We start from the raw sequence: 72,089 nt of genomic DNA on the forward strand, positions 1-72,089 counted from the left end.
TGGAATGCTAGAGTAGCAATAGGGAGTTCAGACTCCCACTCCGCAACAATTAACCCCATTAGGTGATTTTGAGGCAATCACTTTCTCTCAGCCTAACCTACCTCACATGGTTGTTGAAAAGAGGAAGGGGAACATTTACGCTGCTATGAACACCATGAAGAAAGAATGGAATAAAACTGAGATAAATAGCTGCTGGACAGCACTTTTCTTCCTAACAATGGCAGAGCGTTCATTCACATGAGCCTTATTTGCAACCTGAGTATTCTGTACAGATAAGGATTTATATCTGGTTTTTGTTTCTCCTGAGTAAACATGCATACAACTGGGCTGTGTCTTGATTGTGGTATGAGCCACATATACAGGGAGTATATCTTGAATAATAAAATGTTCATATTTATTCAGTCGCAGTACCTCCCAAGAAATACTTGCTTTGTGGCACGTTCTTATTTCCTACCAGGAATATGCAGTTCAAATTCTCTCTGCTGTAGTTGCCATGAACCATGGAACAATCCTAATTTGAAATAAATATCAGTGCCATGACAATAATTATAGAATCAGAACGTAATGATCATTTTGAGAAACAACACATCACTCATTTATCACAAATAGAACAAAAAACTAAATTGAGTAATGATGTCATTCCCATTTTAGACCTACCAGTGCATCAAACTAAAATTACTCTCCAGTGTAATATAAGAACTATTTCCTTCGCTTTGTCTTTTAAGGACTTGTGAATTCCATTCAGCGTCAAAGAGACACTTCATCAACCATTGCATATTATATTTTCAAGTAGATAGCTCCCATTTTTCTTCTTGTTCCCAACATACCAAAGCTACAACCTGGTACCAGCCATCCACACATAGTGCACCTGTTATGAAAGCATTTAAGATGCAGACAAAGAGGATTTAAGATTATGGCCTAAAAATTCCCCCCTCTCCCAGTTTAGTGCAGTGGTTAAGTGCAGCAGGACTCTAATCTGGAGAACTGGGTTTGCTTCCCCACTCCTCCACTTGAAGCCAGCTGGGTGACCTTGGGTCAGTCACAGCTCTCTCAGAGCTCTCTCAGCTCCACCCACCTCACAGGGTGATTGTTGTGGGGATAATAATAACATACTTTGTAAAATGCTCTGAGTGGGTGTTAAGTTGTCCTGAAAGGTGGTATATAAATTGAACATTATTATTATTTTTCAACATCCAGCCTGATAAAGAGTGCTGGAAACAAGAAAAGTTGCACAGTGCCTTGTGTTATTTTGGTTGGTCATAATAAAAATTGTTGTTGAGAGCTGGTATGACATAGTGGCTCTGTCATACCAGGATCGTGGGAGACTTGGGTTCAGATTCTCACTTCTACCATAGAAGCTTCCTGGGTGACTTGAGTCGGTCACATACTCCCAGCCGGACCTACCTGAGAGGGTTGGTGTGAGAGAATGGAGGGAGGGGAACTATTTTCCTGAGCCACTTTGAGTCCCAACTGGGAGGAAAAAGAGGAATATAAACAAATAAATGCATCATCTTCAAATACAAACAGTATGCTTTTATATAGCTTTTGTTTTTCAGATTCCCTGTTGTAAGACTAACATACAGCACATAGATTTGTGGCTATGAAGCTGGGGACATCTGTAACACACTGTTCTATGAGCATATGCAGAATTTTCTATGCTATCAGAGAATACCTCACAGGGGCAAATTTATAATATAGCTGCTCGGAGAATGAAATGGCACCCAAGGCAACATTTCATGGCTGCTTTAACTATACATTGAAGACAGAGATGGGAGCAGCCAGTGCTTGCTATGTGGGATGGAAATCCTATATGGCTTCCTTGTCTCAAAACCTCTTCACAACAAATGCCTAAAAGTAAGGCAAAGGAGAATTCTAGCAGCTACCCATGGTTGCCAACTCTGGCTTGGTAAATTCCTAGAGATTTGGGTGCAGTGCCTGGGGAGGTAGTTCAGCAGGGGTGTGATATCACTCTTGGACTTCTATTTCTCCAAGGCTCTATGGTATGCTGAAGAATCTGTTCTCTGAAGCTGCCATTCCCTCCAGGGGGTTGTAGTTGGCAGATCAGTTGTAATTCTGGGCAAACTCCAGGTCTCACCTAGAGGTTGGTAACCCTATGACATGCATTAATTATGTACCTTCCTCCTTCACTTTTTCTCTCCCCAGCTCCCACCTCCATTAAATGAGCTAGAACTTTCACATCAATTACAGAAGTGAATATGCATCAGTGGCAGCCATTGTGCATTTTAAGCATGCATAGAATATGCGTTAGTTTTATTTTGCTTTAAACCTCTCAGTAATCTCCAGCAGAGAAAAAAAACCCCATAGCAATGCCATAGAGTCACACACATCCCAAATTCCAGATCCTCACAGAATTATAACATCTTTATGACTCACAACACAAAGCTAAGAGGAGTTACTCCAGTCTGAAGTCTTACAGGTAATTGGAGATGAGCCATGTCTATCTGGAACTTCTGGTGGCCGCCAACATAGAGATCACAGAAGGGGTGGGTGGCTTTGACTTTAAACAAATGAGGCATGGTTTTGCCACTTGTTGGATGGGAGGAACTGAGAGAACTTTGAAAATCCCACAGTGCGGTGAGAAGGAGAAGAGAGAGGGAAGGAATAGAAGAAGACATATGCCTGGGGAGGGGGGAATGGAGGAGGGTATGGGAAGGAGGATAACAATGAACCCTCCTGCTCTGCCAAATTTCGGGATATGAAATAGTGCCGCTGTTGCTGGGTACATCCTTCTTCTCATCTGCCTGTTATCCCTTTCCCTTTGTCTCTTCCCACCCCCTCCCCATGACATCAGATGACCTTAGGAAAAGAGAGACAGCTGGTGAACTGTCCCCTCTTTCCTTTTCTCTCCTTCCTTGTCCTCCCCACCCCTCCAGTCCCTTTCACCTCACAGTGGGATTTTCAAGTTTTCCTGTTCCTTCTTTCCAAGCGCAAAATCACACCTCCTTTTTCCTTCTGTGTTATCGGTGCATGATTTGCCACAACCAGACAGAGAGGGTGCTTCCAAATAAGGTTGCCAGCTCCAGCATAGGAAATTCCTGAAGGTTTGGGGGCCTGGAAAGGGCAGAGTTTGGAGAGGGGAGGAAGCTTAGCAGAGACATGAAGCCATAGAGTCCCGTCCTTCAAAGTTGCCATTTGCTCCAGGGTCATAGATCCAGAGGTGTTAGCCGTGTTAGTCTGAGGTAGCAAAATAGAAAAGAGTCCAGTAGCACCTTTAAGACTAACCAACTTTACTGTAGCATAAGCTTTTGAGAATCACAGTTCTTGTTGCATCTGACGAAGAGAACTGTGATTCTCAAAAGCTTATGCTACAGTAAAGTTGGTTAGTCTTAAAGGTGCTACTGGACTCTGTTCTATTTCCTCCAGGAAAACTGATTTCTGCAGCCAGTCTAAAGATAAGTTGTAATTCTGGGAGAACTCTGGAGGTTGGCAACCCCACTTCCAAGTTTCCTGTAAGTATACACATGGAAAGTGTCCCATCTGGCTAGGATTAGACAAGCCCTTTTCCCTCAGACTCAGTCTTCCCTCTGCAGTGTAGAGATATTAATATTGTCCTGCCTTACAGCAAGACAATATTGCCTTGAACGCTCGACACTGCTAAACCAGTGCTATGTATTATTATCTTGAGATCACATCTCACTTACAGGTCAAGGGGAAGACTAAAGCCTTAAATATCAAGAAATAGATCTCCTTTGGTTATGATGACTATTGTTGCATCAAACCTAAATTACACTACTGGGAACTGCCAAACACCTCTGAGCATCCCTGGAAAATATGTGTTTTTTTTAAAAAAAGGCAATTGCTTTGACCCCTCTAAAGCACCAACATCTAATATTAATAAGCATTGCCTTATGAAGGATGCATCTTTCGGCTGCTTAGATGAAACTATGGAGTTTGTGGATGATTAAACTTAAAACAAAATATGAACCTATTATGGAAACACTGACATATTCCATTGTATAAGAAGAGGCATAAAACTGACTGAACCTTTCAACATTCTTCTTTTTTATTTTTCCCTTCTACTAAAATGTTGTGAGCTGGAAAGACTTTTGCATTTACTGATTCCTTTTATTGATAAAGGCCTTGTACACTACTTTACAACATCAACACAACAGAGGCTTGTTATAAAAAGCTGTTTGGTCCAATTTCTCTTTTATATGATAAATTCTTGCATGCAATTTTTGTAATATTATTCAGATTCAATCAAAGGAATAGTCAGTTCTTGCAGAACGGATGGGGGATGCTATCCACTGTAGTTAGATAGATTAAACTGATTACTCTTTTGAACTAATCGTATTTTAAATTGGCCATTCTCTGTAACATCTCTCCACTCCCATCTTTCTGTTGTGAATATAAATGCATTAACTTTATATATGTATGTTTCATATATCTTATGAAGTGAGCTCTGACTCATGAAATCTTAGGCTGGAATAAATTATGTTCTCTGTGGTGCTTCTGGGCTCCTGTTTTATTTGACTATTGCAGATTAACACAGCTATTTTTGGGGAGGGGGGCTATCACATCACCACCAGTTTAGGGTGATCCTGTAGGGTTCTCAAGGCTAGAGATGTTCAGAGGAGGTTTGCCATTGCTTGCCTCTGCATGGTGATGCTAGATTTCCTTGATGGTCTCCCATCCAAGTACTAACCTGAGCTGACCCTGCTTAGCTTCCAAGATTGCGGTAGCCTGGGTCCATGTGGAATCAACATACAACATAGCTGCAGTCATTCCAAATATTTACAGCTTTCTAAGTCTATTGAGGTCAATGGGTTTAGAAAGATGCAACTCTGTTTAGGATTGCACTCAAGACGTGTCTGGATTTGCTTGTTCAGCAACGTCTTTAAGCAACTAGGAGGTTTTCTTCTCCAGAACAAAATCAACACAAAGAAACAAGGGTAAGGGGAAATTTTATTATAATAATAACATTCAATTTATATACCGCCCTTCGGGACAACATAATCTCCACTCAGAGCAGTTTGCAAAGTTTGTTATTATCATGACAATCACCCTGTGAGGTGGGTGGGGCTGAGAGAGCTCTGGAAGAGCTGTGACGGATCCAAGGTCACCCAGCTGGCTTCAAGTGGAGGAGTGGGGAATTAAACCTGGTTCTCCAGATTAGAGTCCTGCCACTCTTAATCACTACATCAAATTGGCTTTAGGAGCGCTATAAGCTAAATTGAACCAAATCTGGCATAAGTCTGACAGCCTTTTCCTGTTGGTGGGTTCCTTTGATGTTTAGGTTTGCAACACAAATGTCCAGACAGCAAATATCCAAAAAGTCAATCCAAGGTAAAGGTAAGAATTACACATCAACAGCAGACGGGTACTTAAACACTGCAGAAATACAAATTGTTTGAAATATATGCTAAAAAGTACATTTTGGGGACAGATTCTTGTATGCCACATAAATGATTTAGCCTTTGTTGTCAGGCCAGCATTTTAACCCCCATGTTGCCGCTGAAGTAGGAACAGGCCACATGGTGAGTTTATTGCAGAGAGAAGAACTGAACCAAGCCATTTCTCTAAGCCATTATTTTACATCCAATCCCCAATAAAGGGCTATATCATGCATGAAATATGGCAGGCATGAGACATTTTCTTGAGTTTCAATAAATCAGGTTCTAACAGTGCACTGCTATTCAGAGTTATAACCTTCTAAAACCGCTGACATCATGGCTCTGAGTCCTCATATTTGCATGTCCACCTCTCCTCCTCCTAATGCCCCGTCATGATAGCTTTGCTCGTCTGAGCAGAGCCTTCAGAGGGTGCCACCTTACAAAAGGTCAAGATCAACAACTGTCCGTACACATGTAGTCTCTGTTGTGGAATTCCACCGTGTGGGATGGCCTGCCGGAGGAGCTCAGGAAGGCTCCTATACTTCCATCCTGCAAACCAAGTATTCCAAAGAACAGAATTGATCAAGAGGGTACTAGAGCTACATTATAACAGCATGGCTCAGTGGACTATACCACGGTGTATGATATTATCCTACTCTCATTGCATTGTTTTCTATTTATGTAATACCATTTTTCAGTGGTCATTTCGTAGAAAAAGAGCTGGAGGAACTCATTAGCATAACTCATTAGCATATGCCACACCTCTTGCCATCCCCGGAAGTGTGTTATTAATATAACTGATTTGCATATGCCACACCCCCTACCATCACCTATTCTGGCTGTTTTGGATCCAATCCTGGCCATTCAGGGCCGAAATTGTGCCCAAAATGGCAAAAAGGGGATGGAAATGGCTGAAAAGAGGCCCAAAATGGTCAGGATCAGGCCGCTGATGAGCAGGAGAGTGATCCACCACCCGTCAGAGGCCCGATCCAGGCCAAAATGGGCCCAAAATGGCCGAGAGTCAGGTGAGCGGGGCCACCTGACATGTGACCTCTTTGGGGAACTGCCGGAACTGTGTTCCTGTGCATTCCCCCTCGAAATGAGCCCTGCCGTTTTCTTAGGGTTAACAGGTGAATTCCAGTGACAGATAAACTCCTGGTGGCTGGCATCCCAGGCAAACATGCGCGTGCTCCTCCATGCCCTGCTACAATGACATCACTTGGAAAGAATTTGGAGCTAATTCCTAAGGACACGGCACAAACGTGCTCCTTCCCCCCCGCACAATGACATCACTTCTGGAAGTGGCATCATCACAATGGGGCACGGATGCACACACAAGGGATAAATTGGTAAGTGTTGCCGCTCCCCCTCGCACCTCCCATCCGCCCAATCTCCCAGTGGTCCCATGGTGACCTAGCAACCCTACATTTTCTGCATAAACATCGCATGTATACTTTCCACTTTGTTTCAGGCTGCTGTAACCCTAGTTACATTACTTACTAGCTATTATTAGTAATCCACCTTGGGTCTCAGTGGGACTGCAAATAAAGCAACTAAATAAAATGAAAATGAATGGAATTAGGATTACACTGTAAGCAACTTTTGCTAAATGCCTCGCATACTTTTTCTTCCAGTAGCATCATGATTTATTATTAATTATAGCTCTCTTTGTAATTATTCTGCATAGCAACCTTTGTGACTGAATGTCCAGGCAAGTCAAAAAAACTGCCCCATTCACTTCTAACCATGTTTAATGTCTGATTTGCATCCATCCATTCATCTGTATAGAGACAGTCCAGCCTGGGCAATGTTAGTGGCAAGACAGTAAATACCGTATTAGAGCAGTGATCTTCAACGTTTCCAGACTCAGGGCCACCAGGAACCCAGCGCAGGGAGGGCCATGGAGGAATGGCTGGATGTTTCTCTTGATGCTCAGGGAGAGCAGGATGGTTTGACAGGCATAGCAAATGAGCACGCACCAAGGGTGAGCTAGCTTAGGATCCCCGTTCGTGTCACAACTGAGGCTGAACCAGCGTTATACCATGGAAAAGGAACATGGGAGGGTGCCGTAGCCCTGGACGATGACCTCCTTCAGGGTGAGTCTGACAGCACAGAAAGAGAGGCAGCAGGCTTGCCGCCCTTGTTCTTTACGTACATGCTTTTGCGGTAGGCCTTTCCAAAAAGCAGCCCAAGAGGGCTCGGGGGGGGGGGCGGGCTCTGTCGCAGGATTGAAGACAGCTTTGTGGGATATTCAGATGAATGATCCCTTGATGGTATGGCTGATGTTGTTGAGTCAGGATAGTATCTCTCAAGAAGGACTTGCTAAGCGCCGTTTAAAGATAATTGCGAGAATCCGGATTTTTGAATAACTTTTTCAAAGTAGTTTTAAAAGAGGGTTCACTTCCCATGCTGCGTAAATGTAGTTCTTTTGTCCTGAATCTAACAGAGCAGTACCGAGCTTGCTTTTTCTGTTTCCTAAAATTAAAAGTAGCGTGACTGTTCAAACAGAAGCAAAGATTTTTTTTTTCAAACCACTTGTGTGCGGCTGATGTTCAGTATCGCAGTCTGGTGCAGCTAAACAAAATAAAGAGCCTTGCAGCTCTAATAAAATTTTCTCCAGCATAAGCTTTCAATAGAGTTCACTTCATCAGATGCATGGAGTGGCCATCTGAAGCAGTTATATCTATACTTCAAGCAACAGGAAAAGGGCTGGGGGAGAAAGAGCCATCCACAATCCCTTTGGAATGGAGGAGAATCACTCTCAGCTGTTGATAGGCACGACTGGGTAAAGGCAAAATCTAATTAAGGAATATGCAGTACAAGGTATGTTAAACAGATTTAATAAAGCAGTACACAGTTCCCAGGGCAAAGGATTCCTGATTTACATTTTATGATTCACCTTCAAAAGAACTTCTAAGGAAGCATCCACTTTGAAAGCAGAATTCATTTAACACTGGCGTCTTCCAGACTGCAGTCTCAATCTTTCTTTTTTTAATTTTATATAATTAAAAACAAACCTAAATATACTACCATTACACACATACTAATAACAAACGCAAACAAAAAACAACTAATCAAAATACAAAAACATACATAATACAGAAAAACAAGAACATTCTAAACTAAAAGGTTTCTGATTTTCTCCAAAACAAATATTTGTATCATATCAAATCTACGCTTTCTCTAGGTAATGATTAAAAGCTCTCTTTTCTCTGCTGTTATATATTGAGATTAACAGCTCTTTATTATAGTAAACATCTTTATTGGAAGCAGAAAACAGGCAGACAGCACTCAGATCAACAATAACCAATTTATACTTGTGGAAACTACACCCACTCTTAACAATAACCAATACAACATAAGCAGCTAGAATCCTTCATTTGCATGAACTATATACAAGTATCTATTTTGCAGCACAGTGATTGGACTATAAGGCAACAGTTTTGATTGGCCATGCTGGCACCAAACACCAATAGCTTTGTAGGCCTCAGGAGCCTTCTTCTTATTCAAACAATACATAACATCTGCTTTAAATCTTTCCACTGTTTGCATATAAGCAAACCATTGGCAAGCTCTATTAAAAAGTCCTTTCTTGATTTTATTTTAACATCACCCTGTGAAAATACTAGCATGTTGCAATAAGTTAACCAACTGTAATGTATTGGTCGAACTGTAGCTGATAGAGAACTCAAGGCTTTGCTATCAGTGGCCACTAAGTACGGGTGGCAGCAAATCAGGAGAGCCAGATAAAGACCAATCACTGAGCTGTAAATAAGTTACAATGTATGTGAGTTATGCAAACGAGGGTATTCTAAAGTACGTGTTCTCATTGGCTATAACTCTTTGGGAGGGAAAACTGGTATGTATATATATATTGAGGGTTTCTGTCAGTTGTTGTTGTTGTGTGTGGTTATACTGAATAAAGAGCTGTTGGTTTACTTCAAGTCTGAACCCACTATTTAATACTGGTGACGAGGATGGGATCTCTGATTAAGTATGCAGCCCAATACCAGAGCGATATCACTAACAAGGTGCTTGGGTAGGCAGCCCCAAGACCTAAGCTGAAATCTTAAGCGTGAGGAATTGTCACCTCCACCATCCGACATACGCTCGCGTCGTCCAGAAGGCAGACATGGCCGCTAAGGGCCACTTCGAACCGTTTGACTCAACATCCGAGGACTGGGAATCCTACATTACCCGCTTCGACTTCTACCTTGAGGTGAACAAGATTGAAGACACAGATCTCGCGAGAGCAACGTTCTTCAGCGTGTGTGGGCGTTCCATGTTTGATATAGCACGGGCACTAGTGGCGCCAGCCCAGCTTCAAACTACACCGTTCGACACAATAAAGAACAGACTCAAAGAACACTTCTCACCACAGCCATCAGAAATAGCCAGCAGACACGCGTTCTACAACCGCAACCAAGCCCAAGGGGCATTCGTCACAGCCCTCCGGCAGGCAGCCCGACAATGCAATCTCCCTGACCTAGAGATGGCACTTCGGGACAGGTTGGTGTGTGGGCTGCGAAATGAAAAACTACAAAGACGACTCTTTGCGAAGAAAGAGCTGACTTTCAAAACAGCGCATGAGGAGGCACTCGCTGCTGAAGCAGCAGAACAGTCTGCAAAAGAGGTCCGGCAGTCGCACACTTCCCCATCATCCCGCAGGGCCGAACAGGTACATCAGGGGTGTGTAGAGGACCTGTCATCATCAGAGGATGACGAAGAAGAGGTCCTGAGAACTAAGTTCCACGGCAAGCAACCGGGGGGGGGCCACAACATTTCAGGGCACCCCTTGCGCAAGCTGTGGAGGACCTCACTGGAGGAAGTCCTGCCGGTTCCGGGAAGCACAATGCCGGAACTGCGGGAAGATGGGACACATCGCTCGAGCCTGTCGCTCTGCAAAGAACCAAGTCGGATCGCCCAAGTCCAGCCACAAGTCAGCACTGGGCTACAACAAGGCACCCAACCGCAAGAGCGACTGCCATACAGTCACTATACGCCACGCTAATGTAGCCCAGACTAGTGAGTCATCAGTGCAAGCATTACGACCTCCAAGCAGCAACAAAATAAAAGTAACCGTGAAAATCCAAAACATGCCATGTGAAATGGAAGTCGACTCAGGGTCCGTGTTATCCATCATCTCGTCACACACCCTCAAGCTGATACGCAGAAGGTCATCCACACCTCATCTTGAATCAGCAAACATGGTGCTGAAAGACTTCCAAGGCCGCCGCTTGCCGATCATAGGCATCGGCACATTCCAAGTAAAGTACAAGGACTTTATTGGCCCACTACGATTAGTGGTAGTTCAAGGCCGCCAACCTAGCTTACTTGGCCTCGACTGGTTCCGCCCTCTCGGCATCCAAATCGCAGGCGTGCAGCGGCTGCATCGTGATGAGGTAGCATCAGTATGCAGAGAGTTCTCAGCAGTCTTCGACGGAGCCCTTGGTAATTACACAGGACCGCCTGTCTCGTTTGACTTAGACCCAGCCGTGGCCCCCATCTGCCTGAAGCCTCGCAGGGTTCCATTTGCGCTCAAGCCAAAGATAGATGAGGAACTGGATCGTCTGATCGAACAGGGGATCCTGGAGCCAGTTTCTCACGCTAAATGGGAAACTCCCATAGTAACCCCACTGAAACCCAATGGAGCGGTCCGAATTTGCGCAGATTATAAATGCACAATCAACAAAGCACTACAGCAACATGCCTACCCAGTACCAGTCGTGAGCCATCTCCTGGCATCGCTTCAAGGGGGAAAGATTTTTGCCAAGCTTGATCTGGCACAGGCTTACCAACAACTACCTGTGGACAAGGCGACGGCAGAAGCCCAAACGATCGTGACACACCGAGGGGCGTTCAAGGTTAAGAGACTACAATTCGGCGTCAACGTCGCCCCAGGAATTTTCCAAGGCATCATGGAAGGACTTCTACGCGGAATTCCAGGCGTCATTCCGTACTTTGATGACGTCCTAATCGCGGGGGAGTCAGAAAGCGCACTTGCAGAGAGGCTTCGCTGTGTCCTTCGCAAACTACAAGACGCCGGCTTAAAGGTAAAGAGAGAGAAATGCCAATTCGCTGCTGAGAGTGTGGAATTCTTGGGATTCCTCATTGACGCAGCCGGTATTCATCCCACATCAGCAAAGGTACGGGCCATTAAAAGTGCACCTCCTCCAGGATCAAAGAAGGAACTACAATCCTTCCTGGGCCTATTAAACTTCTACCACGCATTCTTGCCACATAAGGCCTCAATTGCAGAACCCCTGCACCGCCTTCTAGATTCCTCCGCCCCCTGGGGGTGGGGCAGAAGAGAAGCCGCGGCGTTTGAAGCAGTAAAAAAACTACTGTCGTCAGAGAGCGTGCTGACACACTTTGATGAGAAAAAACCACTCGTACTCGCCTGCGACGCCTCCCCATATGGTATCGGAGCCGTCTTAAGCCACAGAATGCATACCGGGCATGAAGCACCCATCGCCTACTTTTCAAGAACCTTGTCGGCCGCGGAACGAAACTATGCCCAAATAGACAAGGAAGCTCTGGCAATCGTAGCTGGGGTGAAAAAATTCCATGATTACCTCTATGGCCGGAAGTTCCTCATCGCAACCGACCACAAACCACTCCTGGGACTACTCTCTCCAGACAAGCAAACGCCTCAAATCCTTTCGCCCAGAATGCTGCGGTGGACGGTGTTCATGTCTGCCTACTCCTACGACTTACAGCACCGCCCCAGCAAAGCAATGGGACATGCCGACGCCCTGAGCCGCCTGCCACTTGCTGACCAGGGGACCGACCCATCTCCAGCTCATCACATCATGCTGCTGGAAGACTTGCCGAGTCCACCACTTAGAGCCCCCGACGTGGCGTCACACACTGCTAAAGATCGCACCCTCAGCCGCGTTCTCAACTGGGTGTGGAGGGGGTGGCCATCAGGCCAGCTGGCCGAAGAGTTTCGGCCGTTCCTCATTAGGCAGCACGAACTCTCAGTGCACAAGGGCTGTCTGCTATGGGGAAATAGAGTTGTAATTCCCAGCAAACTGAGACAACAAGTGCTGGAGGCACTACACAGCGGACACCCAGGCATAGTCCGCATGAAGGCAATGGCGCGCAGCTATGTTTGGTGGCCAGGCATGGATAGGGCTATCGAGGAATGGGTCCGTACCTGTCAGCCGTGCCAAGAAACACGCCCAGCTCCAGCGCAAGCCCCAGTACATCCTTGGGAGTCAGCGAGAGCACCCTGGTCGAGACTCCACATTGATTTTGCAGGGCCATTTCAGGGACAAACCTTCCTAATAGTTGTGGACTCTTATTCAAAATGGCTAGAAGTTGTTCCCGTCTCCACAATGACTACTGCTGTGGTCATTAGGGCCCTACGTCAGCTGTTTGCAACACACGGTTTGGCTGACACGGTAGTGTCAGATAACGGAACACAATTCACGTCAGCGGAGTTCCGGCAGTTCCTGGCCAACAACGGCATCAGGCAAGTCACGTCTGCTCCGTTCCACCCTTCCACCAATGGGCAGGCAGAACGGATGGTGCGGACAACAAAGGACAGCCTTCGGCGAATCAGCCAAGGAGACTGGCAATCGCGATTGGCTGCGTTCCTGTTACAGCAACACGTCACGCCGCATTCTACGACAGGGCGTAGCCCCGCTGAACTACTAATGAACAGGAAGCTCACCGTGACTCTCGACAGGCTGCACCCCGACCTAGCGGATGAGGAAAGGCCCATGCCGGAAGGAGAGGTAAGGACCTTCCAGCCGGGGGATCTCGTATATGCCCGCGACTACAGCGGACGTCTGTCATGGGTGCCTGCGACAGTGGACACCACAACGGGACCAGTGTCATACGCCGTTGTCGCTGCGGATGGCAGGAAACTACGAAGACACGTGGACCAGCTACGACGCAGATGGCCGACCAGGACAACGGGAGCCGAGAGCTTACCAACGCCCAGTGAACAGGATACCATCCCTCCAGAAACGGACAGTGAAGCTATACCACAGCAGGCACCAACGGTCAGCTCACCGGCTGCAGAGGCAAGTACTACCCCTGAGAACCAAGCGGAACTAAGTAACGGGCTACCAACTGCCCAAACACCGGCTCAATTGTCGGACGCACTTTGTCCCTCGCCTCAAGTGACCTTATGAAGGTCCCAGCGGACTCGGACTACTCCCAGCCACCTGAAAGATTATATTTGTTAGGAGGTCAGTTCTGACTTAGGGGGGAGGAGTGTAATGTATTGGTCGAACTGTAGCTGATAGAGAACTCAAGGCTTTGCTATCAGTGGCCACTAAGTACGGGTGGCAGCAAATCAGGAGAGCCAGATAAAGACCAATCACTGAGCTGTAAATAAGTTACAATGTATGTGAGTTATGCAAACGAGGGTATTCTAAAGTACGTGTTCTCATTGGCTATAACTCTTTGGGAGGGAAAACTGGTATGTATATATATATTGAGGGTTTCTGTCAGTTGTTGTTGTTGTGTGTGGTTATACTGAATAAAGAGCTGTTGGTTTACTTCAAGTCTGAACCCACTATTTAATACCAACTCAAAGGGCCTACTATCTCCCTTCTAAGATACGCTTCTTGTGGTCATAGATGCAGAACTTGATTCTCTAAAGCTTATGCTACAATAAAATTGGTTAGTCTTAAAGGTGCTACTGGACTCTTTTTGATTTTGCTTCTTGTGGTGATAGCTCAACAGGTGTTTTTGGACAGAATCCAGGTTCATATTTATTCCAAATTCTCAACAAAGCATGCCTAACATAATGGTTATTAAACTCTGCATTAACCTCGGCTTTATCATACCAAAAAACCCCATGCCATCCAAGCAAATCATGCCGTTCCAGATCCAATAGTCTTCTGTTTTTCAACAAGATCCATTCTTTCATCCAAACAAAACAACTTGCCGCAAAATATGATTTCAAATCAGGCAAGCCCAATCCGCCTCTTTCATAAGCATCCTTCAGAACCTTAAATTTAACCCTTGGTTTTTTCCCTTGCCATATCAATCTAAATATATCTTTCTGCCATTGTCTAAATGGCACCTCCATTGTCAAAACTGAAATTGTCTGGAAGGGAAATAATGTTCTTGGTAAAAAAATCAGTTTAATCATGGCTATTCTTTCCAAAAGTGACAACTGGATTTGCTCCCATCCCATCTTGCTAAATCTGTTTTAATTTCTCTCTGAGTCTTAATATAATTATTTTGATACAACATACATTCATATCTGTCAAAATAATACCCAAATATTTTACTTTTTTCTCAATTTTATAACCTGTTTTGTTTTCTAATTTCAACTGATCTTGGATTATCATACTTTTGTTAACGTTTTAGTCTTCTGTTTGTTAACCTTAAAGCCTGCTACTGTACCAAATTCTTTCAGTTTGACCATCAACCTTCCAATTCCTTTAATAGGGTTCTACAAAATCAATACCAAGTCATCAGCAAAGGCTCTTAGTTTATAGGTCTCCTTTTTAACCTTTATTCCTTGAATTCCTTCATCTTGTCTTATCTGTTCAGGATTTCAAGAACAAGAATAAACAACCATAGTGACATTGGGCACTCTTGTCTTGTACCTCTTTGTAATTTTATAAAATTTCCTCCAAAATCCTTATCCCCCATGACTCTGTACATAAAATTCCAATTTAAATCGTTAAAAGCCTTCTCTGCATCTAAAAATAAATAAATACAGCTTGCTGGTTCGTTCGGCGCATGCATGGTATATCACTGTTTTTATATATCATTACCATGCATGCAAGAAAAAAGAAAAATGTTCACCACATACTACACGCCAAAAACAAAATGGCGAGGTGGACGAAGAAAAGTGAAATGGCACAGGCACTACAGACTGGTGAAAAAACAAAATCAAGCCATCGGGGGGGGGGTCAGAAAGGCCAGGAGTGGGGACCGAAAGAGATTGGGACAGCAGGGGTTTGCAGCTAAGCTGTGGGGAAATGAGAGGAAAAAACGGCAAATGAAGGGAAATGAAACCAGGAACACTAAGGCTGCCTGGAAGATGCCACTGTCTTGCCCTGTATTTATCTGCAGAGCACAACGCCCTGCAGGAGACATAATGGGCGAGGCGGTCCCGCGGGTATGCTGGTCCCAGACCATGAAGGGCTTTAAACACCTTGTTTTATACTATCCTCTCCTTGTACCTTCTCCACACCCTCACACCCTTTTTCTGTTGGCTCAACTCTAAACACGAATTTAGCTGCTTTGGATGGACATCCCAGGCATCCAACAGTCCTCTGACTCAAGAAAGCTTACGCTGGAATACATTTTGTTACTCCTTAAGGTGCTACTGGACTCTCCTGTCTGTAGCCAGTTCAGTATACGGGCATGTGGGCTTGCAGCTGTTAGAGCAATGATCCCAGCAGGAAACCCCTAACTAGTTAATTCAGTTTCAGGTGTGTAGCCCTGTTGGTCTGCAGTAGAAGAGCAAGATTCAGGTCCAGTAGTACCTTAAAGATCAACTAGATCTCTAGGGTATGTACTTTCAAGGGTCAAAAGTTCTCTTCTTCAGATACTTCTAAATGTATTTGAAGAAGGGAGCTTTGGCTCTGGAAATCTCATACCCTGGAAATCTAGTCGGTCTTTAAGGTGCTACTGGACCCAAATCTTGCTTTAGTTAATTCAGGAACCAATCCCATGATTTAATGTATTGTCGAAGGCTTTCACGGCCGGAGAACGATGGTTGTTGTGGGTTTTCCGGGCTGTATTGCCGTGGTCTTGGCATTGTAGTTCCTGACGTTTCGCCAGCGGCTGTGGCTGGCATCTTCAGAGGTGTAGCACCAAAAAGCTTTTTGGTGCTACACCTCTGAAGATGCCAGCCACAGCCGCTGGCGAAACGTCAGGAACTACAATGCCAAGACCACGGCAATACAGCCCGGAAAACCCACAACAACCATCAATCCCATGATTGCTTTTGGCAGAAACGGTTTTTCTAGATCTTTTCAGGTGGGCAACCATGTTAGTCTGCAGCCAGGTGAAATAGCACCTTAAAGATCAACTAAATTTCTAAGATATGAGCTTTGGAGAGTCAAAGCTCCCTTCCTTAGATACCAAGAGTGTAAATGAGACGCTCTGTCTTACAATATCCCTCCCACCCTCTGTCTGGATGATAAAGGCTCCGACCATTTTCCATCCTCCTGTCTGACAAAGGGGGTTTTGACTCTGGAAAGCTCACGCCTTGAAAATTGTTTAGTCTTGGGTGCTACTGGCCCCGAACTTTGCTCATCCACTTTTAAATGGATGTGAGTTACGGAACGCTGAGCCTCGAAAGCTCACACCCTGGAAATCTAGTCGGTCTTTAAGATGCTACTAGACCCTCGTCTTGCTCTAGTTAATTCAGGAGTAGGACCCAACCCCACGATTGCTCTTGGCAGAATCGGGTCTCTAGGCCAGGTGGCGCACCGCGCCTTCTGGCCCGCTAGGTGTCTCTGCGCCGCGGCTCTCCCCGAACGGCGGCCCGAAATGCAAGCCCGTTGCAAGGGCACACACGAGGCTGAAGGGGACGGAAGAGCCTGGACTTCCTCTTCGCTCTCCCCGCTGATTGGCTTGCGGAGGTTATGAAACCCTTGAATGGGGGCTGCGGGTAACCTTTGCCGCAAAAAGTCGCCCCTTTGAAAAGCAGCGCTGCCGGGCGAGAGGAGACGGCGACCGGCTGCGCATCATGAAGTCGGCCGTGGTGCTGCTGGCCGGGCTGTGCGCCTTCACCGCCTATTATGTGTACCTGCCTTTGCCGAGCACGGTGTCGGAGCCTTGGCGGCTGATGCTGCTGGACGCGTCTTTCCGGATAGCTCAGCAAACGGTAAGGACGCGCGGACGCCGCAGCGCGGAAGATGCAGCCCCCGGTGGCGCCCTCGCGGCTGCGTCCGCACCTGCCGGGCGGTGGTCGCGCCGAAGCCGTCGTGGGCGATTCGGTCTGCGCTGCAGCGCAGCAGCCACGGATGTGCGGACCAAGCCTGACCAAAGGGAGGCGAGCGCCCGGCGCGGCGTCCCTACGCCGCTCGCCTGCTGGTGCGCTGCCCTCGCCGTCGCCTGCTGCGCCCCTTTTCGATTTAGCGCTTCCCCGGCTGGCGGCAGGCGGGGGCTTCTTGCCTCCCAGCCGAGGGATCGCGGGTCTCACGCGCCCCTTGCAAACCGGCCCTTGCGGTTTCGCCTTGTGACTGCCGGGCTTTTCCTCGCGCGATCCCGGCACGGAAGCCACGCGGATTGTTCCGTCTTCCTCGGCGGCTTATCTCGGAACCCCGCCCCGATCTTCCTTTCTTTCTGCCGGGCAGGAGGCTTGGGGAAGCGAACGCCCGTTAGAGAGGCTGCCCTGTGGTGATGGCGACCCTTGGGCAAGCCTTCTGGGTGGAGAGGATTTGGGGGGATGTGGGAGGGGGTGGCCCGGAGAGCTCTGCCTGCATTTTTATGAGGCCGGTGCCGCCGGGCGTTGCTCTGGGCGCCCCGCCGCTGTGGGTCTGCATCACAAGCTCTCTTTCTGGAGCAAAAATGCACGTCAGCGGGCTTAGGCTGGAATCACATGTGCTTCGCAAAGCGCCGGAAGGTTGAGATGCGGTTTGTAAATCGGCCGAGGAGGCTAACTCGGGGACCTGCTGCAGGCACGTTCAAAACTGCCATTTTTCACGTATCAGGAACCTGATCCTGGAGGCACTGCTTTTCTGTTGCTTCTCCTGTGCATATCAATCACAGGGGCAAGGGTGGCAAACTGCTTTATAGGGCATGCGTGAATGTGGTGTTTCCCTTGTATTTCGGGGGACTTGCTTCAGACGCTCCATGACGAGTCATTTTCTCTGTCACGAGTGAATGGATGAACACAAATGAGACATTTCCCAGGCTGAAACGTAGTCAAGCAGTGAAAAGTTACCAGGAGCATCAGATTTATTTTGCAGCTTGGAAGTGGGTGGGAGAGAGTGATGTTCCAACTTGAAATGTCCAGCTGTGTTGATTATATACGCATCTACCTCTATTCCTTTTTTAAGTGGTTTTTAAACTGTTGCAGGAAGCCTAGAGGCTCCTTCATGTGAAGGTGAGTCCCGTCGGTCAAGCTTTCCTGAAGGTTATGTTCCTGTGGGTTATTGGTGAGGCCCAGCAGACAGCTTATTAGAATCATAGAATCAGAGGGTTAGAAGGGACCTCCAGGGTCATCTAGTCCAACCCCCTGCACAGTGGAGGAAATTCACAACTACCTCCCACCCACACCCCCAGTGACCCCTGCTCCATGCCCAGAGGATCAGTCCTCACAAGGGCTTCCGAAAACAATCAATAGAAAATTCAGTGCACACTCATAAATAGAATAACGAATAACAATTCATACAAATTCTTATAATATAGAATCACTCAATGAATAGGTAAATGAGTCATACATTCAAAATACAAAACCAATAGTGACTCTATACAAAAGCCAAACCAACAGTATGGGTATACAGATTCTCATAAGTGCAATTCATGGACCGTATAACTCTACAAGTATCCAACAGTGTGTATAAAGTCTTATTTAATTTCAGTCCTGAAAAGTCTGCTCATAAAGACAAAACACTGCGGTACGTGTAGGTGACGATCCAATGAAGTAGACAATTAATGGGAGACCCCGCTCAAGCCTCTGATGGAATGTCACAGATGGAAAACGTGGTTCAGTCCCATAATAGTGTAGTTTCTGTTGATTTCTATATCTTTAGGTGGAGGAGTACAGACGAAGCGGGACCCGAGGGGAGGGGCCCCTCTCCTCCTGTTCGCCCAACAAGCAGCCGACAAAGATAAATGAGCTTGTTTCACAGATGTTATCTTCCTCAGGGGCCACCTTGTGCCTACCCATACAATAAATTCAAGTTGTCTACAAGTAAAAATATATACATGAGTGGTGTTATTTCTCCTTAATGAGCGTTTCCTCCCTGAGCAAATGTTCCACATTCTTTGTATTCCTAAAGGGTAACTTTCACCCACTCATCCAAATAAATCAATTTCAGGTGCTCTCCGTTCTGTGCACGCCATGTCTCAGTTATTCAGATCAAACCACCACACCCATAGTTGTTAAATATATAAGGGGAATGGGCACATTTAAAGTGGCAAGTACCTTATAATTTAAAAAGCTACAGGTGAACCATCACAAGCTGACAAGAGTATAGACATTAACATTGGATCCTATGTGGATATTACCCCAAAGGCCCAGAAACACCATCAAAACACCATCAGGCTCCCTAGCCAAACTGGCCTGGGGGAAATTGCTTCCTGGCCCCAAGGTGGCGATTGGCATTACCCCGGGCATGTAAGAAGGGGCCACAAGAACTAAGCACCGATGTAACCCTTCCTGCCCTCCCTCTCATGATCTGTCCAAGATCGCAGAATCCGCATTGCTTTCAGATGCCCATCTAGCTTCTGCTTAAAAACCTCCAGAGAAGGAAAGCCCACCACCTCCCGAGGAAGCCTCTTCCACTGAGGGATCAGTAGAGAGCATAGTCTCTCAAATGCACCTCTATGAGGGTTCTTTAGTATATGAAAAGATGTAGAATGTCTTTCTCTTTTTTTTAACGAAAACCTCTGCAGTTGTTTGATCTTCCAAGCAGTTCTCATAGAACAGTACCTAACTTCCTTGAAAACTGATGCAAGCATAGAACTGGTGAAATATAGGTTAACTTAAGCAGGATTGCTAGCTGCTTGGAGAAGTAAACGTCCTGTCCCTTTAACGGAGGGCTAATGGGATATTATAGACCAGGTGATGTTCTTTACCTCCATGCCACGAAAAGCCTCAATTGCCCATTTCCACATATTAAGTCTCCATTAAAGGGTCAGGTGACCTGAGTTTTGAACAGCTTTCCAGCAAGGGTACAAGGAGGGTGTCCCAGGAGCTCCTAGATCACTGAAGCAGGAGTAAAGGTATTGCTATGGGTGAATGATATTTACTCACAAAGTCAGACCGTATTCCATCTAGGTCAGCATTCTTTCTCCAACAATCGGCCAGATATCCCGGGCATCTGGAGGTAAAGTGTGAAGGCGCTGGTGTTCCCCTGCTGCCTATCCACAATATCTGTTATTCAGAAGTATCCTACCTCTTGTGCCACTGGCTATTATAGCTAATACATGTTGGCAGCTCTGTTTGTTGGGGTGGGGGCTTGGCTCAGCGGTAGAGCATCTGCTCGGCATGCAGAAGGTCCCAGGTTCAATCCCAGGTGTCTCCTGCTAAAAGGATTAGGTGATGAGAAAGTCCTCTGCCTAAGACCCTTGGGAGGCGCTGCCAGTCTGACTAGACAGCACTGACCTGGATGGACCAATGGTCTGATTCAGTATAAGGCAACTTTCAATTGGGGTCTTTTCTGTTTCCTTATGGCTTGACCCAATGCCTATATAACCATAAACAGATCTCAGCTCTCATGGCCGACCCTCTTCCATTTTCTTATCTGCACTATAGGGATAATAGTGGCTTACCTTATGTTATTATAAACCTAGGAGTGCAATTCTAAGCAGAGTTGCACTATTCTGTGGCCATTGAAGTCAATGAGCTTAGAAGGGTGTAACTCTGTTTCACAACAACATTGTAAACTATTTTGAATGCTCTCAATGCTATACTTTAAATTACTGATACTGTGTGGAAGGCAATGAACCACCATAAAATCAGTTCAGAACTCGATTCATTTTGGTTTACATGTTCACTGTGCTGAAAATTGGAAGTGAGTTGAGCGGGCAGCAAGTATGCTCAGCGCTGCTTATTGGGTCAGGCCCAAGGGCCCGTTCTAGTTCAGCATTTTGTCTGAAACCACAGACTTCCAAGAATTACGCAAGCAGGGCATGATGGTAAAGGGCATCCTTTGTTAACTAGTAGATGTGGTTCAGTGGTAGATATCTGCTTGGCATGCAGAAAGTCCCTGCTTCAATCTGTGGCATGTCCAAACGAAAGGATCTGGTGAGAGGTAATGTGAAAGACTGGGCGAGCCAGTGCTAGTCAGGGGAGGTCAGACTGACCTTGATAGGGCAGTGGTTTGACTCCATATAAGGCATCTTTATGTGTTGACTTCTTGCCTTGAGTTATTCCTCTGTTCATTTGTGTAAAGTTTAAACTAAATGTTTTACAGAGGGAGAAACTCAGAATTTCTGATAACCCAAGACTCTCAATAGATTCAAACTAGCAAGGAGATGGGATTGGAATTCCCAAGAGTGTCTTGTCGGTAGAGTTGCACATTCTCCACCCAGACCATCGTCCCTGGAATATCTGCCGCTGAATCTTGGTGGTTATAAAAATGAGTCTGAAACGGAGTGCCTGCCTTCCCCCCCCCCCCAGCTTAATGGCGGAATGTCTTCTGATAGATGAGCTCTGAAACAAACTGTTTGTGCTAGAAGGTAGCAATCTGCTTTTGTTCAAGGATAAACTGCTGCAGCGGCATTCGGACACACAGAGAACATTTTGTTTCTGGCTCCAGTGAATTATGACTTGGGGCTGTCACTGTTTGACAATAGAGGGGGTAGATGGGAGGGGGGCGTGTGAGGCTGATCCTGCCATAAATGAGGTGCTGAGAGGCACTTGCTTGCTAGAAGCAGGGAGCTTTTGGGCTGCAGGATTCTTCAATAACAACACACAAACACCAGTTCTGGCTACCTGCAAAAGTAACCCAGGCCCAAACCCTACCGCCTCATGTTACACAAAGAGTAGCTCTGATTGGGAGAAGGAGACAGTCTGAGGGGAAGGAAGAAATCTATTGATCCCTGTAGTAGTCTACAGCTTGCAAGTGCTGTTCTCAACCTGCTTGGAAATACACGTGTAATATCTAATTTACAACACAGAAAATATTTCAAATTCTGAAGAGGCAGCAACATTTCACAAACCTGAATAAATATTTCTGTAGTATTTCCAGGCACTGCCTTTGTTTCTGCCATAATCGGGTACTAGCAGGGCTTTTTTTCAGCGGGAACGTGGTGGAACGGAGTTCCGGCACCTCTTGAAAATGGTCACATGGCTGGTGGCCCCGCCCCCTGATCTCCAGACAGAGGGGAGTTTAGCTTGCCCTCTGCACCAGCGGCGCAGAGGGCAATCTAAACTCCCCTCTGTCTGGCGATCAGGGGGTGAGGCCACCAGCCATGTGACCATTTTCACAAAGGGCCATTTAAACTTTAAAAAACTCCCCCCTTGTTCCAGCTGACCCAAAGTGAAGTCATTGTGAGGTCTTGAGTTCCACCACCTCTTTTCCCAGAGAAAAAGCCCTGGGTACTAGTATAGCAGGGCGGAAACCTCTCCATCTTACGTCTTTCCCCCCACACCCACAAACCTGCAATATTGGGATAATGCTAACTTGCCTTAGGGCTGAAATATATGTAGTGCTGCATGTGTGACTGGAACCGCGAAGCAGCCATGGAGAGGGATGCTTGATCTGAAAGGAAGCCAAGGAACAGGGTTTATCTCTTTCCCCCCTGCCTCATATCTCTGATTGAAAATCTCCTATCTGGGCTGCCTTAAACCCTGTGGCACTGTGTGTGGTCAGGGAGTTACTAGACCAATGTCAGTGCTTTCCAGTTTTGTACACTTGAATATCCTAAGCAGGAGCAAGAAGCCTCACTTCTGCTGCCTCTCATTCTTAGGCTAAAGGACCTGCTGGCTTAAAGGTAATGTCCCCCGAGCAGGACAGTAACCCACACAAATGGCTGTAAAGGGGTTGGATGACAAAGTGATGAAGAATCTCTCCAAGGATAAACAGAGAACTTGGATAGAGTGAAACCAGAAACCAAGTTTATTGAGAGGAATAATATATGTAGTTGTCCTGGAGAATCAGCCAACTTCAAGTATTCAGAGATAATATCTGATATTAAATGCCTCATGTTAAGATTGAAATATTCTGAGCACGTCCATATTCTATGCAAAGCCCTCCACACCAGCGGGAGGAAGAAGCCAAAGAGTCTCTGTACACGAGACATTTTACATTAGGACGCTCAAGTGAAAGGAGATTCAATGTTAACTAGGAAGGGTACTTTAAAAAGACAGTGTCAAAGGCTCTGTCAGTTTCACACCTCTACAGAACTGGCAAAGATCGCTTCTCAAAGGGTTTGTTAATTTCTTCTCCCTAAAGGCTCTGTCAGGCAAAGAGGAAATTAACAAACCCTCTGAGGAGGGACCTTGGTGGGCTCTGCAGAGAGGTGAAATTGGCAGAGCTCTTTTTAAACCACATTTCCTGGTTAATATTGTGTCACTCTACACTTGAGCGTTCTCATATAAGAGGTCTTGTGTAGAGAAACTCTAAAGAGGGAAGGTCCAAAACTATAAGATCTAAGGTGGTACTGAATGAGGCTGTTTCGTGACTCCTGGGATAGTTTGGGATACTGAATTGTTTTTATTAATTTTAGTAACCTATACAAACTGTGATAATGGTTTTAATTGTTTATTAGTTGATGTTTGGTGAATTGTGATGGCCTATGGCTATAGACAATAAACTCGATTGATTGATTGATTGATTGATTGATTGATTGATTGATTGATTGATTGATTGATTGATTGATTGATTGATTGATTGATTGAGGGAAGGTAAGATGGGCTACAGTTAACTTATTTATCCTGGTCTACCAAAGGTCTTCTATTCCAAGGGGGAGTGTAGTGGAGATATGTAATATTTAGGAATTGGCTACCTTCCTAGCTATGCAAAGCAGGGTTGCTTGGAACTGGTTGGTTCTGTTCTTAGGGTCGCCAACTGGCTTGGAGAAAAATGCTCTGTCCCCTTAATAGAGACTTAATGAGATACTATTTACCAGGAGATGTTATTTACTCCATGCAGTGAAAAGCATCAATCTCCATTTCTACACATTAAGCCTTCATTAAAGGGACAGGATATTTTCCTCCAGGCCAGTTGGCAACCCTGTCTGACAGCTGGGTATAGGATGAGACAGCTTCTGTCTGGTACTGCTTTTATTTAAGCGTTTATACCCTGCCATTCATCATAGTTCAAAATTCTTTTAAAATTTCCGAATTCTGCCCTCTCCATGCCTGCCCTTCATACCCCTCAAAAACCCTGGCAAATAACATTTGATTTATATACCGCCCTTCAGGACAACTTAACGCCCACTCAGAGCGGTTTACAAAGTGTGTTGTTGTTATCCCCATGACAAACACCCTCTGAGGTGGGCAGGGCTGAGAAAGCTCCTAGAAGCTGTGACTAACTCAAGGTCAAGTGGAGGAGTGGGGAATCAAACCCAGTTCGCCAGATTAGAGTCCCGGACTCTTAACCACTACACCAAATTGGCTCTCCAAATAAGCAAGCCTGCAAGACTTGCAGACCTCCTGAAGATCTCCAAGGAGATGGCTCCACTCACCTATTCGGGGAGCCCTTTCCACAGAGCGGGAGCAGTATGCAAAAGGCTGGACTCTGGTCGATGCCAGATGGGCCACCCTAAGTGATAGACAGCCAACAAAATGGCTGCCTGAGAATCATTTTCCTCAGGAGGTGTGATGTGATTATCCCCTCTGCTAGCTCTTGGTCTTTGGGATATTGACGTCCATAAACCCTGTTTCTTGGCCAAAAGCAGCCTGAATCAGTTGTGGTCGGGGAAATGGTGTGTGGTTGACAGAGAATAACACATTCCTTTCTGAGCACTGCAACCAGTATAACATTTTCCTGGTTGTTGAGGGAGAATAACACCTTTCTTTCAGAGCATTACAAACCTTTTTACACCCCCTCCCCTGGTTATTGAAGTGAAATAATACATGGGGGAGTTCTGAAAGACACTTTAGGGGGACATTTTCAGTGGGGAAGAGGAACAATCTCTTCCCCATGTGTGATCAAATGACACCTCATCCCATGTGTAGCTGTGTAAATAATTACAACTTGAGGACAAAGATGGTTAATTTGCCCTCAGCTAATGCTGGGTGGTTAATTAAAATAATCTTTTAGACAAGAAGAGAGGCTTACATGAGAACAATCATTCTTACGTTCTGTGCAGGAAATTACTTCTTCTTTTCTTTGCTACAAAGCAACAAAGATTGCAGAGATTGTGTATTTAGCTTTAAAATGAGGGAGAAAGGGGGAGGGAAGTCTGCTGAAATGATACTTACAGCACAGCTATCTGTGCAGAAAAATTACAACTGTGTTTGACTTGCAGTCTGCTAATGACCAACAGTTAACCTGAAACAGCTTTCACAGGTAATCAAGAGGTTGAGGATCAGGTTTTGCCAGTTAATCTCCAGCATACCTGTGTGAGGAGAATGCCAATACGTTTGTTAACAATGAGTAGCGGACCAGACAGTGAAACTTACCTGAAAGGAGTCACGCTGAAGCTATTACCTCAGAAAAGTAGTTTTCCACTGGTAGAAAGAGGGCAGTCTTATAGGATTTACATGAGGGAACTCTAATGGACTCAACTGAGCCAACGCTAAGGACAAAAGTATAAGACAATTGAAACAAAATGGCTTCATAAGAAGGCTTAGAGAGAATGAACCTCAAACGATGGAGATGGATTGGGGTAACAGAGAGCAATCCTTAGACAATCTACCCAGACTCCTACTCATTATCTATCCAGTGGGGATTACTCACAGGAATTATCAAATCCACAGTGGATCACTGTAACTGGGTTTATGGATCAAGATGAGTAGTCATTGGTTGTTGTGGATTTTCCGGGCTGTATAGCCGTGGTCTTGGCATTGTAGTTCCTGACGTTTCGCCAGCAGCTGTGGCTGGCATCTTCAGAGGTGTAGCACCAAAAGACAGAGATCTCTCAGTGTCACAGTGTGGCACTATTCATTCTTAGAGTATGAATAGAATGAATAGAGCATGGTTTCCAGTCCTGAAAAACACCAGGCTAACAAAACACTCTATACCTGACAATAGCCCTGCAGAGAAGATTAGCACATCAAGCACCAATCCATATGCAAAAGAACCTCCTCAGGATACAGTGAAGCCTCCCTCCATTAGCATTCCACACGCTGGGAAACTCTTACAGGTTGACTCAGCCCAACCCCACCCCTCCTGAGTGGATATAAATGACCTGCCAACATCTTTTCCACACTGTGACACTGAGAGATCTCTGTCTTTTGGTGCTACACCTCTGAAGATGCCAGCCACAGCTGCTGGCGAAACGGGCTGTATAGCCAAGACCACGGCTATACAGCCCGGAAAATCCGCAACAACCATCGTTCTCCGGCCATGAACGTCTTCGACAATATAATGAGTAGTCGTGTTTGTAACAGTAGACAAGAGGAAGAGTCCTGTAGAACCTATAAGACTAAAAAAAATTGTGATACGGTATGAGCTTTCATGAGGCACAGCTCACTTCTTCAGACACCTCGCTTGTGGGTTGCCTTCAGCTAGGTATAGGCCTGCTGTAGATGACCACGTGATCTATGGTCCTTGTTTCCCTCTCTGTGATGAACTATTCTCTCACTTAATGAAGAACAACTTGACTCTTACTGCATGACAGATTCTGGAAAGTATGCTTTGAGGGTTTCCTCCGGAGACGTTCCCTGTGTTTTGCATTGCATTATTTTTTAAAAATTGCAACATTATAGAGGGCAAAGGGTGGGCTGGTCCTGTTGAAATATTCTGTTCCATTTAAGTGCCCATCCCAGTCATAAGAAAAGAACCTCTCGCTGCTTGGCCAAATCAGGTTCCCTTTACTTATTTTTCAGTCTTCCCTGCTGTCAGATGACACTGTGTTGCAAGAAAGCAAGATAGACTGCCAGTGACACAAGAATAGGATCTGGAGGCGACATCTCATTGTTTAAAAACCTTGTTGGTAAAGTACAAAAACATTACACAAAAAACAGTTATAGAGATAAACAAGAGCAAGATCCAGATCCAATAGCACCTTTAAAGACCAAATACATTTCCAAGGTATGAGCTTTCAAGAGTCAAAGTTTCCTTTGTCAGCTCTGACTCTAGAAAGCTCATACCCTGGAAATCTGTTTGGTCTTTAAGGTGCTGTTGGACCTCAGTCTTGATCTTCGACTGCAGACCAACACAGCTACCAGCCTGAAACTAGTCACTTTTCTTCACTAGTACCTAAGGATCAAATTATAACCAATTTTCTCTATTCGTGCCTGAGGCCTCATTTGCTCCCCTTAAAGCTCAGTGTGCCCGAAGCCATTGTCTAGATCTATCTATACGAACGTCCTTTTCCAGATACATATTACTAGCAGCTTTTTTCCCTTTCTGGCAAATACATATATAGGGTTGATGTGTCCACATACTAAATTACACAAGAGTATTAATTGATACAACTTTCATTCAGTCTAGCAAGAAGGTTGACACACCTGCTGGATTCCATCCTGCCCACCCTAGATAGTTTATATACCCTTAAGAGTTACATAGAAGTCTGGATGTCCATAGTAGCAGGTATGAGAAGGGCAGATTGGCTACCACTGATGCTTGATGGTGCCAGGCAAGGGCTGCCAACTGCCTGGAGGAAAAAAGCCCTGTCAGTTTAATAGAAGTTTAATGGGATGTGGTTTAACTCTGCTATGAAAAGCTTCCAGCTGCCCGTTTGCATAAAGAAAATCCAATGTAGAAAAGGAGACTAAGTTATCATTCGTGACATAGAACATCCTGCTTCAAAGGCAGAGTTGTGTGTATAATTTACCCAAACTTACGTAAGCACTAAACTGTCTCCTAAATGAATGATGGATGCATTTGCATCTGTTCATTATGTTAAGCTGTCTAGAATTGTTTATTTAAAATACTCTCCATATATATAAGTATATACATATATGTATATCTATTCTGTGTGTGTGTGATCTAAAATTAGGTATCAAGGTATATGGGATTGATGTTGCTTCCAGGAGACCCTTTTAGCTACAGATACCAGGGGCTGAACTGGTGCAAGACACGTTTTGCTATCACCGAGAGTGCACATTGCATGGCAGCCCCAGAAGCTCTTATTTTTCTCCCCTCCCCAGCACTTTTTCAGGTGCCAAAGCAGCAATGGGGGGCTGTTCTGGCACCTGAAAAGGCCCAGGGGAGAAAAGCTTCTGGGGCCACTGCATGTGCTCCCTGGACCAAGGCCGTGCAACAGCTTTAAAAGAACTACAAATGCTTCTAAAATGGGAGTCAGCAGCCATGGGATGGAGCTGTAGCCAATGTCATTTGTAGTTTGACGCTGAGCCTTGGTCTCTGCCTCAGCTTTAAAGTGTCCTTGAGCGTCTGAAAAAAAAGTCCTGCTCCTTTAAATAGAGGTATAATACATGGAAATGGGCTTTTTAAGCATTTAGTGCCACAGGGTAAATAACATCACTTGGTAAATGACATTCCCTTAAGTGTTAAATCAGTGCTTATTTTTTGTGGCCCGTTCTTACACGCCCAGGGTAATGCTGATCGCTGCTTTGGGGTCAGGAAGCAATTTTCTCCTGGTCAGTTTGGCCAAGGATTCTGAAGATTTTTTTGCCATCTTCTGGACATGGAGCAGGGGTCACTGGGGGTGTGCGAGGGGAGGTAGTTGTGAATTTCCTGTATTGTGCAGGGGGCGGACTAGATGACCCTGGAGAGTCCTTCCCACGCTATGATTTTATTATTCTAATCCTCTATTAAAAGGACTAGACATTTTTCTGCAGGCAGTTGGTAACCATATCCATGAGTTCATCATAAAACCCACAAGGAGTTCTTTGACATTTGTATTTGTGTTCGCTGTAATTTACAGTAGCATAGGAATTGGTTACTTTAGAACAGTTATCTAATTACAGTTGTTATCAAGTATTTCTGCTTGCTACAGTTTCGCTAAACAAATGCTTTAAGTCAGAAGTCACCAACTTTTTCTTTCATGAGTGATACTTCTGAGTAATGAAAATTATCCTGAACAGGGCTTTTTTTCTGGGAAAAGAGGTGGTGGAATTCAGTGGGTTGCCCTTGGAGAAAATGGTCACATGGCTGGTGGCCCCGCCCCCTGATCTCCAGACAGAGGGGAGTTTAGATTGCGCGCCGTGCTGCGGAGAGCAATCGAAACTCCCCTCTGTCTGAAGACCATGTGACCATGTCACAGCCATGTGACCATTTTCAAGATGTTCCGGAACTCCGTTCTACCGCGTTCCAAGCCCTGATCCTGAGCTAATTCTACCCCCTCTCCCAGGAATGTTGCCAAGTTTCACTGTTTCCTAGAAATTAGGAAGAATACCAGGAATGAAAATACCAGTTAAGCAGCACAGAGACAAATCCTATGAAATAAAAGTTTTTGATGTATTCCTTAAACTTAGAGCAGAGCTTTCCACAAGTCTGCTAGCGAACGCATTCACTATGCACACCTTGTTCCCTCTTCCATTTCTCTATCCTTCTTATACAGAGAATGACATAAATGACATAAATAAATCCTGGTTAGAAACTAACTTGAGTTTCTTGTGCTGTATAAATGCTGTGGTGTGGATTTACTGGAATTAGTTTGTACTCACAAACTTCCAAGAACAGAAAATTGCGCCCAAGGTACAAGTGCATAGGTTATTTTGTCCTAAGCAAATAGGGTTGCCAATATATTATGTTGGGAAGATAGATGTTGGCGTGGCTCCAGTGCAGGAAATTCGCCCATGGAACCATTGTGCTAGATTTTTTCTGTGGTTTCTTTTCAGTTGAAAAATTCATGCCATTTTTGCTTCCGTTTGAAACAGGTGCTGCAGTGTTGCTTAGGTGAAAGTTCTCTTGCGTTTTAGTGTCTAAAATGTTAATTTAAGATCTTTGACAGCTACTGTACAAGTAGTTCCCCTTTCTGTTTTGGAAATCTTGCAAATAATTGATATGGTTCGGACTCTGTATGCCCAACCCTTCTGCCCATGGACACTACCAGCTGGTTTTATGTTTCCTTTAAATAAGGCTATTGAACTTTCACCTATTTCTGAATATATTTTGAGCTCACTACTGTTTTTCCCTCAATGTATTCTCCCTTCGGGGTTGAGCTGCAGACAAAAACCTCCCAGTTTCGCCTAAATATTCTAATTTTACAAAATTGTACAAAATCCTCTTAATTTTTACTCCCCTAAGCCTTTTATTTCACATATTAGACCTTTCACATAATAACCGGTAGGTTTGTTTAAACAATTTAGTAAAGTCTCTGGTGGTTGGAAACCATTTCATGGTGATATATTGTCGAAGGCTTTCACGGCCGGAGAACAATGGTTGTTGTGGATTTTCTGGGCTGTATTACCGTAGTCTTGGCATTGTAGTTCCTGACGTTTCGCCAGCAGCTGTGACTGGCATCTTCAGAGGTGTAGCACCGAAAGAGATCTCTCAGTGTCAAAGATCTCTGTCTTTCGGTACTACACCTCTGAAGATGCCAGTCACGGCTACTGGCGAAACATCAGGAACTACAATGCCAAGACCACAGCGATACAGCCCGGAAAATCCACAACAACCATCATTTCATGGTGTTTGGAAGATTTTAAATTTCCAAATTATAAGAAATGTATCACATTTTTATCCTACCTTTCCTAGAAGAAGCTTGGGGGCACACTTTACTTCTCTTTTCCTCCATTTTTTATTGCACGTGATTCTCCCTGTCTCCATTTAATCCTCTTTATAACCCAGTAAGGTAGGTTAAGCTAAGAGCATAACTGGTCCAAATTCACCCAGTGCACTTCATGACTGAGGGCCAAACTACAAGTGACGAATGACACAGGTTGGACTTTTGCCAGCTTCCCTCAAGTTTGATGGGAAATGTAGGCAGCTTGGCGGAATGTTGGACAAGTGACAGTTGAAAAGTCCATTGGACAGCAGCCCGAGAGCCAAGCTGCAAGACCAGGATGCCTACATTTCCCATCAAAACTTGAGGGAAGCTGACAAGTGTCCAACCTGTGTCATTCATCACTTGTAGCTTGGCCCTGAGTGGAGATTTGAACCCAGTGTTCCCCAGACCTAATCCTGGATTCCAACCACTATGCCATACTGGAAGAGTTTAACAATCCTGAATTTTCATGGGTTTCTAACCATTGTACTTTCTGTGAAGTGTGTGTGTGCAAGACCCATTGAGGAGCCAGCATGCACAGTGGTTAGGGTATCTGACTCTTATCTAGGAGACTGTGTTTCAAGTCCCCACTCAGCCATGACAGGTTGCACCGTGACTCTGGACCAGGCTCTTTGTTACCAAAATCTACCTCACAGGGTTGTTGTGAGGAGAACCTGGAGGAGGGAAGAATGTTGTAAGCTGCTTTGGGCCTCTACTGGGGAGGAAAGTGAGGTATAAATAAACAATACATGGGAGCAAAGGGAAGCTTGGTTCTAATTGTTGTAAGGAGTCTTGAAGAGGGAAACTTCACAGTGGATTGGACCCACTGAAATTTCCCCACCTGCTGACCTTGAAACTCTTCCAGTCAACCCCTTGCTGCTTGAGAGCCTGCAGAGAAGGGATTTTGTTCTGAGCAAACATGGGCTCAGACAGTTAGCCGGTGAACTGCCCCAGTTTTCTAGCAACTAGAAGATCTTGCAAAAACCTCTTGGTTTTTCTGAAGACATTTCCAGGCACTTGTCTGAGAGTGTGCTTAATCTCGACAATGTAGGAGATATGGGCCGTCGTCACACGGGCTTTTATTTAGTGCTAAAATGGCGCTATTTCCCGGCAAACACCCACCTTATTCCAACACTGTAGCGATTTTCTCTCTTCTGCTTTGTGCTTGATAGTCGCGCTATTTTGTGCCTCAGTGTGAATGCCTCACATCGATGTATTTCGCCTCGCAACGTCCTATGCCCTCCCTTCAATCTCAGAATCCGTTTCTTCCTGAGACTCCCCTTTTTAAAATTTTATTATGTCCTTATAACGCCATAACGCAATGCAAACTTTCTGCTGAAGTTAAAATGACTCAATCGCCATGGCAGAGTCTTCAGCGATGGGGATCACGTCAGACAGGGAGTTTTCTGCGGGCAAAGGGCTATTTATATAATTTCAAAGTTGGAAAAACAAAAGGGTCGTAATGTTTTGCTCTAACGGAATGTTTATATGCTGTTATTCCGTTATAGCGGAATTAAACACCAGAATAATAAAAAAAGGGGGGAGGAGCTGCTTCTGCACGGTTAGAGAGAACAGAACAGAGTGCTTCGGTGTGGACAGCTGGTGGCGCGAAGAGCCGTTAGGTGACCCAAAGAAACGTTACTGTGCCGATAACAGGTAGGACGCTATATGCTGTAAATTTAACGGAAGAGATGCCCATGTGACGACGGCCATGGTTAAAACCTTGAGACATTATGTTTTTCAGGACAGGTATATAAACTTGTGGGGTGCCTTTATCTGCTTTTTAATTTTGACTCACCTTTCTGCATTCTTTTGAATGTTTGTTACCTACAGCAAATACGTGTTAAGACTTGGCAGGTCAAATACAGGTGCCCACAAACTTTAGGTGTGCTCACCAGCAAGATTTTACTCTCTTGAGGGGGAGAGGCAGATTTCTGGCTGTGGCCTTGATGTGTGGAAGAGGGACGCCCAAATGTTTAAGGAATTGGAGCACCTTTCTTATGAGAGAAGGCTTATGAGTCTGAGGCTTTTCAGCCTAAGGAAAAAAAGATAAAAAGGAGAAGGACATGATAGACATAAAAGTTATACATGAAGTGAAGAAAGTGGGTGGGGAAAAACCTTTTCTTACTTTCCCGTAATACTAGAAAGGATGCCTAGCGAAGTTGATGTGTTACCCAAATAGGATGTATACGTGAAGGCTCCGTACCAAGCAAAGGTGTCCCCTTGCTGACATGGAACAAACACGGGTGTAGATAGGCAGTCTCCTAATTAGTTGGGGGAATTAGCTTAAAGGAGACAAATGAGATGGGGTAACTGGGATTCTCCACCTATGTTTATGGGGATTATTCCCCTTAAGAGAACTCTCAAAATAAATCCACACAACATCGTTTGTTGCAAGAAGGCAATCTGGGTTGGCAAAACCCAATCACAAATCATTATTATAGCACAAAGAGAGTGCTGTATTCAACCTAAGCCATGACTTAGCTGCAGTTGGCCCAGGTGCCTGCAGTCTGATGTCTAACTGGTGTGAACTGAAGACTTGTGCACTGTGCTAGGAGCTTATATGCCAGCTTAACTGTTGGGGGATGGGGCTGTAGCACAGTGGCAGAGCACCTGCTTGGCATGCAGAAGGTCCCAGGTTTAATCCCCTGCATAGCTGTTTAAAAGGAGCAGGTAGCATGTGACATGATAGACCTCTGCCTGAGACCCCGAAGAGCCACTGTCTGTCTGAATAGACAAGGCTGACCTTCATGGGCTGATTCAGTATAAGGCAGCTTCATATACTTATATAGTAAAGAGTCCAGTAGCACCTTTAAGACTAATGACCTTATTGTAGCATAAGCTTTCAAGAACCACAGCTTTCTTTGTCAGATGCATCTGATGAAGAGAGCTGTGGTTCTTGAAAGCTGATGCTACAATAAAGTTGGTTAGTCTTAAAGGTGCTACTGGACTCTACTATTTTGCAACTACAGACTAACTCCTCGGGATATATGCTCATATGTAACTGTTACATGTGGTTGGTTTAGTGTCTGTGTTATTCGAGCATCATCACAAATTGGCTACAATAGAGAAATGAGCCTTGCATGTCTACTCAGAAGTAGATCCCACAAATTCAAGAAGAGATGCAACAGATATTAAAGTTTCGCTTTGTGCTGAATCCTAAAATTGTTTTTAAATATCTTACCTAGTAATATTACAAAAGCACATAGCGAACTTTTTAAATATACGGTGACAGTGGTGAGGGTAATACTTGCAACAACATGGAAGGCAGATTCTTGTCCGTATGTGTCTGAGCGGATGAACGAATTGTGTGAATATGCGTCTATGGTGTATTATAGGAAGTTAATTTAGCCAATCTTAGAATTTCAGGAAAAATGGAAAGTCCTTTTTGGCTATGTAGCTGGTAATTAAGAAAAACTAAGAATAGTTTTTATGGAAGCAGACTCGTTAGGAAATTAATATTTTAAAATGTTGAATATAAAATGCTGAATATAAAGTAAGTAAGGAGATGGAGAGGAGCAATATTTTCTAGTTTCAATGTGCAGTTATAAATTCTGTTAGTCTTTTTTATGCACTGTTACTGTCTTTGTCTTTAACAATAAAAAGAACAAAAAAAGAAGTAGGCCCCGCTGTGTTCACTGAGACAAGTATAACTGCGCATAGGATTTCTGCTTCATTACATGCCGCGTCCCTTTTCACCCGTCCCTTTTGCGTGGGTTCTGCCACGGTTTGTCCTGTCATCAGGCATCTCCTGGTGCGAAGCCAAATTGGTTTTATGGATCTAACTGGAACATTCCAACAGCTTTTACCCTAGTTTTTTTGGTAGTGACCTTGAATCCGGATAAAAGTTGACAGAATGCTCCAGTAAGAGTCCATGAGTTCACCTTTGATTATTTTGGCAGTGGATATACACAATTATAATTGAATTTAGACTCCTGGTTGTGCCTTGGTTCACTTCCTTTTTTCCCCTTGATGTGTTTCTAGTGAGGAAGTGTATACCCTCCCCCCCCTTTTTTTCTTCAAGAATGCTCCAGTAGCCTAGATTCAAAGAGCTCCTGGTATTTGTGTGAATTGTCCTAGACTGGAAGAATTTTGTTCACTGGATTTATTCCCATTATGCATGACTTAAAAAAAAAACTTCAGGCAGACTTGTAGATTTAATGCAACTAGGATTGAGTTGTCACGAGCACTAAAAGGCTGTTATTTAAAAAAAATGTGTTTTTGTTTTTGTCATAGTGCCTACTATCCATTACCAAATCTCTGTTAAAGGTTCTCTTCTCTGTCCTATTCTCCCCTCCCTTATGCATTTCTACTCCCTCCCCCTCCTCTTCAGACACTTTCCATGAGTTCAAAAGGTGCATTTCCCTGCATGCACCTGCATGCATTACTGTGGGCATTCTTTTCCTTTGAACTGCTGAATGTCAAGAAATCAGCTAAAGTTGTAAGCAGTGGCACTGATCTACAGACAGTTTGCAAAAAAAAAAAGCTGAAGGGGTAGGATGGAAATGCTTTAAAATAAAACAACCCTTGCATGATGCCTCTTTTGTTAGGACCAACCAAAGTATTATAGGAAGTATGCATCACAAAACAATGAGCAGCTTTTCAAAGTCTTTAGAACTCCTTATGCGGTTGCCAGCTCCAGGTTGGGAATACTTGGAGATTTGGGAGGCAGAGCCTAGAAAGGGTGGGGTTTGGGGAAGGGAGGGACCTCAGCAGGATATATAATGTCATAGAGTCCACTCTCTAAAGCAGCCATTTTCTCCAGGGGAACTGATCTCTGTCACCTGGAGATCAGTTGAAATTCCTGGAGATCTCCAGACCCCACCTGCAGCCTGGAAACCTTTCCTCGGGAGGAATCTTAAGCAGGCCTACTCAGAATTAAGCCCCATCTTATTGAGTTGGACTTACTTCCAGGGAAGTATCTTGAGGATTGCAGCCCTTTGTCAAGCTGAAAACCATGCCATGCCTTTTAAGATGGCACAGTGTACAACACAGTGTTCTTAATAAAGACTTTTCCATCTCTTTTATTTGGGGATTTCAGTGTGGACCATCTGTGGCTATCTTCTTATTTCATCCGGCTGAATATTCAGTGCAAAAAGGAAAAGGATTTTAGTCACCAGAACAGTTACAGTGGCTGGCAGAAAAAGTGACATCTGAAAAATCAGTTCATATCACGCCTTTTATTAGGACTAACCAAATGGCACTTAACAGTGTGTGCAAGGTTTCGAGTTCTCCAGAACTCTTCTTCAGGATGGATGTTACCAAAAAAATTAGGGAATGAAAAATGCTTCGAGAAATGGTGTTAAGGTCCTGGTCCAGTCTGTGTTAGATGCAGACCTCTTTCAAATATTCCTGGTATCCAGTTACACCCCACTTCTTTGAGCAAGAGGCATTAAAATAGTTACAATCCTTAGAAAAACACAAATTCCAACAAATGGCTCTCAAGTGACAATCTCTCAGGAATTCCAGACAGGAAAGTTAATTAGCCCATTATTGAAGGTGCTTTGCTGATCTGCATGCAAGTGATGGGCTGCTTCCACACACGTTGGATAATCCACTTTCAATACACTTTAGTGAAGATTTGAAACTGATTTTCCATGTGTGGAACAAAAAATCCACTTCTAAAGGATTACGAAAGTGCATTGAAAGTTCATTATTCGTGTGTGGAAATGGCCGTGATATAAATAGAAATGTCCTACCAAAGTTTAAGTTCATGCTTTCTGTGACTGTTTAGTACGGAATGTGATTTTTTTTTTTAAGATTTAAGATTCTTGTTAAAATGTCAGAAACTTCTGCGAGCAGACGTATCATACGTTCTCCCTTTTATATACTAGATTTCTGTTAACCGGAAATTGGGCTTCTTGGGTGGAGGAAATGTGACACTGCTTATGGTTGCCAGCCAGTTGGAGAAAAAAAAATGCCTTGCCTCTTGATTAGAGGTTGAATGGAATGTTATTTACCTCCATGCAGTGAAAAGTTTCTGCTGCCCATTGCCACACATTAAGCCCTCTGTCAAAGGGACAGGTCATTTTTCTCTTGGCAACTCTATTGGCATAGATAAGCAATCGTGCAACCCCATCTGCAGTCCAAAGTATAGGGCTCAGGTGCTGTATTGCCGCTTAATCTCATGTTTCAAAAAATAGGCCTGAGGTTTGATGTGTGTGTGTAAAGTGCTGTCAATTTGTAACTGCCTTACAGCAACCCCCACAGAGTTTTAAGGTGAAAGGCATTATCAGAGATGGTTGGCATTGCCCTGCCTCCAGTGACCCTGGACTTCCTTGGTGGTCTCCCGAAGGACTAACCAGGGCTGACCCAACTTAGCTTCTACGATCTGGCAGAGACTGAGCTAGCTTGGGCCAACCCTGTCAGGGTGAGTTGGTCTTACTGAAAGCCAGGGCTTTTTTTCAGCTGGAACGCGGTGGAACGGAGTTCCAGAACCTCTTGAAAATGGTCACACGGCTGGTGGCCACACCCCCTGATCTCCAGACAGAGGGGAGTTTTGATTGTCCTCTGTCTGGAGATCAGGGGGCGGGGCCACCAGCCATGTGACCATTTTCTCCAAGGGCAACCCACTGAGTTCCGCCACCTCTTTTCCAGAAAAAAAGCCCTGCTGAAAGCTGTTGGCTGCCTCTGTCATTTAACCAGTAACTTTTCTCACTCTCTAATAGAGGTTAGTGTGTGTACTGAATTTGTATTATGCTATAACACATATAGTCTTGCCTGTTCCTTTTTGCTGCTAGTGTGATCTTACCCTGAAGTGATATTTAAAAGGGATATATGTTTAGTTCTGCTTTCTATCTGTCATTTGTAAGTTGTTTTCAATATTACTTATAGGCAAATGAACACACATTGAATAATGCACTCTCAATGTACATGATCAGTTGTTTGCAACTGGATTTTCCTGCACAGCAAAACTTAGTTGCAGATGTTTTCCAAATTGCATTATCCAACATGTGTGAAAGCAGCCGATATTGGTGCCCATTGCTGGCAAACTGTAGCTTAGCAAGATGTTTGAATCCAATGAAATAATCACACTTAACAATTAGACGTGAGATTATACACTCCTTTCCAAAAATGAATACTACCCCTCTGTCCTGTCCGCACCTTTAGCCATAGTTATTTCTTTAACATCTATCCTACATAAAGTTGCAAGTTGGTTAAGAGTCCTGTGAAGCAGGAATCCTGGTTTAACTATAGCACATGGTGTTGCCTAAGATCAGCCGGGGAAAAGTCATGCCAGAGAGGGGAAAGAACATACCATCCCATCACCCACTTCCGATCTCTCGGGAGACCCTGTGTTGTGTCTGAACTAGCTGCTGCAGAATTGCCAAAATGTATTCAGAAAGTGCAATATGTCCTTTCTAAAAGAGCCTAACAACGTTTTGGAGTCCAGTTTCTTGGACCCAGTTGCATGCTCTATCTATTCCCATCACCCTGAGCTTCTCTGAAGACGGGCAGTTGTGTCTGTGATCAATGAAGAAGTAGTATTTGGAAAGATGTTTAATTATGTTGCAATTATGTCATGTGCCTTTCCCTATCATCTCCTAAGTTGCTCTTCAACTTAGGTGGTGAATCTTGAGACTAAAACAGAAGCAACTAAGATGACACATTTCCCTCCATCAGGAAAAGATAAATTGCTTGTGTCTGCAGCCCTAGCTTGGATTGGGAATGAGAATTTGATCCTTGAACCTCTGCTCTGTTATAATCTGTTCTGATGGTGCAGGCAGATAATGAGCAATGAGCAATAAGATTTGACTGAGCTTTTTTACACACACACACATTCTTTTATCTTGGCAATTAGAGAAACACCTTACACCTGAGATTGCATATTCTAATTTCAGAGCTAATGTTTACATGGGATTTCCCCCCTCCGTCTTCTAAATCCTTTTCTTCTTGTTTTTTTCCCCCAGTGCAACCTGGGTCATTATTTGGGACTTGGGCATCACTTGAGGCTTCTGAACTTTATAATTGGCACATTTGACAAGCTGAATCCCCAGCAAGCGGAACGGGTGAAGATAACAGATACACAGTTTGACGGCGTGGAGGTCAGGCTGTACAGACCTCATGCGAAGGAAGAGAAGACTCTCTGGCGCAGTGTGGTGTACATCCATGGAGGAGGATGGGCCTTGTCCAGTACAAGTGTGTTTGTTGAAGAGGTTTTCTTTTCTAAAAACCTTCTTTGTGTTCCTGTTTTGCGCACTCCATCTCTCGCCTATTTCTTCCTGTTCCTGATTTTTTTAAAAATGTCTTTGTTATTAATACAAAATAAAGGAATCATTGTGTACATAGAACACAGCCCACATGCTGTAGTGGTTAAAGCCACAGACTAGGATTTGAGAGACCCAGGTACAGATCCCAGCTCTGCCATGCAAGTTTGCTGGGTGTCCTTGGACCAGTCATACTGTCTCAGCCTAACCTACCCCACAGGGGTGTTGTGAGGATAAAATGAAGGAGAAGATGTAAACCACTTTTGTTCCGCATTGGGGAGAAAGAAGATGTATCAGTGAAGAAAATATTCTATATTGTGCAAGTGGCTTATGCATAAATTACTCAAATCACCATTACCTTGTTCAAGAAAGCACTACACCACTTTGGTGTAGTGGTTAAGAGCGCGAGACTCTAATCTGGAGAGCCGGGTTTGATTCCCCACTCCTCCACTTGAAGCCAGGTGGGTCAGTCACAGCTTCTAGGAGCTCTCTCAACCCCACCCAGGGAAATTATTGTTGTGGGGATAATAATAACATAGTTTGTAAACCCCTCTGAGCGGGCATTAAGTTGTCCTGAAGGACGGTATATAAATCAAATGTTGCTGCTGCTGCTGCTGTTATAACAAATATTTAAGAGAGGAATTACTCTCATTTATCATTTTTCTCTCTCCCTTCCACCAAGGGGCTCAGAGTGGCATACAACCCCCACCCTCCATTTTACCCTCTCAACAGCGTTTGTTTTGAGGACGACTAGACATCACTCTGTTTATGGGGTTACCTTGTGTCAGCCCTGCGTCCTGTCAAGCAGACCCCTTCCCTGCTGAAACTTAGATTCTTAAATATGTGGGGTCTGTGGTATGAATTGGGAATTGAGAAGGGGTTGAGCCCTGCAGCCACTGTGCCGTTTTCCTGACTTGAAATAGCCATGGGGAGATGCTGTTTGCTCCAGTGGAGAACTTACCTCGGGCTACACATAAGTTCCCCCCAGTGGAGGAACAGCATGGGATGAAGGAAATGCTCAAGCTTCTTCTCCCAGCAGGCTTGATCCAAATCAGGCCTCCACAGGTGTGAAAAAAATCTGCGTTTCAGTAGGGAAGATCTTCCGGCCCTGGTAAAGACCTATAACCAATGTAACAAACAGATCCTAAGAGAGAGCTGAGTAGAGGCGGGCACAAACCGGGAAAATGGCAGTTCATTGCGGTTCATGGTTTGTCATGTTTGATGATCCACGAACCACCATGAACTTGCCCAGTTCGTGAACTGGTTCCTTTGGTTCGTCACTTCCGGGACTGCAGAAGGTCTGCAGAAAGCCCATCCCCCCTGTTGCCTAGGTAACAGATCGATCAGTGCCAAGCTGTCTGCTGTGGTGAACCAAAAAACAAACCAGACGAACCACTCTAAAGATCATAGCGGTTTGTCACAGTTCATAAAAAATGAGCTCCAGTGAACCACTGGTTCGCGAACCAAAGAATGGTCTGGTTCATGACAAACTTTGGTTCGTATTTTGGTTCATGCCCATTTCTAGAGCTGAGTTGTTTATTTACTTAAAATATATTTAGCCCACCGTTCTCAAAAAGTCATCAAGTTTGTGGCTGAATGGAGCTTAGAATCTAACTTCCCTACTCCTAGTCTAACACTATTGACCACTACTCTTCACTACTTTTGGAGTGTTAACCCCCCCACCAACCCAAAAGCCCACCATGGAACACCTCACTTGAGCCTTCATCTAGAAACACATTTGGTGGTTACATTTTTTTAGAAAAATACAGCACCATAACATTAATCAGCAGTGGCTCGTAGAGTGGGGTGCTGGCCAAATTGCTGATCATCTGGTTTACAGGATAAATTTTACCACAGTAGTGAAGGCATGTGTATGGTAAGGTGCAGGAAGCTCAAGATGGCAATATTGCCTGAGGCTTAAAATCTAGGCATGCAAAGCAGCCGATCCTGTTGTTTTTTTTGTAAAATTGTGATAGCGTTAGGATGACTACAATTTGCTTTTTAACATTTGCTCCAAGACTTTTGATAAGGCTCATATGACTACACATTTTGTGCCTTTCAAGTATGCTGGCTTATTTCTTACTGTGTGTTGGTTTTCTCTAATTCCAGGAGGAAGCTTCTATAACAATCTTTGCTCAATTATGGCTGAATCTCTGGATGCTGTTGTCATCTCTATTGAGTGAGTAGATTGTGAGCGATGAGAATGAGAAAGTAAACGGTGCGTCAGTTTGAATTTTGTATTCACTGATGAACAGCTTTGTGGTTAAGAAGTACAAAATAAGTTGCTTTGTAATAACAGGGCTCCTAAATACGAATGACTTGAAATAGTGCTATAATTATGCATGCATTCATGTTTACATTCCTTTTTAAGAAAAAAAAATCACCCATATAGTGGTAATGTTCCCATAAATCCAATGTGGAATCTGTGGCTAAGAGGCTGAGGAAAGATCCATATTGTTTTGTCCCACAGGCCTCTATATTGCCTGTTCATAAACTGAATGACAGGACACATCTTTGTTAGATGTAGGTGTGCATATGCAATGTGAGAGTACCTATTTTGCATGCCCAAGATACCAGCTAAATGGTCTCTGTCAGGGCTTTTTTTCTGGGAAAAGAGGTGGTGGAACTTAGTGGGTTGCCCTCAGAGAAAATGGTCACATGGCTGGTGGCCCCACCCCCTGATCTCCAGACAGAGGGAGTTTAGATTGCCCTCCACACCGCTCGGTCCCCTCAGGGGGCGGGGCCACCAGCCATGTGACCATTTTCAAGAGGTTCCAGAACTCCATTCCACCGCGTTCCAGCTGGAAAAAAAAGCCCTGATCTCCGGTGTTAGTAGTACTAGGAGGAAAAAAGAAACCCAGCCCAAGATCTGTGCAATGGCTGCCATTCAAAAAGGAGTAATGAGCTAGTTGGACCAATAGTCTGAACTGACACAAAGCAGCTTTGTGCGTCAGCCTGGGTGATGGTGCTGGACTAGAGCACCAGTGCCTGTCTAGATTTGCAAAAAATGTTCCATCTCGCAGGGACAGTTTTTCCTATTTACTATAGCTTTTAAATAATAGACAGGAGAAGCTGTAAGTTTTCAGATACTGGGGAACTGCGCTTTTTAAGATACGTGTGCTGCAAGTTAGTAAGTTGTCTTAAATACGTAGGCTGCTTATGCAAGGGGATTTTGCCCTGCATGGAGAGCCCAAAGCCCCTGCAGGAAAAGGCAACATCCAGATGATGTCGCATGCAGTCTGGACTCAGCTCTTCTGGCTCCTGGGTTTTTCTCCCCCTTTTACTCTGGAGAAAGTATAGACATCATTTTCTTAGAAGTACAGGGGGAACTGCAGGGTCGCTGTGGGTGAAACATCCATTGGACGCTTCTCTGTAGCCATGATAGAGTTGGCAGGAGGGGGGGGTGGGAGAACAGAACTAAGCTCCACACTACCAACCACCCACCTTCAGCCCTCTAAAGACTTTTAAAAAATTTCTTCCGTGAGCTATGCTGCAGGGATACAGTGCAGCTGGAAAAAGGAAAGGGGAGCCCTGTAAAAGGGAGGGGGTTGCAGGCTGTCGGGAAGCCCTGCATTATATGTAAATGTAGCAAGGTGGAGTTGGGGACGGTGACAGCAGTTGACCAAGTAGAGCAGGAGTGGGTGGGAACAGCCTCCACGGACCCCTCTCAGATGGAAAAAGAACTCGGTGGCATAGGGTATAGCAATTCATAACTCCATCTCTCTTTGGGATTAGGTATATTTGCATTCTTGCTTGTGGAAGACTTAAGTCATTTAGACTTTTAAATTTCACAAAAATGCCTAATAATGTCATTTTATATGCTGAATTATTAATTATGCTATAGCATGCCTGCCCCCTCGCTCCCCCCACTGAGAAGCAGATTTTCCCTCCAAAACCGACGAGGTTGTTTGTTGGGGCTGGGAAGCCTTTGGTAGCATGTATTTGGGTGTACCATAGAATTTCTTTGTCCCATACTTCAAAAACATATTTATATTTGGTTTATATCCCAGCCCAAGATTAAGTAGGAGAAAAGCAGAATCCCTCATCTCCTTTAAAATGAAATAGCACTAGAGACTAAATAAAATTCAAAACATTAACAGTAGGTTTATTCAACAAGCAGGTTTGATATGTGGATAGGCAGGGGAAAAGGAAGCTACGGTAAATTTTGTTTGTTGAACGGAATATTTCACAAGTAGAAGTGAGAGGTTGGTAGTTTCAGACTTAATTTACTTAAACAAGGTTCTTTCATAGATCTTACTTCAACACTTAGGTGTTCTGACTTCAACACAGCACTCTTTTCCTTTTACTCCAGACCCAGGGTACTCCACAGAGCAGCAGCTCTCCAGGAGCTCGGGCAGAGGCCTTTCACATCACCTCCTACCTATTTTTTTTTTAATTGGAGATGCTGGGGATTGAAGGGAGGGGACTTAAGGCATGGCAAGTATATGCTTTGCCAATAACCCAGGACTCCTCCTCCTGCCTGCCATTTCATGTGCCCAACTGATAGCAACAAGATGGGATTTGTCCTGCAAATATTATGGAAGCAAAGTAATTAAGAAGGAAGTGTGGAAGTGCAAAAGAGAGTGGAAAGCCATATGATTGTGACATGTTGGCTATTCCATATAAATGCCTTTTCCGCAATTCCCCAGCCACTGCTTTGCTTATTTGCCTTCTAATCCTTTTCATCTTGCATCCTTCCCCTTCGCCATTTCAGCTCCACATCACTCCCACTGGGATCCATTGGCAAAACAACCGTTGGTAATGAGGCGCGCTCCGCTCCTTGCGGAAATCCCACAGGGGAAAGCCGTTGCCAGATTTGGTCTCTCAAGGATCACGGTCGAGCTCCTTTTATTTCAGTCATTATTTGCCCAAGCTCAACAACTTGTTTATGTTTGGGGACTTTAATATCTGTAAACATTCGTTTGTAGAGACCTGCAAGAAATAAGAGAGAGGAATTTTTTTAGAGCAGCCAATGATAATAAATCTTCCTCTGTGACTGTTAGTCTAGTGAGAGTTAAGGCATTCATATCCTCTTGCCTCTTCCGCTGATCCCGCCTTTCTACTGTAAACATAACAACGAAGCACAAAAGTTGTCCTTACAGATAAGTGACATTGCCACATTCAAGAGCTCTTTCAGTTCTCCCCTCTTGCCTGAGCAAACACATCTGCCAGTTTCGTTGATAGGTCTGTGCAAGAGAGGCCGTAACCTCTACTCTGCCAGCGACTGTAACTTCTCCCTGATTTTCATGCGCATTCTTGTTCCCTCCAGTGACACATGCTGCCCTTCTGTTGCTCCGTGGTTACCTTTTATAAATGAGACTTTGGCTTCAGGAAGCCACTTAAAGATTAGCAGTTATGCCTCATGGTGGGGAGATGCAGGTGTTGTCAGAGGTATAGTCCCTATTGGGCAACTGCAGGGGGTCAGCCCTTTATAAATGAGTTGCTCGCCAGTGTTTAGAAGCTGATCATTTCTAGGTCCTTAATTCTCAAAACAGTAGAGAACTGCTAGTGCATCGTGAGAAATAAGAGCATTTAAAAGCCCAAAACAGAGGAGGTTGCCTGCTGCATCTCTGCATGATGTGGCTCTTGTTTCTACCTCCTGATCACGAGTACGTCCTGGAGAATGGAATCTCTTTGGCATGTTGCAGTAATAAATTGGGCTTCTAGTTCACAGCTTGGAAGGGGCACTGGGACTCTTACAGTGCAGTCCTAAACAGAATTGCACCCCTTTTAAGTTCACCGAAGTAACTGGGTTTTAGAAGTATGTAACTCTGTAGAGTGTCATAGAGCCAGAGGAGTTAGCCGTGTTAGTCTGTAATTGCAAAAGAGTAAAGAGTTGTGGTTCTCAAAATCTTATGCTATAATAAAGTTGGTTAGTCTTTGAGGTCCTACTGGACTCTTTACTATTCTGTAGTGTGTGTGGCTCTGGGGTTACTTCAGCTCTGTAAGGAGGAAGGGGGGAAATTGATTACAGGTAGAGTGGAGGAGCCATGGCAGGTAAGCCCAGAGAGCTGCTGCCAACGCAGGTAAGTAGTACTGTGGTTCTCAAACCAGTGTTTTAGCTCTGGCTGCTGGTAAGGCTAGAGGTGGGTGTGGTAACCTCGCCATATATGCTATACCGATCATTAAGGTGTTCCGTGGAGGTGGTTTTCCAGAATCTCAGGTTGCACCATATGAAAAACCCAGTGCTGAGATGGCCTGCTGGTCTCTCTCATATATATGTATATGTATATGTATATGTATATGTATATGTATATGTATATGTATATGTATATGTATATGTATATGTGTATGTATGTATGTATATATATATTATGTGTGTGTGTATGTGTATATGTATGTATGTATGTATGTGTATATATGTATATATATGTATGTATATATATGTAAAAAAAACTTCATTAACTTTGGAAATTCTGCCAAACATTACAATTACAAGTCAAGCATTGAAAAAAAAGACCAATAGAATGTGAGGTAGGCTTATAACTCAGTAGACCAACATTCAACCTGAAGTACCCAAAACCAGAAAATAAAGTAGTTACACAATAGAGTACTAATAGTTTTGATATGAGTCCTTATCTAATACCAACATATACAAATTTCAAAATCCAATATTTATAGGAGATAGAATAAACTTATTCAAGTGGACATCCGTATCTTATAATCGGAACGATTTGGTATAACATTATTAATTCTAAAATAAGCAATAACTGGATCCCAATAAATGTGCATACAGTTAAATTTAGAGAGTAGAGAATCTCCCATTGAAAAAAAACATTTCGAGTAATGAAATGCATATGAAAAACCCAGTGCTGAGATGACCTGCTGGTCTGACTGTCCATGTGAACCAGAAACGGAGTGGGGCCCTGGTTCAGTGACTGAGCCTGTCCTTTGCATGCAGAAGGTGCCATTTTTACATGCGGAGCTGCCTTATACCAAATGAGACCATTGGTCCATCCAGTGGCTGCCCAGGGTCTTGGGTAGAGGTCTTCCACATCACCTACTACTGGAGAGGCTAGGGATTGAACTTGGGGCCTTCTGTAGGACAAGCATCACAGCCCCCTGTCCTGCATCACCAGTTGAAAGGATCTCAGTCAATGGGGCTGAGAAAGGCCAGAAGCGGTGAGCATCCACAACCAACGAGATGGTACTGGCTTAGGTGGACTTTTGGTTGGACTGTTCATGGAATCTTCAGATGGATCTTGGTCCTTGGAAGGCTGATTCTTATCTGCCCACATTTTAGTTGGACAGCAGCCACTTTCTGGTTTCTCTATTACATGCGTGGGGGGGGGGGGACATTGGGCTAAGAAGTTAGCCATGGCACTGCAGTGTTATGCTGTCGGAGGGGCAGACCTGGGATGCTTATCTGCAAATGTCTTAATTGGAAGGCGGCAGCAGTTGATTGTGATATTCCAGAGGAAATGGAGTAAATTATGAAACCGTAACACACTTTTGGGACAAGTCCAAGGGGGGGTAGGTAGCCTTGTTACTCAGTTGCAGCACAGTGAAAGAGGAGTACAATGGGGCACTTTGAAGATTAACAAAATTGATTCCAGTATAAGCTTTTGTGAGTCAGAGCTCGCTTCATCATACACTTGGAGTGGATGACCATTGGGCTGATGTTGGAATTGGGATGAACTGTTGGAATGCGACAGGCTGAGTGATTAAGTATCATTTTGAGTGCCTTTTCGGCATCCACAGCAAATTCTTAAGGAAGCGACAATCCAAGGTTATCCCTTTGCTGCCTTGAGGAGCTCACCCAGAGTGTGGCTGAATGTGCCTGGAGCGTCTGAGCTTCATCAAGTTAAATGCAACTACCACCATCTAGTGGTTCAATGTGGGAACGACAGTCCTGTTAAAGAGAACACCTTGTCCAATTTAGACTGCAACACACCCTGTGTTCCTTTCCTTTCCTTTCTGTAGAAGATCATTGTTTAACAAATCTTGCAGCAAAAAGTTTTTAATCGTTTTTGAGATGGAAGGAATAAAAGGACTGAAACTAATTTTGCTGTTGCCAAAGTGATCTTAGGGTCATTATCTTTAAGCAAATAAAAACAATGTTTCCGAGGTGTAAGGGGGTGATTGATCAGAAATAAGTGGCTTAATATAGTAGTGTCTGATATTTTCAGAAAAGTGACATTGAAGCAAGACATGTAAAGCTGTATCAATCCCATTTAAGATCACAAGGGCAAATCCTATCAGAAGAAGACCTATTCAACAATCTTCCTTCTAAAACCATAGAAGGCATGATATTCAGTCCTGCAAATAAGGAAGGTCTGCAATTGCATGGAATAAGACAATACATATGGGGAGCCCCGTGGCGCAGAGTGGTAAGCTGCAGTCCTGCAGCCCAAGCTCTGCTCTCGACCTTAGTTCGATCCCAGCGGAAGGTTGAATCAGCCTTCCATCCATCCGAGGTCGGTAAAATGAGTACCCAGTTTCCTGGGGGTAGAGTGTAGATGACTGGGGAAGGCAATGGCAAACCACCCCCTAAATAGTCTGCCAAGAAAACATCATGATGCAACGTCCCCCCATGGGTCAGTAATGACTTGGTGCTTGCACAGGGGACTGCCTTTACCTTTTACCTTTACATATAGGGAGCACCCTGCATTCCATTTTAAACAGAAAGGAGTTTGCTGATCCTTAAACAGTAACAGGTATATTGCAGCAATAATCTTTTATTAGCTAGAGCCTACTTTATAAGATGCTTCATTTGGTGCACTCTCTCTCTCCCTCTCTCTCTCTCTCTCTCTCTCTCTCTGTGTGTGTGTGTGTGTGTGTGTGTGGTGTGAATAGAAGGGAGTAAGAAAAAATGTGAACTATTTAAAAGACCATGAATTGCAAGAATTTGCAACGTTTCTATGCAAAAATCCAAACAAGGTATAATACACTACTTGAATGCAGGGCCAGTTCCAGGTTTTGGGAATGACCACTGCCACTTCCTACTCCCACGCCCCCCCCTCCTGCCCTCCCCCACCAGCCACCCATATGTCAGTTTACCTGCTTGTGAGCCCTCCCAACACCCACGCTCCCAGCTGCATGCTCTTTTCCCCAGATGCTGGGCAGTCCATGTGGCCAGGTGGTGGGAGGGCTTATGGGAAGATGTTGGAGGAGCAGTGGCCGTGAGCCCCCCTGTAAGTCTGGGTCCCCAGCTTCTGCCCCACCTTGGGAGATGCTGCGTAAATGTTCTTTAGAGGGTAAGAAAAACGTCAGATTTGTGAGGCCTCTGTTCAGTAGATTTAAACCTATTGATAAATTCTAATTCAGCAATTTCTCACTGGAATCTCCCTTTTCTTTGCTGAAAAATGTTGAATTTCAGGTTGGCCGCAGGATGTCCCGGTAGACTGAAATGTTCCTCCACAGGTTTCTGAATGTCAGATGACTGTATCCTTGTTTAAACTGGGTTGGAGATCATTAGCGATATGCCCAAATGGTTTTAACTAGGAGCTGTAGGTAACAGGTGGGGCTTTTTGCTTTCTCTTTTAAGCCTGCCCAGTCTGTGAAAAGACTATAAAGAGGGAGGGTCAGTTTAGCTGCCTAATTCTTGCTGCCCTCATCCGAATGGCTTCTGTCTTGTATCTCTCCTTCCACTGATCTATGCCCCCCATATGTACTTTACACAGAGAACCCTTTTCTGTTTTGAGAAGAGTCTTGCTGGATCATACAAAAGTCCACATTGATCAGCAGATTGTTTCACGCAGTGGCCAACCAGACAGCCCTGGAAATCCTACCATCAGATCCCAACCTCCCCATTCTTGCACTCTGCCTCTCTCCCCCAGCAACTAACAGTGAAAGGTAACTGCCTCTGAACATGGAGGTTCCTTTTAGCCATCTTCGCTAACTGATGAACCTGTCCTCCATTAAGCTACCTAATCTGAGTTAGCAGACCTTACTCCATCCAATGACAGTGAATTCCATTGCTACATCTTGTGGCAGTAAGTTCCACAAGTTAACAAATTGTTTGTTAAAGAAGCACATTGTTTTGCCTGTTTTGAATCCTTAGCCCAAAAACTTTGTTAGGTGTCCCCAAGTTCTAGCATTCCAAGGAGAGGGAGGAAAAGTTCTTTGTATCTACTTTCTTCAAGCCATGCACAATTTTATGAACTTCTCTTTTATCCTGCCTTAGGTTTTTTCCTCCTGAATTCAAAATCCTCACATTTCTTACCTTTCCACTATTACCCTAGCCCTCTACTCAGGAATATATTTTTTAAAAATCTATTTTTAAACTTCTGCGCAGCCATTCTGGAACTTATTCAAGGGTTCTTGTTCCTTTTTGATAAAACTCCATAACAGGAAGAGGCTCAGCAAGTGCGAGAGAAGCATGAAAGTATTACAAGACAGGATGAGCCTCCGAGGCCATCAGCCACGTGCTGGCAAATTAAATTAGCTTTGCTCAAGGAGAGATCCACAAAGCTGATAATGCTGCAAACAGCACAACAATAACGGTCCCCCTTGAGTCCTTTTGGGAGAAAAGCAGCTTATTTTAAAATAAGTAAGCAAAGCTCTGTACAGCACAAGTTGGTGGCATTGCTTTCCCCAATCCCTTAAATATTGTGGAGGAGTCTTTTCTCTGTAAGAGGTTAGATTACTTTTGAAATATTCCATATTCAGGGAACTTTCTCCTTCCTCTGCCCGCCATGGAATCTCAGAATGTTGCAATGGATTCCGAGGCATGGCAGAGGCCCAGTTTAAGTCAATGAGAATAAGGCTGAAGGAAACGGAAGATGGTAGGAAGGATCCACACCGCTTCCAGTGGTGGCTGAAGAATCCGTGGAGGTTCACGTTTTGGAATGCCCCCCTTTGTTTAAACACTTCCCCACAAACAGAAAACCATCAGAGCAAGGAAAGCTAGCTTTCTGTTTGTGTTTTAAAAACGCAAAGGAATATTCAAAGCCGGAATTCTTCCCCTGCATTCCTAAGAGGGGCATTTCATTCTACTGCCTCATTCTGACATCTGTGAGCCAGGCCATAGCCTGTTTACACAGAGGTTGCCAGACCTTGAGGGCTCTACCTCCTTGCAAACTGAGAATACATTCGAGAACAGGTCCAGCACTCTCACGTGGCCATACTGCAAGGGAACACTCATACTAGTGGTGGGAAAGCTTGGTTGCTGGCGTTGATCATCACGCTGGAAATCCCTTGACAAGCCTCAAAGAAACCCCGGGAGTCTCGGGCACACAGTTCACAAATACCTGAGCGAAGGGTTCTCAAAGGCACGCACTGCTATTGTATGTATTGTATGAAAGCAGGAGCCTTCCGTATTGTGTGTATGTTCCGAGGGCTGCAGGCTAACTCTAGGCCTCTTGTTTTGTTTCCAAAATGGAACCGGCTCTTCTCTTTGCAGGTACCGACTCGTGCCCGACTTCCATTTCCCGGTGCAGTTCAATGATGTTCTCCGCGCCACAAGATACTTCATGCGCCCTGAAGTCCTGGCTCAATATTCAGTGGACCCCAGCAGAATCGCCATCTCTGGCGACAGTGCAGGAGGAAACCTAGCGGCAGCTGTGTGCCAAGAGGTGACCGCATTTTCTTGCGTGCATATAGAATATGTGTACATCCATCTGTGCTAAACAGTGCAAGTCATACAGCTAAATTCATGGCCTTCAGCCCAAGGACTGGGACTGTCAGGTGGGCCGTAAAGACCTGCCTCCTGGGTGGTGAGCCTCTAGAGCTGCCATTTGGAGGCTACATTTTGGAAGGGCCTGCTGCTGCCGCTGCTGCTTGTGCACACAGAACTAGAGCGCCGGATTTAAAGTTCATCTTTTCTCACACACTGAGAGAAGTGGCAGGATGGTGAAGAGTTCTGCCAAGACACACACACCACCGTCCCTGCAAAAGCTCTACTTTGCCGCCTTCTCTCTCTTCTTCTGTTCAAGCTGGGCCACTCCATGCTCCCACCCATCAATCCATCCTCCAGTGCTCTGTGTGAGTTTGTGGCTTGCAACCATCCATAGGTGAAGTCACAGCAGCGGCTCTTCCTTCTCCTGGCATGGGATTCTGACGTCACAGGACTTCTTGTCATGCTTGCAAGCAGGGCTTTTTTTCAGCTGGAAGCGGTGGAACGGAGTCCTGGAACCTCTTGAAAACGGTCACATGGCCGGGAGCCCCGCCCCCTGATCTCCAGACAGAGGGGAGTTTAGATTGGCAATCTAAACCCCCCTCTGTCTGGAGATCAGGGGGCGGGGCCACTGGCCATGTGACCATTTTCGTCGAGGGAGATTTAAACTTTAAAAAACTCCCCCCTTGTTCCTGCTGACCCAAAGTGATGTCCTTGTGTGGTCTTGAGTTCCACCACCTCTTTTCCCAGAAAAAAAGCCCTGCTTGCAAGTCAATAGATTCTTCCTTGCTTGCCTAGGCTTTTAGGAGTCCATATGACTACTGAACTAAATAATTGAATGGAACAATAGTAGCAGGAGGCCAAAATCTCGCACATTTTGGGTGGCTTTATTTTTAGCACAATTAAACTGTTTCTTTGGGCTTTTCCGCACCAGGTTTTTGCTCTAGCTTGGCTTCTTAACTGCATCTTTCCCCGTCTTATTTGGCAAACTGATGTCGTTTTGAAGCTTCAAATCAAAGCCCAGGTGCAGCAAAACCCTAGTATGGAAAAGCCCTTTGTTACTCAGAGGACATTGTTGCAGGTTTCAGCTAGAAACTGTTAATTTTGTAAAATAGTGGACAAGGCTAGAGATTCTTGCTGCCTTTGCAGACTGCTTGCTTGTGCTCACCAGTTCATGGGCACCATGCCTAAGGCCGGAAGAATGATCCCTGCATACACTCCCTCCCCGTGATCAGCAGCATTCAGAAAGCAATGTTTGCACCACTGATTTCCCAGGGGCAGGTGGGGCCAGCTTAATTGTGCTGAAGATTCTTTTTTTTAAAAAAAAAAAAAGTTTTTTATTGGATTAGAAATATTTTAATGTCCATTACAATCAATTTCCTTTAAAAAATTCCAATTCTAACCCCCTCCCTTTCCTCCCCCTTTTGTTGACTTCCAACAGTTTTCCAACCCCTTATCTATTTTCCCCTACTCATTTCAAACTTATTTTACCTATTAAACATATACTTTCACTCTCTTCTAAGCTTACCTATTATATCACAATGCTGTCTCATTTCCCTTTCCATTTAACTTAACAACTAGATAATACATTTCTGGCATATATTCTTCAATAATCATTTTGGTAACCTGTACTCTATCTTACTCATTCTGATCTCCTCTATATTGAACAAACAATTTATTCCTCATTATACATAACTTTAAGTACATTATAAACATTGCATACCTTCAATAATTGTGCTGAAGATTCATACTCCCTTTGGAAACTACAGTTCCCAGAATTCTTTAGCAGAACGTCACAATATGGAACAGTCATTAATGTTTTTCAATTTATCCCTTAGATATTTTGTTTCTTTGTTTGTTCTGGGATTGTCTTTCCCAAGGAAGCAATGAACTTTAGGCACGCCTGTGCATTTCTTTCAGATCAAATGCTAACAGAGCTATTCCCTTCCCCCCTCGTTTCATGATTCTTTATGTTTAATGTTGTCAGTTCTGCATTTCTTATCTCCAGCACAAAGCGGCTTCCTTTTCTCTTTTTTTCAAAGTAGTAAACACCCCGATGTATTGTCGAAGGCTTTCACGGCCAGAGAACGATGGTTGTTGTGGATTTTCCGGGCTGTATTGCCGTGGTCTTGGCATTGTAGTTCCTGACGTTTCGCCAGCAGCTGTGGCTGGCATCTTCAGAGGTGTAGCACCAAAAGACAGAGATCTCTCAGTGTCACAGTAAACACCCCCTTTTCTTCTCCCTGTCCTGGAAATTCAGCAATTTCCATGCATTATATGGAGAATGGCATCTCTTAACACCAGCATCAAATCTGGGCTGGCGCTGGAGACCTGCTGAAAATTTTTAAAAAATCTCCTCCCCTGATGAATTAAGAAATTCCTTTGTTTTATTGTGGGGTTTTTTTTTACAGGAGCAATCTATGCTTTATATAGTATCACAGAGGGAAGAGTAACTCCTCTCTCCCCTCGTGGTGTGGTCATGATCAGAATTGAGCCCCCCCCCAATATGATTTTTACCATAAAAACGCTTGGTGTTTAATTCATAAAACTCCCAGCATCTCGTGATGTCGAACCTTCAAATAAGCAGAACTTTTTAGGGTCCACACTTTGAGACATTTATCCTGAATGCACGAGCCATCGTGGTGTAGTGGCTGAAGTGCTAACTTTGATCTTGAGACTAAATAACGCATTTCAAGGTGGATATGCGTAAGGTTGGTCTAACTTAAAAGTATTAGAGAAAGTCCAAATAATTTGCAAGAATTTATATGCATGCTCACAGTCACAGCACAATGTAACTACTTTCACTAGAGGGGAATTCACAAGAATACACCCTAATCCCTTTGGATTGCCCTAGAGGTCAACCAAGTTGACCTCTAGGGCAGGCAGCCTTCTGTCCCCATGGTCCCAGCCCCCATATTGCCACTCAGTGCAGGACCAGAAGCAAAACCTGGGATGGAGACAGTGTTCTTTGACACTGCTATGAGATGATCTTGGAATTCACCCAATCCCTATGGTATTTACCATAGAGATTAAGTGAATTCCTAGAGTATTGAGCACTGTAACAATATCACTGCTGGATAAAATGACTTCACAACATTGACATTCCCCCTTTCCATGATCCCCTGAAACTCTTGGCAGTTGCCATGCGATGCCTGGGAACCCTAATAGGTTGGGAGAGGAAATATGGGGAAAATCTTTCTCTCTTAGGCCAATACCATCCAACATCTGAATTGTAATCCTTTCATTGTTGTCTTTCTCTTCTACAGATGAGTCAAGATCAGAATGAAACCAACAGATTTAAATTGCAGGCTTTAGTCTACCCAGTCCTTCAAGCATTTGATTTTAATACTCCTTCCTATCAGCAGAATGAGGTCACCCCTGTCCTGCCACGATTTGTCATGGTGAAGTTCTGGATAGACTATTTCAATGGGAACTATGAGTTTGCCCCGTCCATGGTGGTTAACAATCACACTTCCCTGGACGTGAGCCAGACCAACTCTTTCAGGGACCATGTGGATTGGACTTCCCTAGTCTCTGCTCGTTTCAGAAAGAACTACAAACCTGTAATGCCATCAACGGGGAAGGTGGAAATCCTGCAGGATATACCTTCATTGCTCGACGTTCATGCTGCTCCGTTGCTAGCCAAGAAAGAGGTTCTCCGGTTCCAGCCAAAGACTTACATCCTTACTTGTGAGATTGACGTTTTGAGAGATGATGGGATAATGTATGCCAAGCGGCTGGAGGAAGCTGGGGTGGAGGTAACTGTGGACCACTTTGAAGACTGTTTTCACGGCTGCATGATCTTCACCATTTGGCCAACCAATTTTTCAGCAGGAATTCGCACTAGGGACAGCTATATCAAATGGCTCAGTGAAAATCTGTGAAGAATGTCTTGCTTGCAAAGAAAAAAAAATCCAAAACTGTAACGGGTTCAAAATGATCTCATGGTAATATCATGCCTTCCATTTTTAACAAAAGATTTAAGTTGCAGCATAAGAATGTGCCACTAATGTCTTGTCTTGAGTCGCTTGGACTTGTGTGTGTAGCTGTGTTGTAGGGAAAGCCGCAATACAATTTTGATCCCAATTGCAGTGTGAGGAAGCAAGTTCTATTCCGGTCAAGGGGGGTGCTTCAGTCCCCTGCTGGGTGCATTTAGAATTGTACTTAACCTGCTAAGCCTTGTCAACTTCTCCTAACATGCTAAACTGTTTGCCATTTCGAACACATAATCGTTTTATTGTGAATGTTTAATGTTGGCCAGATCTGTTGCGTGCTGCTGTCAATGACTCGGATTACAGGAAAAAGGCCACGTGCCATCTTGCATCGGTTGCAGCACAGCTTCTCATCTCTTGATGCCTGCCAAGCATCTACTAGCTTTCCTTCTGCATTTGTAGGCAGCCAGCCAAAAAGAGAAGCGTGTTAGTGAACCCAAACTGCACTTAAGGTGTGGGGAAGTGAGCTAGATAAGTCTCATATAAATGAAAGTAGCAGACTCCTCGCCCTGTTGCCATGTTACAGTAAACACACACCTCCTGCATGTGCTTCTGTAAGAAAGAGCCAAGGTGTTCACTTTACAAATGAGACAGGAGATCAGTACCTGGATCAATGTGCAGCGTCAGTCCCCAGCTGCATATTGCATTGAAGGTAAAGTGAGAATTACTCAGCGCACTGCAAAGAAAAATCAAAGCCTTTGTCCGCAGGAGCCCTTGATATGTTGATGGAATGCACGGCAAGGGAGAGTGGGCACCGCCATGCTGGCCTTGCCCCTGCCTCCTTGGGATCACCAGCTCAAGAACATGGTGCCTAAGTCCAGAAGAATTACCCGTGCTTACACCCCCTCCCCATGATCAGCAGCATTCAGAAAGCAGCATCCCTCATCACGGGGAGGGTACATATGGTCAGTCCTCTGTGTGATTGCACCTTTACAGACAACCCCAGAGGCTGCACAGGGTAGGCAGGGCCAGTGTACTTGTGCCTGCTGTCCACCTCTGCACATTCAATCAGCATGCGGAGCAGCTGTGGGCTTATGTGTACACTATACCCAGATTGTCACTTGTGAACAGAGCTTGCGTGATGTGACAAAGATAAGGTGTCTGTTTTGCTCTTCTCATGCAAAATCCCGGAGAGTGCAGCCTGGGCCAGCTAGCCCTGTTATCCATCATCTATGCTTCTGAGGAAGGATAGCTGTGGTGCTGATAGATCAGGCCCAAAGTTCAGGATTCTTCATTGCAATAGTCGGGGCGTGGGGGGGCGGGGACACCTGCCTATATAAGCTGAAGAACAAGCAGCAGCCCTGTCTTCTGCCCCCAACATCAGGCATAAAAGTAGGTCTCATCTACTATTCTAGGCTCTTCCTCCCTACGCTGCTCTTTAATCTTTGTTGGACCCTATCAGCTTTTGCACTTGATTTTACATTTTTCCCTTCCTTTTTGTGGTCTCCATCTGGCTTTTTTCCAGGCAGCTTCCACAATCCCCTGCAAAGTGTTTTTGGGGGGACTGAAAGAGGTCTCCTTCCTCTTTCACCAGAAGAAAAGCTGGTCAGAGCCAGCTCTGTGCAGGCAATTTAAAACTGCTGCCAACATTGAAGGGTGAGGTTTTAATTTGCAAGATAAAAGCCTTCAGCTTGCAGCTCCTCCCTCACAAGGGCTGCTGGCAAACATGGCAGGACTAAGAGCCAAAACACGTTAAGAAATACCTAGGTTCAGCACGTGTTCTCTTACCTCAAGGTTTGCCGGGATCTGTAGGCGTCCTGGAAGCTTAAAGTTTAGCATTTACAGAGCAGCAGGGAGGGAAATACAGGCGCCTGTATTTTCCTTCCCCTTCCTGCTGCTCTGTAAATGCTAAACTTTAAGCTGCCAAGACACCTACAGATCCAAGCAAACTTTGAGGTAAGAGAACAAGTTTAGCATTTACAGAGCAGCAGGAAGGGGAAGGGAAATACAGGCGCCTGTATTTCCCTCCCTGCTGCTCTGTAAATGCTAAACTTTAAGCTTCCAGGACGCCTACAGATCCCGGCAAACCTTGAGGTAAGAGAACACGTGCTGAACCTAGGTATTTCTTAACGTGTGTTTTGGCTCTTACACACACGTTGATGTACAAGCCCAGCCGTCTCTTCCAGGGAATTGGCTCAAAAGCTTGTTTTCTGGAGTGGGTTTTGGTGAGCACAGTTTCTTCCTAGTCTTTTTACCTAAGCAGGATCCTGGTGTTCATTTGACATGTTTTGTATTCTTATGCATACTCAGGTGGGTGGCTGTGTTGGTCTGTGGTAGAAGAGCAAGATTTGGGTCCAGTAGCACCTTGAAGACCAACTAGATTTCCAGGGTTCGAGCCTTCAAGGGTCAAAGCTCCAGCTTTGGACCCGAATCTTGCTCTTATGCGTACACAGACTCGCTTAGCCTTTAAAGCATAATTCATCTGCCTTAAGTGATCCTCCTGGTTAAGGATGCAACAAGTACTTTTCCACATCAAGAAAATCTCCTTTCGGTTAACAGCATCCTCTGTAAGAGAATCTTAGCAGCTAGAGGGCACTTGGGTGCCCTCTGGTGGACTGTTATCTACCTACAACCTATTTCTGCTCTTAAACAAAAATTTCCCTTTAAAAACGTAATTGGATGTTAACCGTTTTAAAGCACAACACTGCTTTGATAAAATGTGCCTCCCCCCCTCCCACCCCAGTTCATGTTGATCATTCCTTCTTTACAAAGAAAGAATTGAGACATCTGTTGCAAACGTGTTTAGTCCATAGTGTGTTTCCTAGATGCCTGAAGCAGGCCTACAGCAGGTTCCTCTGCTGGAGACTAATTAGGGGTAGGGGGCTTGAATCTGTATCTCCTTACTGTTGAGCATCAGGCATTGACCCTGAAATCAGTCACTTTGATAACTGGTGAATGATAGCGCCATCCTAAGTGGAGTTTTAGGTGGGCGGCTTTTGTTGGTCTGTCGTAGAAAAGCAGGATTTGAGTCCAGTGGGGCCTTAGAGACCAAGAAGGTTTTCAGAGCGTAAGCTTCCGAGAGTCAGAGCTCCCTTCTTCAGTAGGGTTGTCAGCCTCCAGGTAGTGGCTGGAAATCTCCTGCAATTACAACTCACCTCCAGGCCACAGAGATCAGTTCACCTGGGCTACTTTGGGGGGAGGACTCTATGGAATTATGCCATGCTGAGGTCCTTTCCCTCCCCAAACCCCACTTTCTCCAGGTTTCACCCCCCAGATCTCCAGGAATTTCCCAACTTGGAGCTGGAAACCCTGTTCTTCAGACATGAGCCCTAAGCAGAGTTACACCCTTCTAAGTCCACTGAATTCAAGCAAGCTTGGAAGGGCGTGGTTCTGTTTACGACTGAAGAGGCTGAAGTCAATTCCCAGTTCCTTATTTGTCTTTCCTGTTCGTGAACCCAACCACAAATACTGAGAATAATTGAAAAGCTCTGCAACCGAAAATAAAGTTTGTACCCCTGCATGCCACACACACCCCCATGTTCTGGGGACTGTGCCCTCCAAGAGGACTGATCCTGTTTCCTGGTCCAAAGCCCAGTGCTTGCGCTAGCATCTCCAAAGTGGGGTGCCCGCAGGTGGAAAAGCATATGCAGAAACTGGGGGGAATCTATACCCCAAAACAATCTTTGGGCCGCCCCAAATCATACATCCCTGCACGCTGGAGACTGTCCCCTACAATAAGACACCCACTGGTGCCTGGTCCAAACACTGGTTCTGACGCAAAGAGCTTTGCCTCATTTAGGATTGTGTTAGAATTCTGCTAACTGCATCTTCCCTCTGCCTGCTTCTTATGGACTGTTGCTGCAGTCCACGGGAGGATAGCCATACAGAGAACTAGCCTTCCCCCCAAGGCAGCCAATCCCGTGGCATCTCTGGACGCACGCCCACTTCACAACCTTCACTGCAGTCCTCTTAGACATGTTGGCTTTTGTTTAAAACATGTATAATCCTCCATAATATTTCTAGTCTGGTATTATCCTTCTGTCATTTTTGACAACTCACACTGGTATAAGTGAAAATCAACATGTGTCTTAAGCCTCATTCTATCTTAACTACACTATTGCAGGGGATGGAGAATCTTGCATACTGGCATGAAAAGAACATAATAGTAGTTGCAGGTCAAGGAGAATTGGAAGAGGTTTGGGGGGGGTAGTGTAAAGGAGTGGTAAGTTATAAGATACCCCCAACTCCCGAAGCTGGAATGGAACACCCAAGACTTATTTTTATTTAGCTCATTTTTATACCTTGCTTTTTGCCATATTGGGAGCCCAACGTGGCTTATGACTTTCTCCCCTTCTCCAGTCTATCTTCACAACAACCCTGTGAGGTAGGGTAGGCTGACTGTATGTGACTGCCCCACGGTCACCCAGCAAGCTTCCAAGGCACAGTGGGGCTCCAATCCAGATTCTAGTCTGTCACTCTAACCACTACACAACATGACCACTTATCACCTCAGTGAGAACTAGGGACATACACGAGATAGCTGTCACTTACTTGTGTCCTAATTATTTACTTTTTTCAATAGTACCTGTTTTTATCTGGCAGCCTTCTTCCAACTGTTACACGGGTGGCTCCATTTTAGCTGCTAAAAGCATAGGCAAGTAATAGGCCAGCTGTTCATTATGTGTTAGCCCTTTTGGCCCCGAGGCTGCCCATTGCTTACATCCCAGATCTAAGAAAAAGGTAAAAATTCTGTCTGTTTAATGAATAGGCGTTGGCATAGTGCAGATCAATAGGAAACTCAAGGCAGAAATGGTGACCCTCGGCGTGTCTCAAATACAGCCCTCTTTTCCTCCAGGAGCCACATAAGGTTCAACAGCCAGGTGCCTTGTCCAGCTTTGGTTTTAAGTCTTTGAGTTAGAAAAATGGAGACTTTGAAACCATACTGGGGTATACTGGAGTAGAGATTGTAGCCTTAAAGAGGTCTCCATTGACAAAAATCTGCACATTCACACAGTATCCCATTTTAATTCTTACTTTCTCTAAGATCCTTTATTTCCCGTAGCCCATTAGCACCTCTCTTACACCTTACTCTGGTGTACCCCAATGTCAGTGTTGTTATTATCCCCATAATACAGCTGGGGCTGAGAGGAGTGGCTTTACCCAAGGGCACTTGCTGAGCTCCTGGCAGTAGCAGGATTCGAACCCCAGAGTGCTGATTCACAGCCCGAACATTTAACCCAAGATAGTTTAAAAATCCGTTTGTCTAACTTGAACAACACCTAAAACCATACAGAAGACCAGTTTCACTAGATGCAATTTAGCTTTCAGTGGGCTATGACTACAAGTAGTTCTCATGTTTTCCAGCGCATGGCTTCTTGGAAGAAAATTCAATTGAAATCAGTGGTACACACTTGGAGATAGAAAAAGGATTCGTCTATCAGTGTATGAAAAGCTCTCCCCCCCCCCCCGCCCCAACTCTGTCCTTTGTTACCTTCAGCAGGGCTGCAGTCCTAGGTACAGATACCTGGTAGTGAGCGGCATTTAAACATAACTTATTTCTGAGTAAGTATAGCCAGGATGAAGTTTGATGTCTGCAATCCTAGGTATACTTAAATGGGAGTGAGTTTCATTAAATTCAATCGTTCAGAGGCTGTGATTTTAAGAACAAATTTTGAAATGGGGACATATTTTATTCTTTGTGCTCAAAAACTTTTACTTTGTAGAAGGGGGTGGTGACTGTAGTTTTAATCGAGACTGTGAACCCAGCTCTCAAAAGTTTGGAGAAACGGTGTATTTTTCTGCAATACTTTTGTATTTTCTTTCTGGATTTATAAAAATGTCCAAGAGCCCAAAGCAAACATAGACTTCTCAGCATCACTATGTCGGCTCAGTGCGGCTTTCCCACCATTTATTTCCAGATGTGAAGCAAGCCTGTTGTGAAACAAAGTAAAAAAGATCAAATATTTTTGTCTCCAGTCTTCCTTGATCACTTATTTTTTAGAGGATGATGTCTTTTCCTTAGGATCATAACCTGGGACATTTATTTATTTATGATTTATAGCCTGCTTTTCTCACTGAGACTCAAGGCGCATTACACACTGTGAGTTAGTACAATCAATATCAAGGCTATTTCAATAAACATTGTAAATGGGTATATAAATGCAAATGTGCAAAGATTTAAACCAGCACAAATGCAATACACAGAGTTGAAGAAATGCTGAACAGAGCATTAGCCGTTCTAACACTGAAATATTCAATAATATAGAACTACTCAGTAGGATCAATTTAAAACGAAAGATAGAGTACATAGAATACAATACAATATTTATTAATACGGTCTAGGACCAGCACAGAACATTCAAAACTGTTCCTTTGAATAAAACACATAAAATTACAGCAAACAAAACATGATTTATACATAATTTACACATAAAATTCTTTGGAAATAGATAATATTTGTTTAAAAAAACAGTTATACTTCTTACTATTTCCTCACAAATTTTATACACTGCAATGAGAAATCTAGCACAGGGAGCAGTAATCAATGGGTTAACACCTAAAAGCAGTTTCCTGATAAAGTTCCGAGTCAGAAGAGCCTAAAAGCCTGCCTAGTAAAAGAAAAATAAACTTTGTTCAGATATCCACATTGACTTTACAGTGGAGCAAAACATGTCTCCACCATGCTTTCTCCACAGGGGCAGACCCTCTCACACACTGGTATCTTTCTGTAACGCCCCTCCATCACCACTGAAGGAAGGGCATTCCACCTGGCTAACAAGAACGCCCTATGGTGGGTGGAGGTCTCTCTAGTAAGGAGAGGTAGGCAGCTGGGGCTACAACATACCTGATATTATCAGGAGCCAGAAAATTTGAAACCCCTATTAATATCCTGTCATTCAATGTCTAGCACCTGCTGCTTTATGGAGGCCTTCACCTGGTCAAATGCCATTGTTAACAGAGCCTCCAAGGAGAGGCCTAGGGTAGTTATCTTATAGAGGGCTGCCTTTAGCCAAGGAGATAGAAAGCAATCTCATAGTAGTAAAGTCTGTGGTCCTTCTCTCATTACTGATGCATCTTTTTGAGACACTTCCTTATGGAACGGCCCTTCTATCCGAGTAAAAAGCCCTCTTGAATAATTCAGTTTTGCATCTTGTGTATAATATCCTGATCATCTTTTTAGCTGCTTGCATTCCAGTTTTGTGTATCAAAACTTGGATTTTGCCTTGCAGGTCTATCAGAAGACTTACCACTACACCTATTCTGACCTTGCATGAACTGCAAGATTCTTTTTCCGCTGAGCTCCTTTTATCCCCAGCAGATGGTGTTCTCACCTACAACTAACCTTTGTTATTTGAGCGGCATTTTATATCCCGTTCCTTTGCATAACCATTTCCAAATTGCCAAAGCTCTCCATATGCAAAAGTGTCCCTTGACTATCAATGTTCTCTCCTCCTCTTTCCGCCAAAATAATTTACAAATTTAAGGGAAAGGACAATTTACTGCCTTTTCCTGCTTTCAAGCCACACCTAGCCTAAAAGGGGGCGGGGGGGTGGACTTGCTGTGTAGTAACAGGAAGTGTGGTTGAGGGTTTCTGGTAAAATTAAACAATTACATTTTCCTTTTGTGTCTGGACAAGTAGGTGCTGGTTTCTATTAAATTCTTTAAAATCAATTTAAATGCCTTAGGAAACAGAAATGTCAAATCCAGAATAGTCCCAACTGAGAATAAGTTACCCATGTATAAATTAAGACAGGTTTCGGAAAAGATAATAAATCTGGAAATAATTGCAAAGCTCTGTTATGAGTGGACTATACAAAATTAATATTTGTTTAAGCCCTGCTTTTTGCCCTCAAGGGGAACCCAATATTGCTTACAACAACCCTCCCCCCTGCCTCAATTTTTTCCTTACAGCAACCCTGTGCAATAAGTTAGAATGAGAATGTCTGACGCCCAAAGTCTCCAGTGAGCTTCCATGGCAGAGTGAGGATTTGAACCTGGGTCTCCCAGATTCTGTTCTGATACTCTAACCACTCCCCCGCTGATGCCTGGGGATCCAAAGTTCATACTCATAAAGGAGGCTGCCTGCTGCTCCCTGCATGATTCAGTGTTCTGGCCTTGCTTCCTTCCTATCAGTGGTGAACAATTCTGAATTATCCCTGCATTGATTGATTGTGCCATTTAACAAATCCCAGTTTTGAAATGCAGCTGAAGTATCTAGAATTACGTGTCCTGCAAAACAGGACAGAGAATCTACTCTGTCTAGTACATTTTTATCCCACTCTTTCTACAAACAGCTCAGATCAGCGTGTGCATGGCTTTCCCTTGTTATTCTCCCAACAAGCCTGTGAGCAGAAAGAGTGTCTGGTCCCAAGGCCACCCAGCAAGGTTCGTGACAGAGGGAAGATTTGAACCTCATTCTCCCAGATCCTAGTCCAGTACCACTGTCCCACATTGCGTCTCCTCTGAGGGTTGATTGCAGGTAGCCAGGGTGGTCCATAACAGTTGTTTACAGGTAGCCAGGGTGGCCCATAACAAGCCAAAAGCAACTTTTTATCCAGACCAAGATATCAGAAGTCTTTATCCATCCCCCCCCCCAAAAAAAGAGGAGTGAAAAGGCGTTTCAGGATAGCTTCCCATCTGTTGAAGAATCTTAAAATGTAATACAGGAAAAAAACATGACTGCTCTCTCGCTTTGAAAATATGAAAATTGGTGTTTCTGCATTGTTTAACATGTCAAACATGCTTTGTTTCAGTTCTGTTTTAGATTTCTACAAACCCTATTGCATTTTTAATTGGACGTCCCCTCCTGTTAATCATATTGACTTATACTGCGTAATCTGTCTTGAGTCTTAGTCAGAAAGGCAAACTATAAATAAAGTAAATAAATAAATGTGGTGCTTCCTCAGAGGGTGGGTAACTCTTCACCCACTCTAAAAGCAAACCTTTGGGGTTTGTACAAGTGAGATGTGCCTCCAATTTTAATGTGGACAAAAAAAGATGTGCCTTCTGCTACTCAAAGCACACCATTTTTCCTGAGGGGGGAAAAATGAGAGATTTCTCTTCTACTCTCCAAAAGAGTTTGCTTTGAGATATGCTAATTATAAGGCATGCAATATGGGCCTTGGCTGAGGCCTAGTACGCCTTATATGTTCTGTGTCTGTCACATTTGAACCTTATGTTTCTTTCCACTAGGTCAGGGCATGATCGCACAATTTTATTCAGACAATCCACTGAGTTAGATCAAGCAGAGAGAAGTGTGCTCGGAGAGATATGTATCAACATAGCTTCAAGCTTTCATTTTCCACATCTGTAACCAGCACTCTGCTGAGTACATCTGGTTCTTGGGCCTTTTATGGGTCATGACTAACCTCCTAACACTACCCAACTCATAGCCTTAATCCTACAGCATTATAACGATTCAAATGAGCTCTGTTAACGGTAACACAAATGGTCCTCTCTTTAAAAAGTCTCTCCAGGAAACATGGGTTACTTTGAAGAAAGGTTCCTGTAGTACCAGGAGAAATGGAAATTGGGTAGGACCAACAATTTGGAGAAAAAAGTCCAGCTCCCAATAGGGTTGCCAGATCCAGGGAAATTCCTGGAGATTTGGGGGGGAGGGAGGAGCCTGGAAAGAGTGGAGTTTGAGGAGGGGCCTCAGTGGGGTATAATGCCATAGAGTCTATCCTCCAAAGCAGCCATTTTGTCCAGGGGAACTGATCTCTGTGGCCTGGAGATCAGTTGTAATTCCGGGAGATCTCCAGCCACCACCTGGAGGCTGGCAACCCTACCTTTAACAGGGGCTGAAAGTGTAGAAATGGAGGCAGCTGAAGAGTTTCATGGCATGGAGATAAATGACATCGACTGGAAAATGACATCCTGTTAAGCTTCTATTATGGCAGCAGGACACTTTTTCTCCACGTTGTTCGCATTCCTAGATGGAGACAGGGAATGTGGTTGAATGTTAGAATCTGGGGCGATCTTCCCCAAGGACTCTTCTCCAGAAGATCAAGAATGAGGCCTCCTTTAAACATCTTGCTGATAAGATTGCCACCTTTTCTTATGGATCCCACTCCTGTGCCTTCAACAGCATGTGAGTTTTGACAAGTGCTTGTAAGACAACATGCACTACTACAACAATAACCACCGTCACCCTAGGCTGAGACCTTCAACTCCAGTTGGAATGTAGGAATTAAGCAAAGAGTTTTCCAGCATGGGGGAAAAACAATTAGGAAAGCATCACCAAGCCTGCCTATTGAGCTGCAGCTGAAAGCATCAGAGCAAAGAGGCAAGAGGACAAAATTGCCAAGCCCTGATGTTAAATTGTTGAAAGTTGAGCCGTTTCCTACGCCTTTATAGGCATAGGAAAAGGTGATAAAAGGGGCTCCTTGTGCTGCTCTGTGAATCATGTTGGTAATCCATCATCCTAAACACGGTTTACCCACCAGTAAATTACCCTGAACTCAATAGGATGTACATCCTGAAAACTACATGTTGGATTAAAGATCTGGGTCATTGTTGCATAGCTGCACAGGATTTTGAAGGCTTTTCATAAACTTCATTAGATTTGAGACAGTATTGTATAGTGGGTAGAATGTCAGACTAGGATCTGAGAGACTCGGGTTCGAATCCTCACTTTGCACTGGAAGCTTGCTGGGTGACCCTGAGTCAGTCCTACCCTTGGTTTCCCACTGGGGAGAAAGGCAGAGTATAAAGGAAGTAAATAAATAGATTTGAAGCGCTGCAGTTGAATGCAAACTTATTTGAAAGTAAATTCCATGGAATCCCCTGAGACTTAAGATTGTGCTGATTTTTCTTTTGTAACCACTTTAAACTTGTTCCACAGGCAGCAACATTTAGATTCCAATCTACCAAATGCTTTTCATTATTCCACTGAACTGAGCGGATAACCGCCTAGCCGCCTTGTGTTGCGCTGTTCTGTCTGATTCAGTGTTTAATGGTGAAAGAAGATTATTATTCAAGATATGTAGGTTTGTTGCAACCATTATCATTTGCCTGGGAAAATGGCCCTGGGAAGCTGGGACTGTCCTTGATCGCACTCAAGGGGAAGGGAAACGAGCATTTAAAATGAAAAGGCCACTAGATGGCACTGTTGAAAGGAACCTTGGAGTTGCTAAAACTTGGGAGGGCAAGGTATTTCTTCACAGTTGAACCACTAATTAGATCGTAGCCAGATAGGAGGGGTCCTCCAAGTGTAGAACACTCCAAAACAAATTACAAACCTCGAAAGTTATATGTTAAATATATTTTGTAAATTTTTAATTCTTACAAAAGTGCAAGTGCTCAAATGTGATAAATATTCTACAATAAATCTCCTACAATAAATATACAGCTAATAAACCTTCATAAATAATCATAAATATTCATCAAGCGTCCAATCCTTCCAGTCCACTTTGGATTCCAAATGCCAGAGTTGTAAACTGTATATTCTTAGTTCTTGTTCTATTTCAAAGCTGTTAATATCTGTGTGGAGCTTGAAAACTATAAATATCTGTGCGGAGTATCCTCAGATGACAGCATTGCCTAGTGGTTACAGCTGCAAATCTCCAAGATTGGGCTATGAAAACCTGTATGAATTTGTTCTTTGTTCTGTTTCAATGCTGTTGATATTTGTTAGAAGTTTCAGAACTGTTCATATCCGTATGGAATATCTTCACACAACAACATTGCCCAGTGGTTAAAGCTGAGACCATCCAAAAATGGGCTGTAAGAGCCTGATGGGTGTCGCCAGCCTGCTATCCCATTTCGACAATGTCTTTTTCAAAGGCTCAAATACCCCTACCCCGCCAACACTCCAACACCACCACACACATTTCCTGGAAGATGAAAGAGCCGACAGATCGTGGCATTCTCTGCCAGGGGGTGTTATGATGGCCATACGCATGCACGGCTTTAAAAGGGGATCAGACAGTTTCATAGAGGAGAGGCCCATCAATGGCTATTTGCTGTCATGGCTACAGAGAATTCCCAGAGAGAGCAAAACCCTTAATGGCAAGATCTTGGGCCACTATGCCTTGATTTTTGGCTCTCCAGGGCAACCGATGTGCCACTGTGTTAAAGAGACTGCTGAACTCGATTGGACCACCAGTCTGATCCAGCAGGGCCCCTCTTATGTCCTGTAATTAGTACATCCCCCCCCCCCACACACACACACCTTTCTTTCAAGGAACTCAGGGCGCTATACATGGTCCTCTCCACTTTTCCATTTTATCCTCACAACAACCCTTTGAGGTAGGTTATTCTACAAGAGAGTGATGGCCCAAGGTCATCCAACGTGTTCCATGGCAAGTGAGGATTTAAACCTAGGACCCCCAGGTCCTATTCCAATACACCACTACACCACACTGGCTTTTATAACTAGCCCGGTAATGCTTTTACAAGAGGGGCTGCCATTGGTGACCCAAATGAAACTGGTCAAGAAATCTGCATGTTTACTTAGAAATAAGTCCCAGTTTCAAGTAAGTGCAGCGTACTGCAGTGTAATTGATACGTTTGCTTTACCTAACCTTTCAAAGTCAAGAGCAAACTCTTCTAAGGGTAGTTTGCATTCCTTCCAGTTCTCCTAACAACTGCACTTTGTGTCCCCTAGAGAAGGACTGACTAGGCACACAGTTCCATTGTTTAAATACACGGCAGCAGTCTGCAACCTTCTACCAAGAGCCAAACTATGTCAAAATCTCAGCACAAGAGATAAAGTGACAGTATAAGAAAGTCCATTTGCATGACAAAATATAAAACTTAACATTGCCGATAACTGACTTGTTGATTAATCATTCATAAAGTTTCTGCAGCTCAAACACTGGTGGCTGCAAGTCCCTTATTAGGAAGTGGCACACACAAGATCTCACAATGAGCAGAACCACAAGTGACAAAAGGCACAGATTGGACACTTGTCAGCTTCCCTCAAGTTTTGATGGGAAATGTAGGCATCCTGGTCTCGCAGCTTCGCTCTCTGACTGCTGTCCAATGGACTTTTCAACTCTCACTTGTCCAACATTCCGCCAAGCTGCCTACATTTTCCATCAAAACGTGAGGGAAGCTGGCAAGTGTCCAACCTGTGCCTTTTGTCACTTGTGGTTCCGCTCATATGTCATAAATATACACACAAGCAGCATGTGCAACTGTTGCAGTGCACTGCCATAAATCTGAACCTGATTTGCACATGGATTACCAGCAGGTGTTCACCTCTATCATTTCCCTTTCTGTAAAGCATCTCCAAGAAGTCTCGTAACAATCTTTGCCTTCCATGCACATCATGTGTTGTTTACCCCTCCCCCTCCAATGCTCCTTATCTTAAAAATGTGATTTGTTTTTTAAAGAGTCATATTTTTTCCACATAGTTTGCAGGCTCCTGTGATAGACAAGAGTTCGTTTTGTTGTTAGCCACACTACACTGTCCATTTCCTTAAAGTTAAAAACAGTGAACTGGATAGACAGTTGCCATCTGATCTGAACAAAGCAGCCTGCCTTATCAGAGGGCATTTTAGGAGATGAACCTTTTCGCAGCATGGGAATTAACATTCTCGGAATCGCTGCCTATCAGACCGATTTCAAAAGCATTGTTACAGGGTAGGTTGAAAGGTAGCCCCAAATACATTCAAAGACATTAGATAACACAGACTTGAAAAATGTACGCATTGGAAGGTCTTTTAAAGCTTCAGGCTTACAAAAGGTTATAAACAATGGTTAGCGCCTGCAGGAAACTCAGCACTTAAAAATAAGCCCTGAGGTAAACATAGCTGTTTTGTTATGCCCACTGCTATTTATGTAAAATTCTTATCTCCTTGCAGACTTGCTATGTATGCTAGGATTGCCAGCTCCAGGTTGGGAAATTCCTAGAGATTTGGGAACGGAGCCTGGGGAAAGCAGGGTTTGGGGAGAGGGAGGGGTATACCATAGAGTCCCCCCCTCAAGAGCAGCCTTTTTCTCCACAGGAACTGATCTCTGTCATCTGGAGCTCTGTTGTAATTCTGGGAGATCTCTAGCCATCACCTGGAGGTTACTGACCCTAATGTATCCATACCCTCTCCTTCCAGGCCCATCACAAGGTGCTGCTTCTTAACCTGAAAGCTCTTTGTAGCCTGAAAAGTTGAAGGGGTGCCTCCACCTTTATGGACCTGCTCCTTAATTTCATGCCTCACAACTGTCCCTCCCCCCTCATTCCATGCAGTGCCTTTCCTGAGGCACACAGCACCATCTCTGCCCATCTTTTCCAAGGCTTACAGCATCGTATTGTTTCAAGCAGCCATCTCTTGGCCCAGCTCTCTGTGCAGCCGGACAGCTGGGCTTATTCTTCCAAGAGCAGGTCTGTCCAGCTGTTTCTCTGGTATTCGCTCCAGAGGAGCAGCCTTTCCCTTTCCCTGTAACTTAACAGCCTACCAGCCATATGTAGAGGAGTGATCAAGTTAGTCCACTGCAGCTAAAAATAAACAGGAGTCTTGCAGCATTTTCAATCAAGGTAAATAAGTTTTTATTTGCACGTAAGTTTTTTGTGGATTAGAGCCTACTTTGTCAGATGCATTTATAATAGCCTGTTGCTTATAGATCTTTTTTAAAATGAGTTTTGATCCATTGTGTCCACATCAGTAAGGGCTGATGTGGAAAGGCGGGTTTTAAAAAAAATAAAACTAGAAATAAATAATTGCAATCACGCTCAAAATAATGCATCTGCTCTTCATTCCACCACTGAACTGCAAAAGACTCTGGGGAGAGAGCTGAAAAATAACCATTTATATGTTATACATCTTAACAAGGTATTGCCCTAAAGTCAAAATCAGAAACAAAACAAACTGTAATTTGCCAGGGATAGAGACCAGGAGACAGGGGACTCTGGTAAATGACAGCAGGAGTATATGGGTATCCAATATCATTGAGAGGCATATGTAGGGGTTAGCGTTTCAGACTAGGATCTGGGAGACACAAGTTTGAATCCCCACGCTGCTGTGGAAGCTTGCTGGGAGACCTTGGGTCAATCACTCTCACTTCCCTGCTTCACAGGTAGTTTCAGGTGGGCAGCCAGTTGGTCTGTAGTAGAAGTAGCACCTTAAAGACCACTAGATTTCCAGAGTATGAGCTTTCGAGAGTCAGAGACTGAGCTCTGATTCTTGAAAGCTCATACCCTGAAAATCTAGTTGGTTTTTAAGGTGCTACTGGACCCAAATTTTGCTCTTCTGCTTCACAGGGTTGTTGTAAGGGTAAAATGCAGAAGGGAAGAACAATGTTGTGATCTGCTCCAGAGAGTTTAATATCAGAAAGTGATCCAGGGAGAAAAACACACTATAAATATCTTAAAAAATAAATATTACAGTTACGGCAGGATAACCATTCCCCTCCTTCCCCAAACAGCACTGTAAACTCTTTGTGCAATATCTTGGCCTTACATAACAGAAACTGGCAGCATTTACTTTGCATTTGTTTGGACTATGGATTCATTGGGCGTGTTTGTTTTCAGTGAAATACTTGGGGAATTCCTCCAATAGAATTTACGTACTATCTGATTGCAGACTGTAGGAACCATGCCAGTGTTTTTGCACGGTGCTCTGAACGAAACACCCGTGTTGGTTGTTGTGGATTTTCCGAGCTGTATAGCCGTGGTCTTGGCATTGTAGTTCCTGATGTTTCGCCAGCAGCTGTGGCTGGCGTCTTCAGAGGTGTAGCGCCAAAAGACAGAGAAACACCCTTGTGTTTAGCACTCTTTTTTGTATTAATCTTGCAGATTAAAATCTACATTTATCTGCATTGCAACTAAATACATCCTTGATACTGGCTGTCCATGTGCATAAATATCTAGGTCCGCTATTTATGTGAGGATAAGGAGTTCTCGGTTGAGCCAACATTATCTTGTTCTTAACTGTAGTTAATATTCAATCACAAATAGTTTGTGTGTTCCTAATAGTGATACACACTCTGTTCTCTGGAATGCCCTTTGGTTTATTTATTTATGTTATTTATATTTATTTTATTTACAGTTCTTAAAACTATTCATTTACCCTATGACATTGTTTATGGAAATGTTCTTGACACTGTGTGGAAATGCCTGCCCTTGTCCTTGCCACTAATTGTACTAATCTCACAATATGTAATCTGCCTTGAGTCTCAGTGAGAAAGGCGGAATATAAATGACATAAATAAATAAAATAAATAAATAATAGTGGTACAGACTCTGTTCCCTGGAATGCCCTTTGGTTTAATCTACACAAGGGGTCTCCAATCTTTTGGGGCCTGCAGAAACCTTTGGGATTCTGATACATTGTGGTGGGTGCAGCCACAACATGGCTGCCGCAGAAGGTAGAAGCAGTCACAAAATGGTTGCTGTAGCTTAACCTTAAGAAAAATCTGCACAGCCAATCAGATCTTCAGTGGCCAATCAAAAGCCTAGCTGGGCAAAAGGGCCACCTAGCCCACTTTCTAAAAATTCTTGGCAGACACCAGGAAAAGTGTCAGTGGGTGCCACGGTGCCCACAGGCACCACGTTGGGGATCTTTGATCTACACTAATACAATGCCCGTTAATTTCATGAGAGATACACAGTCAGTTCCTGGGCTAGCAAAGCCCCTGCAACAAATATATACATACCCCAAACTTTTGTGCTAAAGAAGGATTGAGACTGGAGGATTTGGATTAAACCGCTTTAGTTCATGAGGCAACGAAATGAGGGTGTGTGGAAAGAAGCAATCCTAGCCTTGGAATTAAGCTGCTGCTATTGCTAGGTGGAGAACAGAAAAAAAAGATGTTGCCTTTCTGCAGTCTATGGTTAAATGAAAGCCCGTTTTGCATGTGCTACAGAGCAGTGGTCTTCAGCCCATGCAGCAGTATCCGCAGATGGGTTGCAGAACTGCCTTTTTATTTGCTGACTGGGGGAAAAGATTTGCTGCCCCACTCCCAGCCTCTCCCCCCATCACCTTGTAACTGGCTGGCACGGGAGGGAGGGGAAAGGTGCGGGGAATGGGCCTGGGAGCTCTGGAGCAAGCTCCTGCTCTCACTCTGTTGCCACCGTTGTCGCACAGGGAATGAAGGCCCCACCTACTGGGCTATTTTCCTTAAAATATCATCTTCCCCCAGTGGAGGTTGGGGAGGGAGTAGGCTTCCCAGTTGCCTGCTGGTATTGGGCAATCTCCTGGGGGTTTGCCCATTGCTCACTGATTGTTGGCGACCAGCAGAAAGTGGCAAGCCCCCAGAGATTGCTCACCACCTGCAGGCAACCCAGGAAATTGCACACTGGGTGTGCTCCCATTGGAGCACGTTGACATCACTTCCAGAAGTGACGTTGTCATGCCAGCCAGGAGCATGCTAGCACGCTTTGCTGGGGCCGATTTTGGCCCCAAACGGTCCAGAATTAGCCCCACACAAAGCACGGGAACAAGCCCATGGCCAGAGTGATGATGTAACTTCCTGGAAGTGGCGCCATCATGCACGTGCCAGAATTGCATGCGTGCAAAAAAAACCCCAAGCACCCACAAGGCACAAGGTAAGTGCCAGGTCCCCCACCTGGCAATCCTAGGAGGAAGGGACCTCAGCATGGTAAAATACCATAGAATCCAACCTCCAAAATTGCCATTTTCTCTAGGGGAACTGATCTCTGTCATCTCTGTCATCTTGAGCTAAACTGTAGTGCTCAGAGAACTCCACCAAACCC

General features: G+C 44.4%; 1 protein-coding gene across 2 annotated transcripts; it reads left to right on the forward strand.

The window, feature by feature from the left end:
• Positions 1–16,853: 16,853 nt before the first annotated feature.
• NCEH1 (neutral cholesterol ester hydrolase 1) lies at positions 16,854–54,590 on the forward strand. 2 transcript variants are annotated; one of them, XM_054982113.1, is made up of 5 exons: positions 16,854–17,166; positions 38,651–38,879; positions 41,057–41,126; positions 50,292–50,463; positions 53,771–54,590. In XM_054982113.1, exons 1-5 carry the CDS (start codon positions 17,029–17,031, stop codon positions 54,386–54,388), a joined length of 1,227 nt encoding a protein of 408 aa, XP_054838088.1. In that variant the 5' UTR covers positions 16,854–17,028; the 3' UTR covers positions 54,389–54,590. The 2 variants fall into 2 exon arrangements, with proteins under 2 accessions (XP_054838088.1, XP_054838089.1); XM_054982114.1 differs by lacking the exon at positions 16,854–17,166 and adding an exon at positions 27,025–27,059.
• The last annotated feature ends 17,499 nt before the right edge of the window (positions 54,591–72,089 follow it).

Source organism: Eublepharis macularius, chromosome 6 (assembly GCF_028583425.1).
Source record: "Eublepharis macularius isolate TG4126 chromosome 6, MPM_Emac_v1.0, whole genome shotgun sequence".
NCBI lineage: Eukaryota > Metazoa > Chordata > Lepidosauria > Squamata > Eublepharidae > Eublepharis > Eublepharis macularius.

Coding starts and splice junctions, on each gene's coding strand:
- NCEH1 (XM_054982113.1), top strand. CDS start 17,029: ATGAAGTCGGCCGTGGTGCTGCTGGCCGGGCTGTGCGCCTTCACCGCC. Junction 38,880..41,056: donor ATGGGCCTTGTCCAGTACAA/GTGTGTTTGTTG, acceptor CTCTAATTCCAG/GAGGAAGCTTCTATAACAAT. Junction 50,464..53,770: donor CGGCAGCTGTGTGCCAAGAG/GTGACCGCATTT, acceptor TCTCTTCTACAG/ATGAGTCAAGATCAGAATGA.